Consider the following 60,335-nt stretch of genomic DNA (forward strand, 5'->3'; position numbering starts at 1 on the left):
GTAGGTAGAAGTGAAGAAAAGTCCCGTAGGACAGTTTTAACTGTGGAACATGAACGAAATTGAGGGTCTCTAGCAAAGGATTTTTAGCATCCCTCAAAAGTTACAATTCTTAAGACTTTGTTTTTTGAGAGTCTCAAAGTGTTATAAAAAAGGATAATTTTGAATTAACAATTAGTTTCGTCCCTTCTGTGCTGTCTGAGTTTGGTTGTTTGCTTGCAGACATTTTATTATCTAACAAGATAATATCATCAGTCGAGGTGAATGTGGGATTCGCTTGTTTATATACACTAGCTTGCCCAGCTCTGCCAATTTTGGTGGGGGTTCAGTTTCCTTCTCGGTGGTTGTTTGATTTGGGTAGTTTTCTGGCACTTCATCTGGTGCTGATCCTGGCTTATCTGAATGTCAGCTACTGGAAGGGTATGTTCTTTTGTTTGTTTCTTAGGTTTTTAATTACCACCTTTGAATCGTGTATAAATGTGGTTTATTTCTATCTTTCTAGATTCTTCTCTAAGGACCCTGGGCATTATAACTGGGTAGGGATTCTGGGTATTCCTTGCTAAATATTAACTTATTTATAACTGCAGTCTAGGGAAGACTGTTATCATGCTCTTACTTGTGCATGAAAGGCAGCGGCAATCATAAGCCAGCTGCAGGTTCATTAATCAGTAGGCAAATCTGGTGGCTTTCCACTGTGATACATTGTTTAAGCTTAAGATAGGGCAAAAAAAAACCCCAAACCCGAACTCTTTATAGCAAATAGCACACACGCTCAGGTTCCCAACATTAGAAATATGGGACTCTCAGAAAAAAGAGTATTCTTAATTCAAACTACTTATAATTCCATGATTTACAGATTACTGGTTCTGAGAATGTAGAGAACAATTAATATTTACCGCATAGGGAATCTTGTTTTGGCATCTATATTTCTATGTCAGTTGTTCTGAAATAAATAAAAAAAAACAGGAAGCTTCTCATCCAGAAGAGACCTGTGTGATCATGGAAACTTGGAGTCACCATCCATAGTTTCCTTCCTTGAAAGGCCAGCTACTGCAGTGGAGCAAGCTTCAGAGAATAGGATGCCAATAACAGCAAGACTTTCAACACTGTGCATCTGTCCCAAAAAGCCAGTTTAGAAGCATCTTAAGAGTATTTGTAAGAATTTTCCCTTTATGTATTGAAACCGTACAGTGTTCTTGATATCTGGCCCGACTAAGTCAGAACATAAGATACTGTACAAGGGCCCTATTTTCTATTCTGCATTCCCCTCAGTAGCCATTTCTTGTTGCAGGCATATTGCTAAATGATTTCAACATTTGATCCATGTGTAAGAATCAGAAGATGTTTGAAAACAGTATTAGGTTTTAATGCCTGAGTGATAAAAGATGGATCTATCATAGTAGGGCTAACAGATCTGGGCTCTTTATTTCTATCTGCCATCTTGTTATCCAGACCTTTGCAGCCAAGCACTGGTAGCTTTAGAAATCTGGGTGCCAAGTTTCCACGGGCCATTTCTGCTTTATCTGTTCCACCTGTTGTGTTTGGCTTAGCGTACACCTAGTCTAGAAGTAGTTTTGTGTTAAATTAATATACTGTTTCTTCTGATGGGGAGAACTTGGAAATGGTCCAGGTAAATGCTGGATCAGGTACATTTTTATCCCAAGGGATTAATTACCAAATAGTTAAAAGGCTCTTATGATACCGCCACTCTCCAATATCTAGCCTTAAGCTATGTGCTGCATCTTCATCTTTAATGTGATGTGATGGCCTGTGTCCACATCAGGTATGAGGGATCAGTCACTCCCCATATGAAAAGAAGGGCTGGGGTGACATGATAGCAGTCTAAGAGGTTGCCACAAAGAAGAGAGAGTCAACCTATTCTCCAAAGCACCTGAGGACAGGACAAGAAGCATTGGATAGAAACTAATCAAGGAGAGAAGCAACCTAGAACCGAGGAGAAATTTCCGGACAGTTAGAACAATTAATCAGTGGAACAGCTTGCAACCAGAAGTTGTGAATGCTCCAATACTGGAAGTTTTAAAGAAGAGATTAGACAACAATTTGTCTGAAATGGTATAGGGTTTCCTTTCTGATCAGGGGGTTGGATTAGAAGACATCCAATGTTCCTGTCAACTGTTTTATTCTGTATTCTGTATCAACAAGATCATTTGCTTGTGAAAGATATGGCATGATTTGCTTTTGCTGGAGGTATTTATTTAGCCTTGATTTTTCCTCAGGCAGATAAACACAAACGGCAAAGCGCATTGGAGGAGGGTCTTCTGTGAAGTTATTGTTATAATTCCCGCTCTCTAAGGATTCAAGTGGCTTGAGTGTCACCAGGGACCAACTCCATGTGAAATGATTTAGCAATTAAGAAATGTTTCTTTTTTATTTGAAGCATGCTGGGAGAGAGTGTCAGGGAAAAGGTTTTTTTTTTTTGCCTAATTTTATCTTGTTTGGTGGAGTGAAATTCAGAGCTTTTCTCAGCATATTAAAATTTGGATAAGAGTCTCTTTTCTCTGTAACAAAAAATAAATAAAAATAAAGTACCATCTTCTAAATACTTCAGGCCAGCCACCCAGAAAAGCCCAACATTGAGAATTAAAAGGAAGTGGCACCAGGATAGGAAAGGGAAGGAATAAGAAAAATTATGCTAATAATGGTATGTAAGATATGGTGCCAGAGGGGTAGTGGTGGAGTGAAAATATTTTAAGTCCACAAGAGACAGATAATACTTGGAAGTGAATCAGACAGACATCGCCCTAATTTACTGTACTATAGGTAGTCTTTAGTTAACCGTAATTGGTATCATGAACTTCATTACTAAGCAACATGGATGTAAAGCACAATGTTATGTGCCCATGCCAACCTATGACGGCAGTTCCAGTTAGTGAATCCTGCATGACCATTAGGCACAATGTCACTTGATTGCCACTGGCAACTTCCTGCTATCTTCCCAATTGACTTGTTGGAAGTCAGCAATGAAATGGCAATAGTGTGACTATAGGTTGTCATAATTGTGAGCCGTTTACCAAGCACCAGAATTGCAATCACATGACTGCAGGGACACTGTGATGGTGGCAATTGTGAGGTAAATCTCATTCACTGCCCTTGTAACTTTGGTCACAGAATGAGTGTTCGCTGAATAAGGACTACCTGTATAAGAAGGAAGAGGAAGTACAGCACAATCAGACCTGCAATTTTCTATTACAGCTGATCTAAATAGAAGTAGTTTTAGCTTTCCTGTGAAGCTGATTTCTTGGTCTGATTGACCTAGTGGAGTTGATAGAGATATAGAGATAACACAGGTGGACCTCAACTTATAACAATTCATTTCCTCACCTTTTTAAGTTACAATGGCGCTGAAAAAAGTGACTTATGACCATTTTTCACAAACCTTTACAGCATCTCCATGGTCACATGGCAAAACGTACTTAACAAAAAGTTAACAAAAAGTAACAAAAAGTACTTAACGTACTTGTTTAGCAACTTAAATTTTGGGCTCAGTTATGGTCGTAAGTTGAGGGCTATCTATACATCTAAGAGATGTTTAATGACCTTTTATATAGGTTAAGACAACAACTTTGTTCTCTCAACCAGATGAACCACCAGATATCCCATTTTACCCACTTACTGTTTATGTGCATGCTCACACATATAAATACAGATTCTTCCTTCTGGAAAAAAAAAAGAAGGAAGGAAAGATCTGTAGCAGCAGGGAAAAAAATAATTTAGTTTCACTGTGATCTGGGGGCAGGTAGGAGGTAAAAATAATTTCCTGTCCAGTGAACTTGGCTGTTTCTCTGCAAGCCAATATAAAGGAAACATTTGTTCTGTATCTGAATTATTACATGGGACAAAGCTGGACTATTGTGTTCCTTCTTATCCTGCCCAAAATAAGCAATGTCAGTGATATTATAATGCCACGCTCAGAAAAGGGCATTCTATGGCTGAAGTTGGTTTAGAGAACTGTTTTGTTCTGAAATACTGTAATTTATCGAGAAATGTTAGCTCTAAGGCATTTGTTTAAGCTAATGCCACAATGTATCGTTTCTGGAGAATTGTTGCAAATACTCCCAAATATTTTTCTGAGCATTATATATCTACCTACCTAGAGGGGCTCAGTTCAGATTTCCTTAAAATTTAGGGAGGTCAATTTCGAGAACACCTATGCAAAATAAGAATTAAAACGATCCATTCTACTGTACAGCACAAGCGCGATAATTTAATTCTTATATAAGAAAGTAACGAGTTTCTTAAGTTTGGGGGCACCCTTGTCTCTCTCCCGCCCCATCCTTGGTTTTGGGTTCTGATAGGAGGAAAGTGTAGCTCTGTGTTTTAGCAAGGGGAGATTTAGAAACGTGGAAAATCCTAGCCTTTGCAGCTCACACGTCCATGGGCCAATGTACCGTTTGTTACTGTTAATTGACACTGTCAAACCCAGCCGATTTTGTGGCTTATGTGCATGGGTTTTTTTTTTTGGCTTTCCCTTGTCTTGCCGCCTGACCGCTTGCTTATTGTTTCGAAAGAAGAGGCCATGTGGAAATGCGACTTCTCGTGGCAAACGGACCCCCGACCCTCCACACCTTCCCCAAAGAGGGAACCGGCTCTCTCCTCCTCCGCCGACTACAAGCCCAAACAAAAAAAAAAAAAAATAGGACTCGCTTTTCCCACATGGCCCCACACGTGTACACACCTCTGCCACGAGGGCCGTGCTCGTCGCCCTTTGGGGGCTCCGATTTGTCGTGCAAGCAACGATCGGCTGAGTCAAAGTGCAATCCCACCTCCGCAAAAGGACGGACACGGGTTGCGAAGGAGACTTGAAAACGCGCACGCCGCACACACACGTGTCCGTCACCTCCCCTCCCCGCGCGCGCCCCTTCCGCAGTGCTGTATGCAAAGCGCCGCGTTCGAACACCCGGGCAGCCCCCCCGCTTCCCTTCCCCTTCTTTTCCCGCCAGTCTCCTGCCTGTAATCTGCCTTCAGTCGGGATGTCGGGAAGGACTTGGGGTGGGTAGGTGGGCCTTAAACAACAAATCAATTTCATATTCCTTCTATTTACTTTACACTGTAAGTTATCATTTGTATTTCATAAAAATACAAAAAAAAATCTCTTTCCTCATGGTTTATATCTATAAACTGATTAAAGTCGCATCATTCAAAGTTAATAAAAAAGATTTCATTACAAGCTACCAGAAGCAACAGCATATTAAAATTTAATCCTATCAAATAATGTCCTCATCTTCATCTTCTCTTAGAAATTCCATTGCAAGTTTAATATTTTCCTTCGATTTTAATACTATAGTGTGTGGTACTTATTTCCAATCTGGCCATATGCATTCGCTAGCCTTTCAACACTGTGAACATCTATATTGGTGCTTCATTTACTCTGTGAAACACTCAGCAGCTTTGATTTTGAGTTGCAGACATTTCATCCCCCCACTAAATTTTCCATATGTGAGTTTAAAAAAAGAGAAGACAAGTTCATTGGTTGCAAAGAATTATATACAATTATATACAATATCCACATATCCTGCCTTGGGTGGGATAGTCCTGTAGGTGAATATTGTTTTGCAAGTTGATGTTAGTAGGCTATTTACCTATTGATAAGGTGGTGATTCTGCCTCATCTGAGTACTAACATTTTGCTGTATAATAGAATGGCTTGTGGAGGGTGTTAGGTTGGGTTGCTGGCTTTTGATTGTTAGATTTATGAGAAATGTCTCTAGTTTATCTAGGTTTTTGATTTAGTACTGTGTGAGGTGGGAATGGTACTCCATGTTGAGTTGATATATTGTTATTGGGTCTTTGTTTACATACATTTATACATAGGAATTAAGTCAATTGTGGCTTGCTTGCTTTTAATTTTGTTCTTGCTTTTTCAACCTGCCTTGTTCTAAGATTTCCATTGTTTTCCTGTTGAATTAATGCTGGAAGTTGTATATCTGGAAGGAGATAATTGAAGCTGTATATTTTTGAAGCCAAGCACAAACCACATTGTGGCTTACGGGGATATGGCTATCCAGCCACAGTATGTTATGGAATTGTAGAACCATTCAGATGTAGAAAGCACAAGATAGTAGATTTTGATAATGAAAGTGAAAAGTAAAATGAATTGAACCACTATAGGTGCAGTATCATCGACCTTATGAAAATATGCTGCACGTTAAGGAGAAGAAATTAAAATAGCCTTATAGCCTCAGATTGCTTATTAACTACAATATAATTGATTCTGTTACTCTTCTCATACTAATAAGGGTTCCAATGCAAATACATTGGAGGTGAAGAATACATCTGAATAGTCTATATAACACTGATATAATTAAGCTTAGCAACAAGTAGAAAAGTAGTGAATCATCCCTGCAGATGAACTGCCTTGGAAATGGGGGTCCTGTCTTCACTGAAGTAAGCACAAGATTTGGCAGCAGGGACGAACAGTAGCTTGGGAAGGTCAGGACCTGAGTGGTAGAAAAAGAGCACAGCTTTGAGGCAAAGCAAGAAGCTTGAAAATTCCACACTGTTCTCTCTCTCCTTCTCTTTCCAGCATAAGTAAATTGGCACATTCCTCAAGACCTCTGTGACCTCATAACTGGGGTCTCAGGAGGCTTGCTCTGTGGCACAAATGAATTAAATTTGGGTATCACGTGGAGTTGCAGAACCTTTGGGAGTATCTGTGCTGTACAACCAACCCTTCTTACTCTTCTGTCCTCTTAATAAGCAGCCCACTCTAGGTGGGCTAAGCTTTTGATTGTCCTTGTGCACGTTGATAGAGCTGTGCCATATATTCTGCACCTGGATTGTTAAATGAGGTTTGGAATATGTTGTGAAACATCATCCTTTTCTCTGCCTACGAGATTTTTAAAAAATGCATTTCTCTCTCCTGCCTTTGTTTTTCTCTTGTTTAAATTCCTCTTCCGGTGTCTTTTAGTTAAATGTTTATAGTAGGCTAATCAAAGCAGCGCCTTTGCCCTCTCCTTTCTGTATTTTCTTTCCCCACATGCAGAGAAGATGGGGAGGGAGAGATCATGAATGAACCTCTCACGGCTTTTAAAGCTACCGTAAATACAATTTCCCCTACCATTTTGGCTAAGAGCCATAAAGTTGGGGGTTGAGGGATCTTCCAGACCAGGGGTCCCTGGCCCCCAATCCATGGACCGGCACCAGACCGTGATGTGCCAGTAACAAGCAAAGCCTCATTCGCAGGGTGCAGGCAGCACACAAAACCACACCCGCTCCCGTCCCCAGAAAAACCTTTATCCACGGAACTGGTCCCTGGTGCACAAAAGGTTGGGGCCGCTCTTCCAGACAATGATATATCAATGCCACTTGGGCATCATGCTGCCAACAGTCTATACATCATTACCACTAGGGTTTTGCTGTTGTGAGCTGTCCTGCTACTAGAGCAGTTTTATTTTTAACGGGGAAGGGCAATTTCAGCCCAATGAATGCTGCTTTGGAAGTAAAAATGTTTTGTTGCCTTGAGCTTTAAGATGAAACATGTCCTTGTTCTCTCTCATACTTCAGGCTGGTTCTCTGCCTAGAAAAATACTTTGTCAATGAGAAAACCTGGTTAAAATTCACTCCTCTTCTGCCTGATGGCTGCTTTCTGTGTATTGGGGCAGTGTGTTTTGGTGGAGTGATGATTACAAATTAGGGAAGGAGAGAGAGAGAGGATCATTCAATTACGTAAGCCTTCTTTTCTAGAAATACTGGTGGAAGGCTGATTATTTTACCTACAGGATTATCTCTTCGATTGCCAGGATTCAGCTTTTAGCTAAGTAGTAGTAGCCCAAAATGAAGGATTAAAAACAGAAATCAACACATACATTTTTTTAAAAAAACCTCAAATTCTTAATTTGTACATTACAGTACCTTATGAATATTGCCTGCAGTAAAAATGGTAAAAGAAATAATAATAAAACCTTTTTTGAATGCATTTATAAGTTGGTATCAATTTAGACAGCAACAGGCCCATAAGTACCACTCCCATAAGTTCTTTTCCAAAGGAGCACCCTAGATGTTTGTCAGACCCATTGCTCAGAGCTGCCTTCCTTGGCTTTTCTTCTGACTTGATTGCTGTTTGAAATGCCAGAATTTGATGGAGGCTGCAGGTGGGCTGATATCTCCTGCTAATCCTTATTTCCCTGCTCTGCAGCTGTTATTCCATTCTGCAGCTAAGGAAGATTTCAGAGCACTGAGGTGTCTCCCAAAAGTGCTTCAGCTTTTGAGGAGGCAGGCAGTAAAAAGGTATGAAGGAGGTTAAGTAAACATATATATTTAAAAAAGTCCAAATAATTGTGCTGTGTTATGAGAGGAGGAAGATGAAAAGTAGAACCTTGGAAGAAAATTGAGGATCCAGTGCTCAGAATCTTTTTGATTGGGACAGTCTACAAATATTGTAAATAAATGAATAAGTGGAGCCTTCAAGGATCAGTGGGAATGGAATGTAGAAAATGACAAATCGGTTGCCCACCCTCACCCCAAAATAATGGACCCTTAACTTTTGGGGGTGCTTGCTGCAGCACTTTCCCTTTCATTTCACTACATTTCCCAACTATATATTAGAGAAGGAACTTCACAGAAGACCCTCAACTGTACTCAACACTGCTCTGTCTTTCATTGAGTTCACAATTTCCTCCAAACTGGAAGCTAATAAGTGTTCTGCCAAAGCCACATAGAAATATATATCTTAGTTTACCCAGTTATTTCCAAGAGCTTTTAACTTGGGGCCAAAGTGTCCTCATCCTTGCTCTACTGTAGTCCCAATTTGCTTGGCCGTGCCCTACTGTGATCCCAAGTTAACGCTATCTCTCACTCCGCTGTCCCACTTAGACCAGTTCCTTGCACCAGGAAAAAACACTTATATTGGTGCCAGCGCCGTGTCCTGGCAAATTAGGCTGATTTATTTAAATTATGCATAGACTCTGTCATCACATTTTTTAAAGGAACAAGAACAGCAAAAGCACTTGCTATTAAAGTGTGTATTTTATTTGATGATAAGCACAGCAGCCAAGTGCTTTTCAGAGAAGAAAAATATATCCCTTGAGCTCTTGACTGCAGTTTCTGTATAAGTACCCTTCAATCATGGAATACAAAGGTAGCTACAACAGAAACACCCATATTTTGTCCGGCTTGTTCTTTCTGAATCCCACTTATGACTCTGCTGTTCAAGGACAGTTCCAATTATTCTTGTATAGAGGCGGGCGGGAACTGTGTGCTTGATTCATGCTCCCTCCCACTTGCTGAAAGATATAAAAGCTCTGCTTCCAAGCTCCAGCACTGAAAGCTTAATAGAAGGCTGTGATTAGAGCCCTCCACTGCTCCCCAACCCAGTTGCTGCAGATCTAAGCAAGCCACCCAACTACTTTCTCAACATGTGCCGAGGTTTAGCTGCGCTGCCTGCTAGCTGCTTGGAAAGGTAAGAGGCTTGGAAAATTATTGAAGCTCTTATTATATTATTACTTTGCTGAACAGTCAGGGCTGGACTTGACTTGGCCACATGTAGTGACCAGGAATGACCTCAGTCTATATCCCAAACCCTGATTGTACCATTTCATGTAATGACTGGACTGACATTATTTAGTTCAGCACTGAGGAAAGATAAAGGAGGTAATGATAATAAGAGATTAAAAGAAATACGTTTTTCTTGCTTTTCTCGAGAACTGCAGCTGACTCTCTGCTTCATACATTTGGCTTGTTTGTGTGTTTTTAAATGTGATGGGAAAACGAGTACAAATTCTCCTGTGTCTTTGCAATGCAGTTCTCAAAGACACCTCTGCAAGTAGCACTGCACATCATTAGCATGCCTGCCACACACCAGCCAGAGGTTGGTGAGCTAAGAATAGAAAGCGATGCGCCAGGCGGCCATCTCCAAACTGTCGCAGTGATTGCACCAAGCAGGGAGAGACCTCTGAATGGCTGCAGCACCCACCCTGGTTAGGCAGGTGTGTGACACAACATTCAAAGTCTGAAAACTCTACCAGCTATGGGATGCTTTGAATAGTGGCAAAGGAAAGCATCCAGTTAATCACCGAAGAGGAATAGCAATTAGGGAGAGGTAGTGTAGAGGCATGGATGAGAAACAATTATAATAATTATGATACTGGCACTTTATTTGTGCCCTAATAAAACAATATAGCCACAGCAAAAAAGCTGAGGGTCTGCTTTGAGGAGCATACAGTGTGGGGTGTTTTTGGGGGGACAGGTGAAGAGGTATCAGAAAAGGACAGTGAAGAGAGCTTGATAGCCGCATCTGAACATTTGCTTTGATGTGCAGGCCATCTATTGTGTTTGAAAAAGGCAAGATAACATTCTAGCGATAGCCTTGAGGTGTTATATATATTCCTAGCATTTCTCCTCTCCTTTGCCCCTGGCCCCCAGCCACATCACGCCCTAATGACTTGATAAGGGCTCTAGTGACCCTTGGGAGGACATAGTGCATTTAACAAGTAGACGCAGTCCGAGGCAAGTGCAGCATCATCCCATCTTTTAAATCTCTGGGAAAATTCCATTGATTTTCCACATTCCTGATTGTCTCAGATTCAGCAGCTACAGAGACATGAAGGACGCCCAGGGCCTATTAGTGGGTTCACAGTCAAGTCCAAGCAAAGAGAAAAATCAAAAGGGGTACAGATGATCCAAAGTGAGAAAGCAACCCATCATCACCTTCTTTGATGACCTTCTGCACTTGAAGCCTACCTGGCACAGGTCTTGGACCCCAGCATGGTGCTCAGGAGCAAGAGTCGGCCCCCACTAAGCTACCTGCAACAAATTATTTTTAAATAAAAGGTTATAGTAATTTTTTTTAAAGTGGCAAACTACCAAAGCAAGTGCAATCTGTATTTCCGAGAACAATTCCATTCTTAGAAAATACTAGGTGGTTGCAGTCCCGGCGCCTTATAGGGTTTAACTTCTTATATATGTGGATTAGCTGAACTATCATGACAATCTTTTGTAAAAATAAAAGCTACATGACTTTAAAATTCCCAAATGAGCCCACTGGTCCAAATAGATTGAAAACTCCTATGGCTGTACCAGTTGACTAAAGAAGTCATACCCATCAAAAGCTGGAATTTCATAAAAAGTCATTAAAAATAAGTGACATTAGCTAGAGAGCAGTGAGCCTGCAATTGTAATATTTTGAAACTAGAAATTATTATTTTGGTCTGACTTACATTTGTTCTGTTCCTAGCAATATAGTTCAGCAAAGAAATATAATTACATGTTGGTGAACAGGGTGGTGCTGATTAATCCTAAGTGCTATCAAAGTTAACAATTCAGAAATACACATATCAGTTTGAATAGTAAGAATAAGCTAGATTCATTGTTGGCTAAAGAGCATCTTTTCTATGATCTTTGGAATTATGACAATGCATTTTAAAAACATGCTGGATAAATACTAGAAACAATAGCATTTAATTTGTTTAAATATTGCTTTAATAAACAGAAAAGAGCAAAAGTTGCAACAAAAATGTAAAAAGATTTAAAGAATAAACAATAAAGGAAGATAAAAGGGCATCACAGAATTATGTCTGTAGGTGTACAGAAACTATATGTTCAGCTGTTTTCTACAGCAGATGAAATTTTGACCTCATGTAATAATTGCTTGGTTTTTGGTACCTATTAATGATGATAATTAATAGCCTAAGAATTTTGCAGAACTGACATGCTTGTGTCATTTTACAAAGCAGAAAATATAATATATATTTATAATTTATATTATTATTGGAATAAACATGCCATACCACTGTAAGCAGCTTTTAAGAAATTAGGTATTTAAAATATTGAATTCTTGTAAGGTAACTTAGACCATGACAGAATTAATGCCCTGGTAGGCTGGAGTCATGACATGTTATATCACTTTATTTCAGAGGTTGAGGCACTTACTAGCACTTACTAGTACTATTAGATCTGAGGGTACAAATCTCCAGATGACATTAAGAGCACAGAGTTGGTGTTCTTTGTATCTCTTTGCTGCCACCTAGTGGAGGCCTGCAGTTTGTAGCCTAGAACTGATGGCCTTGGATGAAAGGTTGAGGAAGATCTGGTCCACAGAATTAAGTAATGGGTATCTAGTGAAAGTGGGGAGAGGGGAATAAAAAGCTGATTCAACCCGGTGGAGATGCCTGATGAATTCAGTAATAAGGGGCAGAATTAAAGGAACATAATACAGAGTATTTAACTTTAAGGAATTAAATTACAAATTAACTTTACAATTGCAGAGTAGGCATATATACAAGAACCGCTTGAAAAAAATTCCTTTTCAGTTTTTAAGTCTGGTTGAGGCAGTAAATGCTGTGAGTTTAGGAAAACTGATTATGGTATTCTGTTGCTTAAAAACCATTTTTCAATTTATCCTTGTTGCCAGCAGGAATAGCCTGTTAATATATGAATAGCCAAGTTAAAGATTGGTTGATAAAGGATTAAAAAAAGGCATTTACTAATGGAGAAAAAGAAAGCTTAGCAGAAAAGCCAAGTATACTTTCTTTATACTAAAGAAATGCTTCAGCTCTCAAACTCACACTGCAAACTCTTATCTTAAATTGCCAGAACCAAGAAGCTTCTTCTAGACCTTAAGTTTGAAGGAACATCCTTATCTTGTCTTGATATCCTCTAATCTAGCAACTGCAGTACTTTGTTTTTTTTAGTATCCTTTTTGAATTATGTTCTTTTCTCTTTTTCAGAGCCAAAGAGTTTAAAACACGTTTGAGAATTCTACTTCATAAACCAGAATTTGGACATAAAATTGGAAACCTCAGCTGGAGCACCAAACAAAAGTAAGTCTATAACTGCCTGACAAAAACACAAGGATTTTTAAGGACAATAAAATGTTAGGGTTATTTCAGTTTCTAACTGACGCCAAAGAGAGGAAGGATCCTAGATAATGCATTTTAGCTGTGTTAGTAAAAATTTTGTATGATACAGCAGTTTGTTATGCTGCATCGTCCATTTTTGAAAAGAGCCGTTCTAAGTCAACCAAATGGCTGAGATGTTTTTGAAGAGAGACAGCGTCTAGACAGAAGCACTTATATTAAAAAGCCTTGTGCAAGTCTTATAACACTGTTCTTTTTTCTGAAAAGAAAATGATGGAAGAAATGGGTGAAAATGGGGACCTAAAAATGAAAGATCCTATTATATAATAACATTATATAAAAAAACAGAGTGGTTTTTCAATAAATCTTCATCCAGGATATCCCAGCTACTCAATTTCCAGATAGTATTTCTTGCTTATTTCAGAATATTGCCTCCAGAATAATATCTCTACACCTTCATTGGCTAAGAAGGATAAGAAATTTTGAAGAACTTGCTGAAGTGGTTTAAATGGTGTTAATGACATAACATATGTTAGGTGATATGTGGTAGTGAGCAATTTTGAATGGGGATTATGAGAAATGAAGCCAGGATAAATAGGATGACCTCTACATTTTCCAGAAGCTTTGCATCCTGAACTCTTTGCTCAAAACATTACTCTTTGAAATCTGTCGGACAAGCTCTAAAAATATTATTTCTTCTCCAGATATACTTTGGAGGAAGCGCTTGGATGGAAGGAGTCCTTTGATCAACTGCTGAGAAGCAGAAGTGAGTACACATCATGTGTGGTAAAAAAAAATGTAAAAAACAAAAAAAAAGTATAGTTGCAAGTAGCTGGCGATTGTGTGATTTCACATGATTCAGTAAGGTTGCCAACCAGTCATGTCTTCACAAAATGTACCAGAGGATCTTCTTAGATAGCAAAAAAGCAGATACTTTATAAAATTACTGAATGAACAATCAACCCTAACCTAGTGTTGGGATAGCTCATAGACTTCTCAACCCAAATAACAAAAAGTTTGAACTGGCTGAGAATACTAATATTTAATCTGTTTACAAATAACTGAAGAGGGTAAACATATCCCACACACCTTCCTCCTCCTATTTTCCCCACAACAACAAACTCTGTGAGATAAGTTGGGCTGAAAGAGAATAACTGGCCCGTAGAGAGCCAGTTGGGTTTCATGCCAAAAATGGAGCTAGAACTCTGAGTCTCCAACTTTCGAGCCTGGGGCCTTAACCACTAGACCAGGGATGTTAAACTTGCGTTGTCATGGTGTTGTCGTGTGACGTATCATGACTTTTCCCCCCATCGCTAAACCGGGCGTGAGCGTGGCCAGCATGTGATGCATCCAACCCATGGGCCACAAGTTTGACACCCCTGCACTAGACCAAACAGGTTGTCATTTGAATCAAATTAGTTATTATGCTAAACGTGACCTTCTCTTTATTTTTAAAAAAAATTAGTAACAGTAAGACCGCTCCAGATTCTCAGGGAGAGGAATCTGATCCGGTTATTGTTGTATTTTTGCCACCCAGATTTTTTTTAAATTTTCTACAATAGAAGGCAAAACAAATAAGACTGCGATGGGGTTTAATAGATTATTCTTCATCCAGAAATCAACCATATAACTTTAAGATGGATCGTCCTTGACATTATAATTTGCAAAACATGCAGCATTTTAAAAATCTATTCATGATAGTCTTTCTTTTCCTTCTCTCTCTATCACTTCTAAACTGGTTATTCTATCTCCTTCTTTACAGGTGGCACGGAAGCATTTCATGGGTTTCTTAAAACAGAATTTAGTGAAGAAAATCTGGAGTTCTGGCTAGCTTGTGAAGAATATAAGAAAATCCCCTCCAAAGCAAAATTAGAAGCCAAAGCCAACAGGATCTTTGAAGACTTTGTTCAGAATGAGTCCCCCAGGGAGGTGAGTCAAATGACTTTATAAGTTCAAAGATAAATCAATCTCAAAGCAGACTTTTTTTAAAAAAAATTTTTTTTGCCTGACCCTAACTGAGGGTTCTTCCGAAAGGTACATAAAAGAAAGAGGAAGCTCGGTTATTGGGAGTAGGTATTAATTTTTCTGCTGAGTCATGCCGTTTTCTAAAGAGCCTGTGTTACAATAGGATTGCTTTAACTTTTGATCTGGCTTCAGGTCCACCTACAGCATGCAGATTCAGCTTCAAGATATATCTTTGCATTGGCAACAATGCCTTTACAATGGGAAGGGCATGAAATTTCAAGGTTATCTTAAGTTGGCTTTTCCAGTTGGGTGCTTACCACCTGATCTAGCTATAGTTCCCATACCCAGGAAGGGGGAAGATGAATATAAGTACTTTTGCTGATAGCGCATAGCAAGAGAAAGGCTCGTAGGCCCAAAGGAGGACAGGTGAATGGAGCAGTTTAGATTCTTCCATATTTGTAGCTTAGGTTGTGGATTTTGGCGGTGGTTCATTCTCTGAGCTTGCTGTTTTGCTCCTGACATTTCATTACCAGACGAAGTAACATCTTCAGTGGACTTCAGGTGAAGTGTTTTGCTCAGTTTTTCTCCTGTTTATATAGAGCCTATGTGGTGTTGTGATCAGTTGGTCACATGACTGGTTGTTTGCATGGTGCAAAATTCAACTGGTGGCCGGTTTCATCGCTGATTGGTTGTTTGTTACAGGTTCTTACAGGTTCATATAAGTCAGTGGGGTTCTAAGTCAACGTGGATGGATCCATCAACAAACACATTGATTTAGAACCAGCATATGAACCTATAAGAAACCGGACCACCCAAGCCGCCAATCATTGACAGAACTGATTACCTCGTCACCAACTGAATTTCGTATCATGCAAATCAGTAATGTGACCAACTGACCACAACACCACGTAGGACCTATATAAATAGAACAAAAACTGAACAAAACACTTCACCCAAAGTCCCATGGAAAATGTTACCTAGTTTGGTAATGAAACATCCAGGAGCTAAACAGCAAGCTCAGAGAATGAACTGCTGCCAAAATTCTCCCATGTATTTGAGAATATCCCACCTTTTTATTTATTGCAAAATGATTTTCAGTGTTCATTCATATTTGCTTATTCAGAGTTGATTTCCAGAAGTTTTTGATATCTACTTTGCAGGTCTTTCACTGTTGTTGAGAGATTTCCTACCTTGGTTATGGTGTTACAATGTATGTGTTGTTTCTCATCCATCAAGTTACAACCAAGGATGCATATTCACCATATTTTTTCTCCTTTAGGTAAATCTTGACCATGAAACTCGAGAGGCAACCAGAAGAAACCTTGCTGGGGCCACTTCTATGTGCTTTGAAGAAGCTCAAGCAAAAACATACACCTTGATGGAAAAGGACTCCTATCCCAGATTTCTGAAATCTGCTTATTACAGAGACCTGATTGAACAAGCAAATAGCCACAGAACAGGCAAACCTGCACACACCTGAGCCGATCCCTTGTTATCACCTGGAACTGTGTTGGGGAACAGAGACACAGAGTGAAACTGGAGATGCTGAAATCCAAGTGAAGGGTGCTAAGAACATTTCCATTGCACAGCTTTGGTTTTTCCTGGCCTGGGACCGCCAATACTTCCATGTACCCAGAAGCTCTATTAAATGCAGACCTTCTCTAGAAAAGAGGCTGTGAGTTGAAAAAAACCAGGAGAGCCTATGAAAAGGGCTGGAGGAATTGATGCAAGGAAGACTTGGTCTCCAGATAGGAAGAGAAATCCAACAGGAAAGGGAATGAGAAATATGAAGAAAAGGTGGATTTTGATTCTCTCCTAAAATGTTTACCATTTTTGGAGATACCTCTGTGCATTCATCTGTTTGAACCAGTGATAGCCTCCATCTACTCTTAAAAGCTAGTCTCTGCACCTATACACACAGACCAAAAACTGTACATAGCACAATTCTCATATCTTGTATACACAACACACACCAGTTTGAAATTTCATCCCATTGCATGTCAGCCTCAGAGGCCTTCTGTTCTCTGCATGTTTGTACAGTGATCAGCTTGGTGTTCCAGAGCTTTGCATCCAAACGGTTTTGCATTTACACTCAAGAGAAAGGCTGCATCTGCTTTGCTACTTCATACATCTCAATCTTCTACCATCTTGGGCAGATTTCCTTTTAAAGACATTTGAAAGAAGACATTGTTTTATTTATCTCTGAACGTTATATGCAATCTTGGGAGACGTGCCCCATTTTTAAATTATTTATATTTATTATTGTCATTTTATTGTTATTTATTATGATGGGCATTAGATAAGCACAGCACTTTAGAAGTAGGTGCTATGGATAAACTGTTGCTACAAGGGGCCTACAATTTAATGTTGGCCTTTTAGCCACATTCATAGCATTTACAGAGTATATTTATAGGGGACATTTACATATTTTTTAAAAAAGAGGGAGACAGGCAAGACCACCTTTGCAAATATAAGTCCCTCAGAATTGTTAGTTTACCTCAGGGGTCCCCAAACTTGGCAACTTTAAGACTTGTGGACTTCAACTCCCAGAATTCTCCAGCCAGCTGGCTGGAGAATTCTGGGAGTTGAAGTCCACAAGTCTTAAAGTTGCCAAGTGTGGAGATCTCTGGTTTACCTCATAATGTTTTATGAACATACTGATACATACATTTAGCCATTTAAAGCTCATTCGATAGTCTGTGGAAAAAGAAGGGATAAATTTCCCAACGAGCAATTTCCTGCTTGCTTTGTGGAGATAATTTGTATCATCACTGTTGAATGGATAGTGTAAAACTTAAATTCCAGGGCTTAATTTCACAAATCAGTAAAAATTGAAAATAAAACATAGCCAGTAGGATAGTTCATTTGTTATTTTCCTTTTGTAGGGTGTGCTTTTTTAGAGCACCATATTGAAATTAATGACAATTGTTCATATCCTTTGTGAAATTATCAGTAGCTCAGTTGAGACATGTATAGATCAGAGAGTTCTGAGTGACTGAACGCCAAGTAACTTATTTAAAATGTATCCTGTCTTTCTTGTTTAACCAGCTGTAAAATAAATAATTTTAAGCCTGTTTAGAATTGTTTATATAATTGAAATACTGAAAACAGCTGGAAGGAAACCAAAGTTTCACACAATGACTTAGCAATTTCTATTGCTTTTGACCACTAGTTCATGAGTGCATGCTCAGAACTGATTGTAGCATCATGTGATATAGGAGTGAGCTATTATAAATACATATGGTATTACTCATCCTCATTGCCTGATTTTAATACCAACACAATACTTTCAGTGGACAGTTTTTATGTTTGGCTGAGCGTCTTGAGTGTTCAAGCAAAATATGATCATGTGGTAGAAATGAATGTATAAACTAGTTTTCCATTTCATTTCTGGAGTCTTTAGCACAGATATAGAGAGGGAAATGACAGAAGAGATACATTTAAATTGAGCAACACTATATACCAGCCGTCTCCAACTTCATGGCCTCATGATGAGTTGGACATTTTCAGAATTACCAGCCAGATGGCTTGGTTGAATGGAATTTGTGATCTAACCATTCTGGAATGGAACCGCAACTATATTTTTGTACTTCTTAGCAGTGGTTAAATGGCTATCATAGATGCTGATAAATGGACAATAGCTGTAAAGATGATTGTATCTGTTTTTTCTGCACTAGAAGTCTTGAAAATAAGTTCTTTATCCATTGTCAGCATTTCTAGATGAGATGCACCCCAAGGCAACTGCAGATTCCTTTTTGCATTCTCTGGTATATTAAAAGGGCCTGCATCCTGAAATGTTTCTTCTGATTGTTTGACCTTTACTTAGATCAACTGTAATAAAGAGGTACCTGAAAAAGGTTTCCATTCCAATAGCATTCAATAGTCTATGGTGAAAATCTCCTTCTATTGACTGTATTGGTAAAAGATCATTATCCTTGTTATGTATAACAATTTTTTTTAAAAAAAGACAACTTCTAAAATGGGCAGGGGAAGGGATTCTTAGAGCATCTGAATATACAGATCCATTGAAAGAGTTCCCTACAATTGACTTGGTTCCTTTTAATACTGATTTTATTGTGATGTTCTTCAGAATAGGCATTTTTACAGGCATAAATGGGACCTAAAGCTAAAATTTAGCTAAGAAATATTAGAGATCCTTCCAGTGGTCAACAATAAAGTGCTAGAGCAGCCCTGTAGTTCCTCTAGTCAAAACAATAGGAGTCCCTTCTCTAATCCAAACTGATTAGATGTCATTCTCATCTAAAAATCCAGACTGGGATTCGAATTTTGCTAAGGCCAGAATGGCTTGGATATGTATTATTTACTCACCAGTGGAGGTGGTTCTGTATCCCTGTTCTTTCAGTGAATGATTGAGATACTGCATTGTGGTTTCATGAATGTTGTATTGTCTTTATTTGAAAAAATAAAAATAAAACAATTGCAGATACCACAGAAATCTCATTTATTCTGAAAAGTGAGGGGAAGACTGGGGGGAAAGGACTTGCTACACAAAGCATCAGCCTCTCATACACCCTCCTGGATGAAATCAGGGCCTTTGTCAAGGAGGCAAGAAGTGTCACCTCCTAGGATATCCCAAAGAACTGAAGAAGCTTCTTGAATGAGAAGCATCTTTGGGACATGATGGATGATTGGCATCTCCATAGATGTTACCCAGGATGAAAATTAGAATAAGCATTCAGCATAGTAGTTATTCTATGTTGGCAAATTCCCCTTTCTGCGAAGGAATATACTTGACATACATGCATACTTTATGCACAACTTGGAGTCAGCATTTAATGCTAAAAAGCACAAATTCAACTTCAAGATCCTACCAAGTATAAAAAGTTAAAGATTTGCAAAGCTGCCTTACAACCTGCTTCAGTAGTTTCTCAGAGGAATCTTGGCTTTAGGGAAGGGGGGATAATGCAATTTATCCATAAAATTTGGCTCACAGTATTGATATTCCTGGATATTAAACTACTTTTGACTTCAGGAACAAACAATAATAACATCAACTCTAATTGTCCAATGCCCATAGATCCAGAATTATGACATTGTTCCAAAAAATTTCTGACCACATTGTTCCACAGCACTTAACCACATTGTTCCACATTGACTTAACCAAATGCATGAAGATTGAAGCAGCCCAGATTATGGATCTGGATATAACCTCTGCCTAACCACATGCTTCTAATTTGATAGATAAACTTACCAGCAAATTAAAGGCACTTCTATGGGATCACTGCTTTCAGGACTTATAGTGGAGGTCATTATGCAATGTTTAAAAATTCATAGCACTTCCATAAATATAATCCAAAATATAGATCAGATCTGTAGGTGACACCTTCACCATAATAAAAAGGGTCAATTAGCAAATTACTCACAGAATCATCAATGAATTACTCACAGAATCATCAATATGTTCAAAGGAATGAAGTTTACTAGAGAAGAAAGCAATAACTTACTACCTTTCCTGGACATCCTGATTAAGTGAAGTATTAATGTTGTAATGTCATTTTGATTCTCTAGAAAAAACAATGGGAAAAGTGGATGTTTCAAGGAAAGTTTGTTGATTTTGTCAACCCTAGGAAATTCCTGCCTTCTCTTCCCCCACTCTCCACTTCCCCATTCCCTCACTCTCACACATACATAAACATGTTAAATTTTGAATTCCAATTCAGCAATTGAATCTGTAGGTGTCTCAGGAATCTTGAAAGTGGGTGAGATGATGGAGACACAAGGGAAGATTGCTTGGGGTATTCCTAAGGTTGGTTCTTAAATCAACTCAACTAAAACAGACTTCCAGAGATTAGATCATATGCTTTTTATTGGAAAGCTTTGTAGAATGGGAAATGTGGATAACATGAAGGAACATGTTTGGTGAACGTGTAAAAAGGATTTTAAAAATCTTGGATTCAAATAGATACATTGATACAGTGGTTTTTAAAGAAAACTATTCAATTGAAGCCAAAACATTCCTTCTAGAATTGATGGGTAAACAGTTAAAACCTGCCATGGAATATTATTTTAATGTATGATTATTATGGCGAGGTTACCATAGGCACAGAGATGGAAAAATTCAGCACTACCCCACCATAGTGGAATGGTTGGTGAAATGACAGAACTTGCTCAGAGGGACATATGAACTTTTTTCGTTAGAACAAGGACAATGTGTTCTTTCATTGATAATTGGAACACCCAATGGAATTTTTGCATAAAAATGAAAAACGTTCACTTGTAAAAAAAATTTATGATTAGACAGATATAAAAAGGGGGCTATGGTGTGATTGACTGTGAGTCAAGCCTCCCAATCTAGGAATGGTGCCACTGGGACACAACATTAAAGCTCTTCAAAGGGCCTCTTAGCAATGACTGCCACCTGCTCTTTAAGAAAGAGCTGTGAAACTAGAAGGACTCTTGTTATTTTGGACTTTTTGGCTTTTTGGAAAACTTGCACCTTGATTTTGGCTTGATGATTTGGGTTTGGACTGTGGACTTACTGGTGGACCTGGAATTTGGTGGGGAGAGCCTAATGGGCTTGTGCTGTGCTCCATGAAGGAGCGCTGGACTCATTTGGAAGAATTTCATTGGTTCCTGTGGAGGGTTGATCCTGGGGAACACTATTTGAGTTGGCAAAGCACCAATAAAGACTGCAATTTTTGAAGATATGAGTGTGTATGGAGCGGGACAGCACAGCTGAGAAACTAGGAAGGATACTAGGAAGATGCAGCCATGATATAGACAAGAAGAAAAATACAGTGGGATCCTTGATCTCTGAACTTTGATAGTTTTCTTGCAGATGTGTCATTATCAAATGTGGTGACTTCAGGATGATGCTCTTGTTTGTGAATAGGATTTCTTTGCAAATATTATTTTTAAGAAGATAAGGATAGGATTTTTGGATCAGGCCAGGGACCATCTTCATCTCCTCATGATTACCCAGGTACCTCTGGAGTATCCACAAGCAGAAGATGGAGATGAATGAATTATTACAACTTCTGACTGAGTGTTTATGCCCAATATCATCTCCCTTCTTCACACCATATCCATGAACACTCAGTCATTCCAATCTGTGGGAATTATTTTCTAGAAATCTTATAAGACTATACTTTAGTTCCTGTCTTGGTTCATTTTTATACAACAATTTAGTTGTGCATTTGGATACTCCAAATTATCTTTGTCCCAATTTTGCTGGCAGATGTGTCTCTATTTTTTTTTTATGCTGATGAGTGTTGCAATTTGAGTCAAATTCTGCAAAGAAACCCAATTACATATAAACTATGATACGACTAAAATCATGGCAAGTTATCTTCCCTAAGTTATTTCTGGCATATTCACAAGATTACAAAATGCCAGTTGCAGGTCTCAGGTTAGGCTAAGAGCACATGATAGATATGATGCCTTGGCTGCTCAAAATAACTCAGTGGCCATCTTGCAATTCTACTGAATAAGGATAGGGGACACTATCTTCCAGCTGCCCTTAAATTATTTCAACCAAAACTCTTGGCCCAGTCACGTATGAACAACAGCTTGAGAACTGAAATTCCTCTGTCTCACATTTCTACATTTCTTCTGGTTGTAATTTCTTCTCCTTTGTATTCATATTTGGCCTCAAAATGACAATGTATCATTTGGGGATAAATATGCAGACCAGCAGACCAGCACTGGAAGCCAAAATGGAGAAGACCTGAACAGCCACCATGTATTTCTCTTTGGTGCTCAGATAGGTGGGCACAAAAGTCACCCAGACACTGCAGAAGACCAGCATGCTGAAGGTGACCAGCTTGGCTTTGTTGAAGACCCCTGGCTAGGAAAGCCACTGTGAAGCAGATGGCAGCCTGGAAGCCCATGTAACTGGGGGTAATGCAGAACATGACAACAGTCCCTTGATTGCAGGATGATTTCCCCAGGCTGGGAGAGGAGGTCAAAGTCAGGAAACAGAGGAGAAACTCCAAGCCAAATGGAGCAGATGACAGTTTGGACAGCAGAAAAAGAAAGGATGATGGAGTTGGCTAAGCTCTTTCCCAACCATCTCTTCACTCGTTTTCCTGATTTTGTTGCCAGGAAAGCAAGCACCACCATGACTGTTTTGGAGAAAAGAGAAGAAATGAAAACTGAGAATATGATGTTGAAAACTGTTTGTTGGAGAAGGTAGGTGGCTTTCCTTGGTTGGCCAATAAAAAGAAAAGGAGACAAGAAGCAAAACAGGAGGAACACCAGGAGGATGTAGGAAAGATCCTGGTTGTTGGCTTTGCCAATGGGGGTTTCTAGATATTTCAGAAATATCATTAAAACAAGATCTGTGGTTAAGCACAAGAGAAAGGCAAAAGAGAGCAGGATGATGCCCACATGTTCTTCATAAGACAGGAAGGTTATGATTTTGGGGATATATTCGTCTCGGTCCTCATTTGGATATTTATCATCCAGACACTTGGTACATCTTCCTGTATCTGAAAATCTAACATGAAAAAATGAATTCAGTTATAGAAGAAGAGATTCTGACTGAACAAGAGGAAAGACATCCTAAGAAGAGGAACAGTTTTAGAGCTGAGCCAGTGAGAGTTCACTCTCCCCTTCGCTGATTGTCCTAAAGCAAAGATTGACCAGCCATCAGTCAGAAAAACTGAGGTTCTAGAAGAGAGGAGGGTTTTTAAAAAAATAAACTTTATTAATTTTACAATTAAAACAGACATACAACACTTACATAAATATGAAAGAGAAAAAAGAAATAAAGAAGGAAAGGTGGAAAAGAAAATTCAGAAAATAATTAAAAACCATTACGTCCTCGACAGTTTGTGGGACCTTATTTTCAACCTTATTTTATACCCTCTATACAATTACTCCTTGTGCGAATATATGTATATATCTAGTCACTACTACAATTATAACCTATTCTCTTTTGCCCTTTATTGTTTACTCAATTTTTGTTCCATCCATTCATACCAGCAGTTCCAGCTGTTGTAATACATTGATGTATCTTTTCCTTTTAATGCCAAAGTTAATCTGTCCATCTCTGCACAGTTTGCTATTTTTTGAATAATCATTTCCTCTGATGGAATATGAGGTTGCTTCCAACATTGTGCAAAGGCCAGTCTGGCCGCTGTCAAAATATGTATTGTTGTGTATTTCACTTTTTTTGAGAGTTGTTTATTAAAAATCCCTAATAAAAAGAATTCTGGTTTAAATTCGATCTGTTCTGTTATAATTTTCTCCAACCATTTTCTAATTTTCTGCCAATATTTTTGAGTCTCTGTGCAAGACCACCACATATGGAAGAAAGTACCCTTTTTTTTTTTTTTTTTTTACATTTCCAGCATTTCAGACTCATGTTGGGGCACATTTTTGCTAATCTCAAGCGGGGAAGGTGCCATCTGTAAAACATCTTGTAGGCATTTCCTTGTAGGCTGCCGATTTTGTTGTTTCTACTCCAGACCTTCTCCCATTCTGTTAAGGTTATACTGCATCCTATATTCCTACTCCAGGCTATCATATTCCCTTTGACAATTTCTTCCTCTAATTCTGCCTCTAATAAATAATTATAAAATTTTGTTGTATTTTTTTTATCTGGGCCTAATAGAATTTTGTCAAGTTGCTAGGGTTTATTATTGATTCCAAATTCTTTCTTATCCTGTTTGTATCTACTCTGAATTTGAAGATATGCCAATCTATCAATTTGTACTCCCTGGTCTTGAAGATCTTGCCACAGTTTCAAATTTCCTTGCGCATCCAATAAGTCCTTATATTTAATCATCTTAGTAATATCCAAATTGTTTGGGTGGATCATTGCTTCCATTGTTGAAATCCAGATTGGCATCTTTAAATAGTGTTTTTTCCTTATTTTCTTCCAGTTGGTCAGTAATGCATCTCTAATTAAATGTCTGTGAAAGTATTTCTGAGTGGTTTTCCCGATATCCCATAAAAAAGCATGCCACCCCCTCTGTAAGTCGTGGCCTTCTAAAACAAATATTCTCTTGTTTGTTAACTTTACCCATTCCTTCAACCATACTAAGAAGGCCGCACTATAGTACAACTCCTAGTTTGGAAGGGCCATCCCACCCCTGATCTTCATATCTTGCATTGCCTTTAAATTTATTCTTTTTTTTTTCTTTTGCCAAATGAATTTTGTGATTATTTTGTTAAGTTCTCCAAAATACTTTTTGGGTACTTTAATTGGTATCATCTGAAATATATACAGAAATTTTGGGAGAATAGACATTTTAATCGTAGCAATCCTACCCAATAATGAGATTTGCAGTTTACCCCATGTTTCCAAATCCTTCTTTACCTTTTGCAATGGTTTGTCATATTTTCCTTTAGTGTTTTGCAATGTGCTGTCAGCCATATTCCCAAGTATTTAACTTTCTTTATCACTTGAAATCCCATGACCTTTTCTAATTCTAACTTCTGTTTTCCTGTTAGATTTTTAGTCATTAATTTTGTTTTCTTTCTATTAATTTTTAATCCTGCAACTATTCCAAATTGTTCTAAAATTCATCAATTTTTGTCCTCTTTCAATTGGCTCTTCGATAAAAAAAACCCATATCATCTGCAAAGGCTTGCAGCTTATATTCTTCTTTCTTAACCTTTAGTCCTTTTATATCTGGATTTTGTCTAATATATGTTAGTAATGTTTCCAATGACAATATGAAGAGCAGGGGTGAGAGTGGGCAACCCTGTCTGCCTCCTTTCCTTATTTTAATTGGGTGGGTATATTCCCCATTTATCATGATATTCACCTGTTGTGAATAAATAGTAGTTATAATATTTTCCAATTTGGTGCCTAGGTTCATATTATAAATTCTTTGAATTAAAAACTGCCAATTCAGGTTATCGAAGGCCTTTTGTGCATCTAAAAACATAAGAGCTATTTGTTTTTCTGGGTGAGCTTCATAAAATTCCAGGACATCTAGTACTATTCTTAAATTATTCCTGATTTGTCTGTTTGGGAGAAATCCATTTTGGTCTTGATGAATAAAATCATTCAGAATTCTTTTTAATCTGTTTGCAACAATAGAAGCAAATATTTTATAATCCGTATTTAAATTGGCCCATAGTTTTGTATATATTGGGGGTCCAAATCTTCCTTTGGGATCAATGACATCAATGCACCCCTCCATGAGTCTGGCATTCTGGCTGCCAGTAAGACATCATTAAAAACTTCCACCATAAGGGGTCCTAGTAGTTCACCTATTGCTTTATATAATTCCCCTGGGATCCCATCTGGTTCCAGAGCTTTACTATTTTTCTGGTTTTCTATTGCTGTTTTCAATTCAGACCAAGTAATACGTTTGTTTAATAATTCTTTCATCTCTTCCCCAATTACTTTATCTTTCATTTTATCTAAATAGCTTCTTATCCTATCCTCATTGACCTCTTCCTTTCTATATAAGTCTTCAAAATACTTGTGGGCAATTTCTTTTTTCTGTTCTATCCCCTGTTGTGTATCTCCGTTTCCATCTATTAATTGGTAAATCAATCTCCCCCCCCTTTTAAAGTCTGTAGGACAACCATCTCCCTGGCTTATTAGCATGCTCAAAATAAATCTAGTTGAATTCAAATGTATAATCATTCTTTCTTGTTCAGTTAAATACAATCTGTGTTTAGTTATTGTCATCTGGTTTTGCACTCTTGAATCCTTTGGGGAATTCTGTAATTGAATTTCTAATTCTTTAATTTTTTGTTGTAGGTTATTTTGCTGGGTGTATTTTTCTTTATTCCTCTTGGCATTCTAAGAGATTGTTGTACCTCTTATTACTGCCTTCATTGTGTCCCAAATATTTTGTTTCATGGTTGCTCCATTGTTATTTTCTTTTAAGAAATAATTTAATTCCTCATTAAGTTTATCCATATATTCTTCTTCTCTAATTGTGTATTTAGTGTCCACCTTTTCCTGGGTTTTTTTCTACCTTTCCAAATTATCTGAACTGGATTGTGGTCTGCCCATTCATAAGGTAAAATTTCAGTCTCTTTTATTTCACTTGCTATTTCCCCATTCATCCATGCCATGTCAATTCATGTCCATATTTGGTGGGGATTTGAATAAAATGTAAACTGTTTTTCTTGGGGTTTAACCTTCTCCATATATCAAATTTAACTCCCTTATCATTTCCATACAAGTTTTTGGAAGGTCTCTTTTTTTCCCCTGTTCCTCCCCCCAATACTGTGGTCTTTTTGATAATCAGCAATAGCCTTTGATACAAATGTTTCTTTTTTCCATTCCTACTATTTTTTCATGTAAATACTTAAAAAACTCTTTTTGCTCTCCATTCGGGGCATAGATTACCACTAAAAGAATTGGGATACCATTAATCCAGATCTGCAAAACCAGAATTCTTCCATCAGGGTCTGACCATATTAGCTCTATTTTCATATCCTCTTTCACATACACTGCAATCCCTTTCTTTTTCCCAACATCTGCCGGTGCAGTAAATAGCTTCCCTAATTTCGGGCATTCTAAATATTTTTCATCAGATTTCTTTATATGAGTTTCTTGTAGGCATACTATGTCAGCATTTTGCTTAATTAGTTTAGCTATTGTCCTTTTCCTTTTTTATCATAGAGTTTAAACCATTTATGTTAATTGGCAGTATTTTCCTTTCTTCTTCCATTGTTTAGTTTTGTTTCACTCTTTGTCTTGTAACTGCTCCGGTTTCTCTTTGTACCTGAGAGTGTATCCTGTCTTCTTTTCTCTCCTGGTGTGGTTGACTATTTCCTTGATTTCCTAAGGCTCCATATCTATTCTTATGTTGGTCTTGATCTTCTTGGTAGTTCAATACCAATTCTTCTGGTCTGCTCTTCCAGGCCTACCAACTGTTCATAAAATTCCTGGGCCTTTTCCATAGTATCTATTTTAAATTTCCTTTCCTCCCATGAAACCAACATCCTATCTGGGATTAGCCATTTAAATATGATTCCTTTTGGATTTAAGTGAGCCACTAAAAATTTATAATCTCGTCTTTGATCTCTTACTCTTCTTGGTATTTGTTTAAGTACCAAGGCTTCTTTGCCTTTATGCGTAATTGATTCTTCTCTTGATAACTTACATATAATGTCCTAGACATTCCTTCTTGTGAATCGTATATGGACTTCTCTTGGGCATTTGTGACATCTTGCATAATTTGTACTAACTCTGTACACTCCATCAAACTCTCTCAAGATGTCATCTTTGTCCTTTTCCAATAGTTCCACCAATATTTCTGCCATTACTTGTTACAGGTCTTCTTCTTTTGATTCCGCTATATTCTGGAATCTAAGTATGTAGCAGTTTCGTCCATCTCTAAGTAGATCAAGAAGTCCTCCATTTCCTTGCTCATGTTCTTTAGTTGTTCATCTACCCTTTCCAGTTCTCTTTTGGTCCGTTCTGTTCTTTTCTCTACCTCCTTTATTGTTGCTTCATTTTTCTCCAAAGCTTGCTGTATTATTCCAACTTTCTCTTCTACTTTGGAAATATCTGCCTTCATTTCTGCTTTTTGTTTCCCCATCTCTTCTTTTAGTCCATTTATATCTGCTCTTGTCTCATTGTGGTTTTTCATCATTGTTTCTTGCAGCTTCGACATCGATTCTTGTAGAGTAAGCAGAATCACTTCGATATTAATATTCAAGGAGGTGGTTTGTTTCTCCAATGGTATTGTCTCTTATATTGTCTTTTGTGCCATGGGCGAGGGTGTTGCTGACATAGTTGTTAGCGTCAAGGCAGCCTTTCTTCCGGTTTTCAGAGTTGTAGCTGTAGTTGTTGTAGATCTCATTTCTTTTAAAATTTGTTTTTGTTGTTGTAGTATGTTGGTTATGTTGTTCCAAATTAACATTCAATGGTAACAGTCAATAGCGTATATTAAAATTGATCTATAATTCAATTAATTAATTAATCTATCCCTCTCTTCAATATCTAAGCTCTGTATATATTTAGCAGGGTGATGTTTCTTATAAGCAGTAATATTAACCCAGTATACTTTCAAATCTGAATTCTAAATCACATATATAATTTATATATAACCTAACCTTTATTATTGCTACTAAACCTCTATACATAGGTTCAAAATACTCCTAATAAACAATATTTAATCTTATCACTCTAATCTAAATCTTGTTGTCTATAACTATAACTATAACTATAACTATAACTATAACTATAACTATATATATATATATATATATATATATATATATATATATATATATATATATATATATATAATCTAAGATGCTATTTTTGTAAAATGTTTCCTCTAAATGACTACATATCAAACCCTTTTATTTTTCCAATATTCTTGATCATATCCAACCCTATAATAGCCAAACAGTAAATCAATTAGATATTCAAGATGTTCTGCCCAGTAAATGTAACTATTAATATATAAACATTAATTATAATCAGTGACTAAATAGTACTTAAAGTTATTCTTATTTCCTTTATCTTTTCTATTTATATAACTGGTAAAAATATAATTATCAATATTACTAATAAATCAATTAAGTCAAACAAATAGCATCACAATTGCAGTAAACAATTTCCCTCTGCTTGGAAATATATACTTGAATAATACTATATAGAAATAAAAAAAAAATGAGAGAGAGAAGCATTGACTAATCAGAACACCAGAAAGAGATAGAAAAAGTAGAAAGAGAGAGAAAAGAAAAAGACTCTTAAAGTAGATGTTCCACTTTCAGTCAGTGGAATTACACGTTTGCAATCCGGATACCTGGCTGTAAAAAATTGCTGAGTAATAACGATGTCCTCTCAAAGTCTCCACTCACTCCATTATCTCCGGTTCTCTTTTCGTCTTTTCTTGGGGATCTTAAATTCAGATCTCCTATATTTCTATATTTCTTCAGTTAAGGCAAGCTATTCAGTTGGACCGATACACCCTCGGATCAGCAGTCAAAAACTTTTTCAGAGCTTCCAAAAAGTGTCTCCTTTTACACCGCGCTATCTCCGTTCTTCTTCTCGTCTCAAATCTAATGCAGTCTTTCCCACAGAAAGTGATTCAAGTCCCCCAGACCTTCCAGCGGCTAGAATCCCTTTGACTAATAACAATGTAGCAAGTCACAGAGCAACCTCCCAGTCTTCTTTGCTTCTTTTGTTACTGTCCTTATTTTCTATCTGTCCAGCCCTTTCACTTTCACCCGCCTCACCTCCGTTCTTTAGCCGCGCGCGTCCTTTTAGGGCTCCGATCAGATTCTTTCAACAATTTGCTGTGGATCCACGGCGTTCGGAAAGAATTTCCTCACTCGCACCTTTCACCGTTGGTCACTACAATCTGTCTCTCACTTGTTTCCTTTCGTCAGTGGCAGACCGGACTTGGGGACCGCCATTAACAAAATGGCAGTCTCTTGCTCGTTGGGCTCTGAGGGGGTTTCTCTTCGCTGCAACGGGAGTTGCCTTCCCCTCTCTACAGCTCGAGTTTTCCCACACCGGCACGTCTCTCTCCGGGATTTGTGCACCCCGAGGGATCGCACCAACAGCAAGAGGCAAGAAGAATCACGAGCAGACCTCTATACCTCTGTTCGTCCCCGCCTCACCACCGGAAGCTGGAAGAATAGAATTCTTTCGAGAGAATCAACTTGGCAAATTTAAGACTCGTGGACTTCAACTCCCAGAATTCCTGAGCTAACAGGACTGGAGGAGGAATTCTGGGAGTTGAAGTCCACAAGTCTTAAAGCTGACAAGTTTGAAGGCCCCTGGGTTACATAGTCTCAGGAACTCCTTCAAATTTATGAAGGTAAAATTCTAGAGTGCTAATCACAGACTCATAAAAGCAGAACTTTATTTAAAAATGCACACATCCTTTTTAAAATTAGCAAGTGTTTAATATTAAAATGTATCTGTCACATTGCCCTCTCTGGAACATTAAATCTCCTGAGTTATTAAATTGATTAAATTGATCAGAACTCTTTCACTTTTGGTTCAGATGGATCCTTTGGATGCTTTCTAAAGAATAATTAAATTTAATGTATCCTTGTCAGTACTGCTTACCTACCATGGCTGCAGCCTTGGAGCCCCCAACCTCTCCTTGACTTCCTTGCTTCTCCTCCTCGATCTGGATGAATAGGCAGCATTCAAAACATGAGCCAGAATTTTAATGATACTGTAAAAATAGGGGGCATTTGGGATCTGGATCCTGTTCCATTTATCTTGAGTCTTCAGTGATACTTTCTGGGTGCATCTTCTCCGGCCTTTGATTTAAAAAAAGTGCTTTGAAAAAGAACACTGAAAATACTGACCTTGAAACTCAGGTCCCAAATAAGGTTCAAAGGCATCATCTTTTGACCTTTTTGAATATCTGATTATCAAACATCCAAATGCTATGGACATATTTGTAAAGTCTGTGCCTTCCTATTATCAAATGACCCAAGCTGACATGATCCAGACTTTCCCTTCAATGGGTCCTGGCAAATGCATAAGTGATAAATGGAAAGGAAGAATTATTTACCTAAAAGGAACATTTTCTATGAGTGGTGCTATATGTCCAGACACTGAGAATTGTTTTGATATAACAACATAAATTCCATTCCTGACATGCATAGAAATCAAAGTCCTCATGAAGTTGGCGTATGTCCCAGCCATTAGTTATATCTGTAACCAAATTTGTAATACAGGCCTAGATATAACCCAGTCCCAAATTAAGTAGTATTTCACATACTACAAGCAGCTACTTTAATGTTGGAAAGTCAGTGGTGTCACTCTGTCATATGTTCCAATTCTTTTTTGGGAGCAAGTGTAAAGCAATCTGCAAGCCCCCTAAAGAGAGTTGCTAGGTAGTTTCTAACGAATTCATTTCTATCTTCAGTGTCACACAGTAGACCAGACCAGGAAATCAAACTCCACAGGAAGACTAGAATAATACTTTATTGCAATGAGCTATAATAACAAAATCTTGCCAGCCTGATTCCTCTTTATGTTCTCTCCACTAAGGAGGAGTTTGGTATGAGTCATTTCCAAATATTATCTTGTTTCCCTGGACATAAAGAAGGTTCTAGCCCTCTTTGCTTATACAATGGTTCTTGCATAACTGCCAAGGTCATCTTCTCTTCTCTCTACAGTAGGGGTACCCCCCCCACCCCCGATCCATGGACTGGTTCCAGCCCACAGCATGCCAGAAACTGGGCTGCTCAAACAAGGATGCAGGTCCCTGGTGCCCAAAAGGTTGGGAAGGGGGTGGGGGCACTGTTCTACAGATATCAATAATCAGCTTTAGTTTTTGGAAAATTTGCTAGCAAGAGCACTGAGGAATCCATTTCTAAGGATGGACCATCTTAGGATCTCTCCCTCACAAGGGAGAGATGATGCAATGAGAGAAGATTCCTTCAACTGTGATTGAACCGCAGTGATGAAATAACACTATTTGCAATGAGGCAAATAGTATTCAGTGTATCCAGTGAAGGCCAACTTAGGTCATTCTGGGATATTTCAGTTGCCTATACATGTCCTGTATTTCATATGTTACCTGGGGATTTCTTCAATTTGGTGCCCTCCAATAAGTTTTTTTTAGTATTGCTCTTTATACTGACTGAATCCAACATATCTGGAGGCACCATCTTGAGGATGGCTTATTCAGATTTTGACTTTTATTACAGCCATCCCCAGTCCTATGTCAAACTTTCCCAATGGCCAAGATAACTAGAGGTTACAGGAGTTCACCTTAAAGACACCTACTTATAGGGTGCAAGGTAGAAAAACACTGAACCTACTTCTCAATTCAGAGTTTTCTGAACGAAACTTTTCTTTGCCTTCCCTGAGCAGTTGTTGTTGCCTCCCACTTGTGAAGTACTGTATGGCTTTCTGCCCAGTGAGGTCAAAACATAGCGGTTGTGAGAATTATATATCCTCCTGTCTCAGCTCGGTGCAAAACTTCCCAATCTTGTGTGACTATGAATTGGGGCGGTATAACGTACTTAGAAATTCTCTCCCTCACAAGGGAGAGATGATGAGATGGGCAGTGAATTTTGGGCTAGGCAGTAAATCCCGTCCCTCAGCCCGTTCATTCGCCTCCTCTGAAACGCTTATCAGTTTCTCAAGATTTCCTTCCTCTTTTCTCCTCCCACATCCGCCTCTTCTCTACTAGCCACTGCCTTTCCCCAAATTTTGGATCGCCACCACCGCCTGCATGTGTCAGAACTAGGATAGTGGGGAAACGAGGAATCCGCTCGTCAGGAAAGGAACGCCTCTCCTCTCCTTCGCTCCCGCCTTCGTGTTCAGTCGGTACGCCTCAAGCGGCCTTTCTTGATCGGTTGAAGAGAAAGCAACTGACGGTGAACGCTGTTCGGCCTCTTTAGGGAAGAGTGTCAGGCTCAGAGGAACGAAGAGTCTCGGATAAGCAGGACCTCGATGGAAAAGGAGCGAATGGCGGGGTTTCGGGTCGCCTTCCCTCCCACTTCCCCACCCCCTCTCCGAGAGAGAGGGGGTCTTTAAGAAGCGCTCGGTAGGCAAATTCCACAGGGGAAGTTAATGCCCCTCTTGGCATCGCTCATCACGGTATCCTTTTGTTTGTTGGACCGGAAAACATCTTCTGCACCCTCAGAGGATTAGGGGCAGGTTGAAATCCGAAATCGGTGGGCGTCAGAACTGGTAGAAAAGAAAGGCGTACTTTCTGGTGCTATTTCCTGTGACTGAGGTTAGTGGGCAAAAGTCGAATTGGTTAGTTTTACGAGTCACGCAAACGGCTCGACATGGATTAAATCAATCCGATAATTGTGTGCGGTGCAGATTTGTCAGGAGAATAATCTTATACCCATTTAATTCAGAAATAACCTGAGTTCTTCCTTGAGGTAAATGGGTATTGAGAAGGACTCAATAGCTGGACAAAAATGCCAAGATAGACATCACTGATTTAGGGAAACTGAAACCTGCAGGAAAATAAGAAACTCTGTCACTGAGTTATAGTTCCTCTGAACCAGAGGTTTCCAAACTTGGCAACTTTCAGACTTGTGGACTTCAGTTCCCAGAATTTTCTGTGCCAGCTATGCTGGCAGGAGAATTCTGGGAGTTGAAGTCCTCAAGTCTGAAAGTTGCCAAGTTTGGGGACCTCTGCTCTGAACATTGAATAATGCAGGGCCATGAGGAATCAGGAAGTGTGTTAGAATATGACCGCGCAGGGTTAGCTTACTAAAAATGTAGTATTTGGCTTCAGATGTGGAAATTGTTCCATGTCTAGCAGAGTTGGGCTATGAAATGAAATATATCAATATATCAATATCAGGTTAACTTTAAGGAGTAGATTCCATAAAGACAGGTACAATACAAATTGTACATTGCAGAGACAGGTACAATACAAATACAGTTGCTTTGGCAATCACAATTTTGATTGGCAACTCAGTCACTCTGTGAAGCAGTCATTAAGTGAAATTGTGATTGCTTATAGTCCGGCTTCAGTTTTCTTTTGTTCTATAGGTTTGCAAAGGTTGTAAATGCAAGGATTGGTTATAAAATTATTCTTTCATCACCATAGTAACTGGGAAAAGTCCCTAGAGGAGGTCACCATTAAATGACTTCCTGTAGCAAGTTGGCAGGAATCTAAAATGGTTGCTTCATAATTCTAGGAGACAGGAGATGTTGGATGAATCCTGTTTTTATGCTTTATTTCAGAGGTCCCCAAACTTGGCAACTTTAAGACTTGTAGACTTCAACTCCCAGAATTCTCTAGCCAGCATAGTCTTAAAGTTGCCAAGTTTGGGGACCCCTGCTTTATTTATGTAGTACTGCCCAAAATGTTAGGCAGTTGTGCAAAAATGCTGTAAATTAAGAATGCTTCCAAAAATAGGTTTAAATGGAAAGTAAATGAACAGAAGAGAAATCCAAATCAAATTAAATATTTGGTCTAACCATCCTCTCTTTTCTTCAACAGAGCATCAGTGCTTCTAGGTATACTTGCACATAGTTTTCGAAGGAACTCAGCAAGGTTCCTTCAAGGTTGTTCCAAACACTTTGGAGAACTAATCATAGATCTTCTGTGGATGCAAGGCTGCCTCAGATCCTTCCGTCTCTTCATGTAATACCAAACAGACTCAATGATGTTGAAACGGGGGCCAAACCATCACTTCCAGGATTTCTTGTTCTTCTTTATGAAGAACTGAAGATAGTTCTTAATGACATTGCCTGTGTGTTTGGGGTCATTGTCCTCCTGCAGAATAAATTTGGGGACAATCATACCTGATGGTATAGCAATGATGATAAATATCTGCCTGTATTTCTCAGCATTGAGATCATCATTGATCTGGAGCAAATCTCCAATTCCATTTGCAGAAATGCAACCAAACTTGCAAGGAACCTCCACCGTGCTTCACTGTTGCCAGCAGACACTTATTATTGTACTGATCTCCAGCCCTTTGGCAAACAAACTACCTCCTGCTACAGCCAAATATTTCAAATTTTGACACATCCATCCAGGGCACCTGCTGCCATTTTTCTGCACTCCAGTTCCTATGTTTTCATGCATAGCCTTGATTCCATGTTGGAGGTATGGCTTTTTGGCCATAATTTTTTCATGAGGACCACTTCTGACCACAGTAGATGTGTCATGCCCCTGGTGGAGACTGACTGTGAGGGAGAGGAGGAACAGCCAACAGGGAATGGAGGTGTGGCTCCAGAGGTTGTAGAGGAGGCTGGGAAAGGGCAGAGGCTGGCTGAGCAATCAGAGGAGGACCCAGGCTCATCCCCTCTCCATCCTAGGGCACACAGGGAGGAGAGAATAAGGAAGAGACATGGTCTGCTTGGGAGGAGAGGGCTTTGATCCTCTTAATGGGCTGCAGCTGTGACAACTGAATAAGAAGTTGGCCATGAGTATGAGTGAACGCTGGGAACAAAGCGTGGAAATATCTCTAGTTTATGGTTCCTCTCTGAGTTTGGTGTCCTTCCCAGTGTTAGTTCTGTTATCCCCAGCCCTTATCTTGCCTGGTTTGTGTTGCTTTTTTCCTTCTTCTTGTAATGGTTTGTATGGGAGTTTTTTGTCTTCCGTCAAGGATATTCGGAGCTTGGAAGCAAAGGGAAGGAATAAAAGGGGTTTCATCTGTTTTCTGTGGCTGTGTTTGTTTTGTATCCCACCCTGGGTCATCACAACATGGGTGTATCTGGTTTCTGCCATTTCTGTACTTATGGCACTGTTGGACATCTTCCGATGTTGAAGAGAAGTAAGCACGGTGTGTCTTTCATCTGCTGCATTAAGTTTCTTTGGCTGATCACTGCATTTACTGTCTTCAACATTGCCCGTCTCTTTGTGCTTCTTTAAAAGAGCTTGAGTAGCACATCTTGAAACCCTGGTCTGCTTTGAAATCTTTGCCTTGCTGAGGCAATATAAATACCTTTTGTCTTACTCCTGTGCTCAGTTTTGCCATGATATGTATGACCTGTGACATGAAACTGTCTTCTACAACCTCACCTTAGTAGCAGAGTTTGGTTGTTGCTCACTCAGTTTTAAGCCTCCTGCACAGCTGTTTCTATTTCAGTTTATGACTGTGTTTCAACCTACATATGAAATTGGTGATCATTAGGCCCTGCTTGGTATAACTGGTTAATCATACTACCTGCCTTTAATCCAACAAAATCCTTGATTTTGTGCAAGTATAAGAATTGATGCTGTTTTGAAGACAAAGGGTGATCACATTAAATACTGTTCATTTGCTTTCCATTTTGTTAAAATAAACACTTCTATTTCTGGAAACATTCTTAATTTTCAGCATTTTTGAACAACTGCCTTAACACTTTTGCACAGTACTGTATTTGTATTTTTATGGTTTGTTTCCTCCCATCCCAAGCTGAGTGACATTGGTGATTGTTCTTAGCATAACAATGTCATAATGCTACTCTTCATCTTCCAAAATCTAATTTAGACTGAAGTCATAAACTTTTTGGCAATAAGGCCTATTGAACATAGTGAATGTTTGTTCAGTATTCTCTTTGTAATAATGGTCAGTCAGATGCTTCTAAGAATTTCTCCTCTGGATAGGAATAGTTCTTTCATTCATTCAAACTGTTGATATCTCCATAACTGTGTAAATGTTTATGTTATACAGTAATAGGAATATCTGGAAATTTAATATAATCCTCTTTCTTGACAACTGAAAGAAGCCTGCAGAAAAACCATGGCAACAGAATTAAATACTGCAGTGAAAAATGGTGATCTTATGCTTGTTCGACAGCTGTTGGAAGATGGAGCAGATATTAATGCAAAGGTGGAATATGGCTGGACACCTCTCCATAGTGCTGTACAAATAAATTCCAAAAAGATTGTTAAGTTTCTGCTGGAAAAAGGGGCTGATCCATTAGCAAGGAAGGATAATGGTGCTACACCTTTTATTTTAGCAGGGCTGACGGGTAATGTGAAGCTTTTGAAACTTTTTCTTGATAAAGGCTCATCTATTAATGAGTGTGACATCAATGGCTTCACTGCATTCATGGAGGCTGCTTGTAAAGGGAAAGAGAAAGCCCTGAGATTTTTATATAAGAGGGGGGCAGATGTAAATCAGCGCCGTGAAGTGGATGAGAATAAAAAGGCTGTAAAAAAAGGAGGTGCGACAGCTCTGATGGATGCTGCCAAGCATGGCCATTTTGCTCTGGTCAAAATCTTGATTAAGAAAATGGGTGCTGATATAAATATCTGTGACAATCGAGATGGAAATGCATTGATTCATGCTCTCTCTGAGGAGGAAAACTGGAATAAAAGCAGACAAAAATTGGCCCTTTTCCTTTTGAAAAACAACATTGATGCCAAAAAGAGGGACGTAAAGGGGAAAACGGTGCTTATATTGGCTGTTGAAAGAGAAAGCTTGGCCCTTGTGAAGGCCATATTAAAATTAGATGAGGTTGATCTTGACGATGCTGATGAAAACAACGAAACAGCATTGCATGTAGCAGTGAAGAAGAAAAATATAGCAATAGCAAAGCTACTATGTGAAAAAAGAGCAAGAGTAGATAATGATGTCTTGGATATTGCCCGTAGAACTTACCAAGACAAGATGATAAAACTTCTTCAGAAATACAAATCACCGGACAGTCCAAGGCAGCCAGAAGAAATTCTCAGAAGGAATTGTCAGGAATTCTCTAGCAATCGCTGGAAATCAAAACTCCAGAAACTCAGTCAAATGCATCGTCCTATGATTGGCAAGCTCAAGATCTTTGAATATCAAGATTTATGGATCCAGAAGACCACCCAAGGTGGGGTCTACCTGGGATTCTATGCTGGAGAAGAGGTGGCTGTGAAGGTACTCTGGAAGGGTTCAGAAAATGCCCAAAGAGAAAAAATGTGCCTTGAAAAATGCCGAAACAGCAAATACCTGGTGAAATTTCGTGGCTCAGAAGAGAGGAAAGCCATTCTTTACCTGTGCCTCACCTTGTGTGAAAAGAATCTTCAAGAGTACTTCAAGGAAGAAAATAGCACAGCTATGGAAAGCAAAAAGATTCTTAAAAAAATATTTCAGGCTGTAAAGGAACTGCATGCATTTGGATTTGGCCATCAGGAACTGCACCCAAGTAACATTTTGATAGGTTGGTGTTTTCTTTGGCAGTCTGCCCATTTATTCCAGTGTAATCCATTTAAACTTTATGGGCTATATATGGAACAGCAGATTCACAATATTTTGTTGCCTAGAGTGTTTTGTTGTTTTCAGCCTTCCCTATATAATGTTACAAAGCCCCAGTTTGGCATTTTAGCAAACCATTAACAATTACATCATCATAAGTGTCAAAACTGCTTATCATTTAAAAAGGACCAGAATCACCCCAAGGTAGTTTTGTCTGGTCATCTGTACCATAATGTACTGACAAGGCTTACTGAGACACTAACAAATACACCTTAGTTCCAAAACCCATTTTTCTTTATTTCAATGGCTGTGAATTATAGTCATTCACAGCCCGTAATGAGTCTCAAATAGTATGTAAATAGTCCCATGGAAGTCTGCCAAAGTCCTTCAGGATAGGTCTGAGAAACACTCATCTATATCTTCCTTGAAATGCTGACACTGTGAGTTTGTCATCCCTGTAATAAAAAATAAAAATGAAAGGGTAAAAACTTAAACTGGGGTTATTTTTTCATCGTAGTTGATGAAAACAAAACATCTTCATTAATTCTATGTGAAATCGAATTGGTTCACTGCAGGTGGGAATGTTCCTTTCAGTGCAAGAATATTTCTCCCATCCCTTCTGCAAAATCTGGACCATCCCACCCCATCCATCAAAATCTGGGCCCTCAGAATAAGATTGAAGGGCCTGGAGAGAAAGAAAGTTAAAATTGTATTGTGTGAGCCAAACTGATTCCTGGATAAATGTATAATTTAAAAGTAGCTTGTTTATTAAAAAACTGTTTATATTAAATTGTCTAGGCTAATATTATAAGGTGCCCAAAGTTATTGTGTGGCAAGATGGGCAGCTAATAAATTTTACAAATAAATAAGTAAAAATAAACCTACATTTAATCAAAAGCAAATATAAAAATTAACAAGCTTCTCTTGTGTCATAGGCAATGGACAAAGCCCAAGGATAATACATTCTCATAACATTGAAATAATGATTTAATACTCCAAGTAAATCAACTCACTTATGCATTAGGGTGAATTAAGTAAGACAGTATTTCCCAAAACAGATCACTTGCCTTATGCAAAATAAATGTTTTGCCTTATGCAAAATAAATGTGTTTTGCTGATAGGTCTGTTCTCAAAAGATAGTGGTAAAATTGTTGCCATTACTTCAATTCACTTTTTAATGAATTTATACTTTATCTCTATCAATTTTTTTTTTACTTTGTTAGATGTCACTGGCAAGATTTTCCTAGCAGACTTTGATAAGAGCAGAGAAATAACTGATGATACAAAACATTCTGTAATCTCAGAAGATCTACAGGTAAATGATTATCTTTATCTGTCTCCAATCTTCTACATTCCACAGAATGTTAAATGTAATTATAATCTCCAAAGAACAAGACAAAAATGCCATATTGGTTCTAGTCTTTACAGAAGTTTTTTCCATAAAAATCTAATATATTTTATGGCATTTTTATTTCTGAAAAACACGCATATCTGTTATACTTAATAATTAGATCTATTAAACTTCTGGGTCTTCCTCCTTGTGTTGGTTTTGCTCCGATGTACCTGGAACTGGGCACTCGATCAGTCGAATGTATGACGTGGATTAACACCTTTAAATGGTGGTTTTGGGTGCTCTTTCTGGCAGTTCCTGGTAGCTACGTCTCCCTGGTGTTTGCTGACTCATATTTCTCGTTGGGAGAGGGAGCTGACGAAGAAATTACACCTGCTAGATTTTATGGGGGATGCCCTGGGAGATTATAGCCTTAAGGATGCCCAATTTAGGGTAGTCCAACGGCTTGTGGACATTGACTTGCAATATCTATGAGCCAGAGCTAACAAAACTTCCTCCCCTCTGATCTTCAGCCAATTTCATAATTACGGACTGAGGATGGCTTCCTATTTTTACACTCTAACCATTCCCAGTATAGAAGAGCTTTCTCCCTAGCTCGCTTTAATATTCTGCCCTCAGCACTACTGGATGGGCAATTTAAGAGGCTCCCGATTAACGAGTGGCTATGCCCCTGTGATAGAGCTGAGGCTGAAACTGTGGAGCATGTCCTTTTATATTGCCCTATGTATAACGCAGGCAGATCTAAGTTACTGTTTCTCCTTGAAACAGACCCTTCTGGACCCAATGTTAGTAATTTATTCTTATATTGTCTAGGTGATGGCTCCTCATATATCACTTCTTTGGTTTCCAAATTTTTTTAAAGAGCTGTAATCATCAGAGGAGAACGCTGTAATTCCCCTTAGTCAAGTGGTGACCAATTGTTCATGATTAATTTTCCCATGTTCTTCTTTTGTTATACTTGTGTTTTGGTCTGTGACCTCAAATAAAGTAGATCTATTTCTAAAATAAAAGTTAGATATGGTGTTCCATTTTAAAAATAAATTGACTTTTTTTTACAAATATACAGCTCTGCTAGTCATCCTTGTGCTGATATGAATCTCACTAGAGTGATCATTTTGGGAAAGCCGCAACACCATTTCATTTAAGTTGTCCACTTAGTCTATGGAGCAAAGCAAATCATAACTAAAAGATATAATTTTATTATTTGGTGATGGGTATGCTAGGCTTGGTACTTCCTGCATTAACTAAGGTGAACTAGCTGCAATCTTGGACATGGAATTTACTGCCCTATGAGAACTCAGCTGTAGCATATAGGTTAAAGAAGGAAATCCGCTCTAATTGTTCTGGAGTGATATAAATATTTGTGCACACAGGGTCTCCAAAAACTTATCCTGTATGTTGTGAAGAGAGGTGAGTTGGACTTTGAACATTTGCCTACAGAATGTCCAAAGACTGTAAAGGAGCATAAGGAAATTGAAGACCTCCGAGGAAAACTGAAACTCCCTGACAAAACTACCCTAGCTGATAGTCTACTGGAAATGCTGATCTATCATCCATATTTCTGGTCCAAGGAAAAGTAAGTTAATACCAGACATTTTGTAACTGACTAATTTGACTTGATTGTCTGATTATTAGCATAATAGTCATGGGAGAAGGAGTTTTACAAGAAGAGCTAGAATGACAAACTTGAAATTATGCAATGTGTTCATTGCAGATCTGTTAAACTAAAAAAAAAAAAGGTCCCCAGCACTGAAGTCCAGGAATTGGCTTATAATTTATTTTATCATTTCAAGGGCTGGACATTGTTGAGAACAGTGCAATTAATATGGAGAAAAAGTTACCATCAGAATTGTCCCATTGTATTTTCCTTGCAAGGATGAGATGGCGCACAAGAATATTATTACTCATTCAATAAAATATTTCATTTAAGCTATGATGATGAGCATGCTACAAACATCAAAGCAAAATTGGCATTAAAAGTCATTAAATGCAGCTAGTTCTCAAAATACTGATACAGAATAGTGATTGTGATATGTCTCTGAAAGATAACTTTAGAATTTAAGGCAATCACCCCATTTCTATCATCAAAGAAGAAGCAAATAGAAATGAATGATAAACATTATAAAACCAATCAAATGCCAGTTTCCCCATTTTGTCAATGTAGAGTTGCCAACTCTAAATTGAAACTAATCCTAGAATTCCAACCTCCCCCCCATAATAAAGAGCCATTGGAAGTTGGATAGCATATAAATTTAACAGTAAGAATGTACAGTAGAATGACTGTGCTAAAAGAAAGCAAAGGTGTACCAATACTAATAGGTGCTTTGGGTGCAAATCCCAAATCATGCCCTTGCAACTCCAATAACCTCATATTTCTTAAAGTCTCCCACTCTTTCATCCATACCAGACATCCAATTTTGGTTGCCAAAATATAACTATATGTTGAGATTCTAGAAAGAGTGCAGAGAAGAGCAGCAAAGATGATTGAGGAACCGGAGGCTAAAACATATGAAGAACAGTTGCAGGAATTGGATATGTGTAGTTTAATGACAAGAAGGAGTGATGAGGTGATGTTTTCTTATATTTATTTATTTTATTTTGTCAAGTGATTATAAGATAACAGGGTATAAGTATAAACATAGTTATAAATACATGAAATGGATACATATAAGAAAAATAAAAAGAAACAATAGGACAGAGGTGGAATGGCACGTTGGTGATGCACGCCCTCTACAGACCTCTTAGGAAAGGGGTGAGGTCAACAGTAGACAGTCTAAGATTAAAGTTTTTGGGGTTTGGGGAAGAAACCAGGTAGAGTATTCCAGACACTGACCACTCTGTTGCTGAAGTTGTATTTCCTGCAATCAAGTTTGGTCAGTTTACCTTGAGTTTGTATCTATTGTGTGCTCTTGTATTGTTATGGTTGAAGCTGAAGTATTCATTGACAGGTAGGACATTGCAATATATAATTTTATGTAGTATAGTTAGATCAGACCCAAGGCAGCATAGTTCTAGGTTTTCTAGGTCTAGAATTTCAAGTCTGGTGGCATAAGGTATTCTGCAATGAGTAGAGGAGTGGAGAACTCTTCTTGTGAAATATTTCTGGACTTTCTCAATTGTACTAATATTAGATACGTAATGCGGGTTCCAGAATGATGAGCTGTATTCAAGTATTGGTCTAGCAATGCCTTTTTGGCTATGTAGTTACAGTGGGCTGTAGCACTTAAATCATTAGAGATGAGTACTCCAAGGTCCTTGACAGAGTTTGGATCATCAACAAGGTCTTGACTATTCAGCTTGTATTTTATTTTCTGTTTTTTATGCCAGTATGTAGGACAGAGCATTTATTTGTTGAGATTTGAGGTTGCCATTTGTTTGACCATTCTGATACATAGTCAAGGTATTTTTGAAGGGTAGCAGTATTGGTGGTGTTGAATAGCTTTATAGCATCCGCAAAGAGAACGCAGTTGCTCTTAATATGATCACAGAGGTCATTTATGTAGAGTATGAAGAGAGCTGATCCTAGAACACTACCTTGGGGGACACCACTGTTGACAGGTACAGAATTTGATAGGACGCTCCCAATTTTGATTATTTGTTGTCTGTTTGACAGGAATGCTTCTATCCAGTTATGCAGGTGTCCAGAGATACCATAAGATTTTAGTTTTAGGAATACTTTATCGTGTACCACTGAATCAAAGGCTTTACAGAAGTCTATGTAGATTGCGTCTATTGCTTTTCCCCGATCGAGTTGTGTAGTCCATATGTTTTTGCAGTGTAAGAGTTGCAGATTACAGGATAGTATTTTTCTGAAACCAAATTGTTTGTCAGAGAGTAGGTTGTTTGTTTCTAAGTGGAGGATAATGGATTGGTTAATAATTGATTCCATGACTTTACAGGTGGTGCAGCATAAAGAGATTGGTCTGTAATTTTCCACTAGGCTGGGGGTCTCCCTTTTTGAAGATGGGGATGACCGTGGCTTGTGACCATAGTTTTGGCAAGGAGCTGGTCCTGAAACATTTTTCAAAGATTATGCTTAGAGGTTTGGCTATGGCGGTGGATAGCTTTTTTAAGAAGTAGGCACATATTCCATCCGGTCCAATAGATAGAGATGGTTTTAGATTGCGTAGTGCTTTTTCAACATTGTCTTCTGTAAAATCGATATGTATTAGATCACTGTAGTTGTCTGTGGTTCGACTAGGAAATACTGGGCATGATCCATTGCTGTTTACAAATACTGAGCCAAAGAATGTGTTAAAGAGGTTGGCTTTAATGGTGTCCTCATTGCAATCTTTACCATTAGGTCCTTTCTGGGGTGGGATGGACCTTGAGTCTTTTAGTCTGTTGTTTACAAAACTGTAGAAAGTGCAGGTGGAATTGGTGTGTAGAAGGTTTTCCTCTTGTTTAATGTGATAATTGGTGTATTCAGTCTTTATCCGGTGGCATAAATTTTTGTATTTGCTTTTGAAGTTGGCAATGTGACAGTATTCCAATATTTGAGGGACTGCCATAAAGAAGGGGGGAGGGTTTCAACATATTCTCCAAAGCACCTGAAGGCAGGACAAGAAGCAATGGATTGAGACAAATCAAGGAGAGAACCAATCCAGAACTAAGGGGAAATTTCCTGACAACAATTAATCTGTGGAATGACTTAACTTCAGAAGTTTTGGGTGCTCCATCACTGGAGGTTTTCAAGAATACATTGGACTTTTACTTGTCTGAAATGGTATAGGGTCTTCTGCTTGAACAGTGGGTTGGGCTAGAAAACCTCCAAATGTCACTTCCAACTCAATTATTCCATTTTATTTATTTATTTATTTATTTACTTACTTACTTACTTACTTACTTATTTGATTTGTCAATCGCTTACAAGATAATAAGTAAAAGGATAAACATAGTTAAGAATATATGAAATGAATACATATAAGAAAAATAAAAAGAAACAATAGGACAGGGACGGTAGGCACATTGGTGCGCTTATGCACGCCCCCTACAGACCTCTTAGGAAAGGGGTGAGGTCAATAGTAGACAGTCTAAGGTTAAAGTTTTTGGGGTTTGGGGAAGAAACCACAGAGTCAGGTAGAGTATTCCAGACATTGACCGCTCTGTTGCTGAAGTCGTATTTCCTGCAATCAAGTTTGGTGAGGTTAACCATGAGTTTGTATCTATTGTTTGCTCTTGCGTTGTTATGGTTGAAATGAAGTATTCATTGACCGGAAGGACAATGAATATTCTGATATTCTGAAATGTTTGACAGCTTTCCTTCCCAAAAAACTCCATTGCAAAACAGACCATAGGATTTATGAAGGTAGTGTTTGCTTCAGTCTATCTTCTAGAGTCTATGGGCTTTTCCCATCACTGTGTTATAGTGCTCTCTACTCATCCTCAGATCAAACAGAAAATCATACTGGTATGAAATTAGCTGTGTTGGTGGCCTTGGTTCCTAAGAAATGGGTGACAAAACCAGCAGACCTTATACAACTTGTGGCTGACACTGATTACATGAGTTTTAGGGGGGAAAATAGTAGTAGATCTAAGGATGACTTACGGCTGTCTCACTCACTGGGGACAAGATGAAGATAATATTATGGGGAGCTGGCATACATCCCAATGGAGTATTAGGATGGTATGACCAAAAGCAACACTGAAGGATCTATCAATCTACTGGATAAACAGATGCTCAAATGCCGAAGTATAACTCCTTTGGGCTTTTGTGTGTGTGTGTGTGTGTGTGTGTGTGTGTGTGTGTGTGTGTGTGTGTGTGTGTGTGTATGTGTATCCAACCAAGATAGTTATTTTTGTAACAATGCAGGTATTCTTGGCAGCTCTTTTATGAGAGAAGCCACAATATGTCATCCAAACTTCCTGCAATCACTTCCTAACTTTGAAGTTAATGGGCAAAGTATATCATCCACACCACTTTTCATCCAGTAGTAATGCACTCCATTTCTTAAAATTTCCTTTTTTTTCTACAGAAAGTACAGTGCGTTAAGAGATATCGGGAATGAGATACGTACAGCTCATGCAACAAAAACAAATGGCATTCTGAAGGCTTTGAAATGTGAGCATGATCCTTTCATGGACTGGCAAGAAAAGGTAATCTATTGAACAACAACAACAAAAGTTAGGAACCCTTTTGCATCTTCCACTTTAATGCTGCTATTATATTTATTTCTAAATCCAGTTTTTGCCTTTTTTTGGGGGGGGGGGGAGCTGGCTGTGCTAGCTAACAGGTTTCATGTCAGTTTCTGCTAGTGACAAACAGCTAAAGTTTCACATGAGCAGTTTAACATAGGCATGTTTAGTCAACATCCATTCTTGAGAGACAATGTATGCAGAGGTTAAAAGTTGGATGAAGATCAGGAAGACCTGGATTGAACTCCACTTGTATATTAATCTTTAAAATCCTCTGAATCTGTATATTATAACCAAAATTTTACCCCATTATCATATATTCTTTTACTTGTTCTTCTATTTCAGATTTCAGTAAAAGTATATACAGTTTAACATTTTTTTTGTTAGCTGTGAAGTCATGTCTGACCCATCGCGACCCCATGGACAATGTTCCTCCAGGCCTTCCAGTCCTCTACCATCTTCTGGAGTCCATTTAAGCTCATGCCTACTGCTTCAGTACTCCATCCAGCCACTTCATTCTCTGTCGTCCCGTTCTTCTTTTGCCCCCAGTCTTTCCCAGCATTATGTTCTTCTTCAGTGAGTCCTTCTTTCTCATTAGGTGGCCAAAGTATTTGAGTTTCATCTTCAGGCTCTGACTTTCTAAAGAGCAGTCAGGGTTGACTCTAGGACTAACTGGTTTGATTGCCTTGCAGTCCAAGGGACTCACAGCACCATAGATCAAAGGCCTTAATACTTTGGCGCTCAGCCTTTCTTGTGGTCCAACTTTCACATTGCAACTGGGAAAACCATAGCCTTGACTATACACACTTTTGTTGACAGGGTGATGTCTCTGCTTTTTAGTATGCTGTCTAGATTTGCCATAGCTTTCCCCCCCAGGAGCAAGTGTCTTTAATTTCTTGGCTGTAGTCCCCATCTGTGGTGATCTTGGACCCAGGAAAATAAAGCCTATCACTACCTCTATTTCTTCCCCATCTATTTGCCAGGAATTGAGAGGACCGAATGCCATGATCTTAGTTTTCTTAATGTTGAGTTTCAGGCCAACTTTTGCACTCTCCTTCTTCACCCTCATCAAGAGGCTCTTTAGTTCCTCTTCACTTTCTGCCATTAGAGTGGTATCATCTGCATATCTGAGGTTGTTCTTAATTCCAACTTTGATTCATCTAGTCCTGCCTTTCTAATGATGTGCTCAGGGCGACAGTATACAGCCATGCCGGACTCCTTTTCCAATTTTGAACCAATCAGTGGTTCCATGTCCAGTTGTCACTGTTGCTTCTTGACCCCATATAGCTTTCTCAAGAGACAAATAAGATGGCCTGGTACTCCCATCTCTTTAAGAACTTGCCACAATTGATTGTGATACACAGAATCAAAGGCTTTTGCATAGTCGATGAAGCAGAAGTAGATGCTTTTCTGGAACTCCCTAGCTTTCTCCATGATCCAGCATATGTTGGCAATTTGATCTCTAGTTCCTCTGCCTCTTCAAAATCCTGCCTGTACTTCTGATAGTTCTTGATCCACATACCGCTGGAGCCTAGCTTGTAGGATTTTAAGCATAACTTTACTAGCATGTGAAATGAGTGCAGTGGTGTGATAGTTAAAACATTCTTTGGCATTGCCTTTCTTTGGAATTGGAATGTAAACTGACCTTTTCTAATCCTGTGGCCTCTGTTGAATTAAATTTGCTGGCAAATTGAGTGTAGCACTTTTACTGCATCATCTTTTAAGATTTTGAATAGTTCAATTGGAATACTGTCACCTCCACTAGCTTTGTTGTTGCTCAGATTTCCTAAGACCCATTTCACTTCACATTCTAGGATGTCTGGCTTGAAGTCAGTGATGACCCCATTGTGGTTATCAGGGACTTAAGCTCGTTCTTATATAGTTCTTCTGTGTAATTTTTCCACTTCTTCTTAATCTCTTCTGCCTTTGTTAGGTCCATGCCGTTTTGGTCCTTTATCATGCCCATTTTTGCATGAAACGTTCCTTTCATATCTCAAATTTTCTTGAAGAGATCTCTGGTCCTCCCTATTCTATTGTTTTCTTCTATATCTTTGCACTGTTCATTTAAGAATCTATTCTAGATATTCTCTGGAATTCTGCATTCAATTGGGTGTATCTTTCTGTTTCTCCCTTGCCTTTCGCTTCGCTTCTTTCCTCAGCTATTTGCAAACAGCCATTTTGCTTTCTTGCATTTCTTTTTCTTTGGGATGGTTTTAGTTGCTACCTCTTGTGCAATGTTTAGCAATTACATGTTCCTTATTTATACACAATTCTATTTCAGGTGCAGCTCTTTTGTATACTTTAAATTTTCCTAATGACTGTAGATAAGAAAATCATTGGCAAATATATCTCTCTGCAAGATGTTACAGTCCCCTTGACAAAATTCTAGTATCTCAAAATATATTTGCCATTTTGTTTGCCTATTAATTTTCACCTATAAAATGCTTCTTGTACTGAGACTCATGAAGGGTTTCTTGGAAGGCACAAATTGGGTTTTATCTATTTCACATGCTTAATATGGCAGTCTAACAAAACAATTTTTTAAATCCACCTTAATCTTGACTTTTTCATTCCACAAACGTTCATGCCACCTACATCTGTAGCATGTCAAGTACTTTAGACACCAAGAGCCTTCTATTTCTTAGCAGCACTGACTCTTTTATCCACACTAAATAGCAAGCTGAAAAATACAATTCTGAATCAGGTAGACCCATTCCTCCTCTTTCTTTTGCATCTTATAGTATCTTATATTTAATTCATATGTTTCCCCTGCCACGCAAATTTAAATATATATTTTGCCACTTTTTAATTATGCATCAGTCATCAAAACAGATACTATGTAAGGAAAAAACATAATCCTAGGCAAAACATTTATTTTTATCATAGAAATTCTCCCCAGCAATAAAAATGACAGTTTCTCCCATCTTAACATGTCTTTTTAACTTCATTCCATGCCTTGACATGGTTATTTTGAAATAACATACAATTTGTATTTGTCATAGTGATACCCAAATATTTTACTTTCTTCTCATTTTACTTGATCTTTTATTTTCATGTTAATTGTTAAAACTTTGTATTTTATTTATTGAACTCAAAACCTGCTAGTGCATTAAATAAACAGTCCCCAATCGTTGTGGTTTGACAGACTGGCTGCAGGGCAAGGGAACTGCCCCACCATCTGAGTGGCAGGCCAGTGTACATGCATGTGTGCGCTAGCTCACTGCTCGCATGAGTGTAGTTGTGCTCTCATGAGTGTAGTTGTGCGCATATGTGTCAGCCAACCTATGCATGCATGCCAGCCCACTGCTCGTGTGGCCCAGTTCTGAATAGGCCACAACCCGGTAGTGGCCTACTGCTTGAGGCTGGGGAACCCCTACACTAAATATTTTAGTTTTCCCATTAATTTCTTGAAGATCTTCTCAAACCAACAGCAAATCAGCTGCAAAAGACCTACATTGATGAACTTCTTTTTAAATCTTTACTCCTGTAATCCTCTCATCCTGGCTGTTGAGGTAATTCCCCATTAGGGGAATGAGCGCATACAGGGAGACGTATTGAGAGTAGTGTTTGAATAATACACACACAGTACACAGATACACTGTAAAATGTAGGTTTTACTTTCAGAAAGGTTTAAGCAAAGTTCAAAACAAGCAGTCCAAAGTCATTCACAGGTAAATCAGTCAGTTTTCAATCCAGGGATAATCCAATAACAAAGTCCAATTTCGAAAACAGTTCAGTATCAGACTTACATCAAATCCAGGAATAGCATTCAATTAGAAGAAACGACAATACTCTCCAGCAGAAGGAAAAACAGAGACCAAGACACACTCTCTTCTGAAACTAAGACTAAGACAACCCAGGTTTCTGGCTCCATCTTATGGCCGTTTGAGAAACCACACCTAATTACAGTTTTGCATTTTCTTAAAGATACAGTTTTAAAATGTTTATCCTGGTTTATATGTTTCTAACCCAAATACCTGTTAGGTGACTTATATTGCTAACACTGTCTTATACTTGTATTCAATATTTCAAGAACCAAAATAAACAAGAAAGGAGACAGTGGACATCCTTGTCTTGTTCCTTTTTGTAGTTCACAAGACTTGCTAGAACTTCATTAACAATTATTTGTGGTTTCTATGAAGTATAAATCAATCTCATCTATTTCATAAAATCTCCCCAAAGTTCATATCTTCCAAAACTTTGAACAAAGAAGCCCTGTTCAAATTGTCAAAAGCTTCCTCTGCTTTAAAGAAAATCAATACATATTGTTTTTCATTATGTTGCTCCAAATATTTCAGAATATTCAACATATTTCTAATATTATCCTTTAACTGTCTTTTAGGCTAAAAATTCTTATTGATCCTCATGAATAAATTCTTGCAGAATTATTTTAGTCTATCAACTGGAATTGTAAACAACTTGCAATCATTATTCAATGAAGATATTGGCCTATAACTTCTTGTTAAAGTCAAACAAAATTCCTTCTCTCCCAGTTGCACTAGTGCCACATTATCTAGTTTTCTTTTCAGCTTTCTTCCTATAATTTCTGTTTTACTATCCAAAATTTCTACTTTGTTATTAATTTGTTTTACATCACTTGTGTTATACAGATTTTCATCTTCTAAACTTCTTTCTCCTTTTCATCGTTACAACTCTTTGATCCATTATTCTTTCAAAAGCTGTACTGTAATCCAAATATGAAAGTATCTCAATTGCAAGGAAAAGAGTGACTGACCTTTTTTCCCTATTGGTGCCCTTAAAATTTTTATCTCAAATGACACTTTATAGTTACAATCAGCTTCACAGTCAGTCTCATATTATTTTATTTATTTTTTGTTTTGTAAACTTCATGATTTGTCTGTACTCTTTAATAGTAAAAAAAACATATTCCCATCCAGTTCATTTGTCTATTTTAATTCCAAGTTTTTGAAAAACACTATCTCTCTCTCTCTCTCACACACACACACACACCCTTCTACACAACCATCCCATTTACCTGTTTTAAACTTTTGTATATTCCCTCCTTGTTAAGTGTTTTGTCAAACTGAGGAAATCTTTCTTTAGCTGTAAATTAATTTTACCAGAAACTGTTTCTGAAAATGAGGCTTGTGCCAAGTTTGTGTGCATATAGGCTTCATTATGTAATATATGTGAGCTGGGTTGAAATCCCTTGATTCCCAACTGCATAACTCATGAGTCAACAGCAAAAAAAGTACGTTTCTGCAGCCACCTCACAAGTTCTCACAATCTCTCCTTTATCCTGAAAGACTTTGCCTGCTATGATTCACTGTCTGGCTTTCGATCTCTGATGCAGTGTTCTTCAGGGATGTCTAGTCTGCCATAAATCCTCACCCAGAAACCAACATTGTTATATCCACTGAGTTGCAAAGAGTGAGTTTTATGGACCAATAACTGACCAGAATCTTACCTTCTTTTTCAGATTGATAAAAAAGTATTGGACTCTATGGTTTATCCGGGCAAAGAGAAAGGCAACAAGAGGGTCCCAAGAAAATATGGCCGGGAAGTAATAGATTTATTAAAGTTAATTAGGAATATGGCTGAGCACTACAATGAAAAGGACAATGAGTAAGTAAATATTTCTCTAAATTATGTATCTCTGAAGCGATCTACTGTACATTGGATTTGTTGGCTGGCAACCTTTGCTTCTCCCTTTTCTATTGTAGTAACCAGAATACAAACCTGGAAGAAAGATAAGTCACAAACATATCTTCATTGATCATGTCCAACTGCAGAGAAATCTGTCACTTTGCATGCAAAAGAGAGGGGGAAATTCAGAAGAATGGCAATTCTTCCTCTATCCTGGACTCAGAATTGCTCTTGGAGCCAACAGCAACTATTACTAAGATCAGAGAGGTGGTAGTAGTGACAGATGGGCTGTGGGAACAAAAGACAATTTTGATTTTGAAAATTTCATGTGTATGTTTGTACAAGCTTAAAACTACTCTGACTTGGGTCAAAGGAAATAGAGACTGTAAGGCTATATCTTCCTTGGCCTGTTGCCTTCTTACCCTTTTGGTGCCATCAATCCACGGGTAGGATTCAATTTTTTTAACAACTAGTTATGTGGGTGTGGCTTAGTTAGTGGGCGTGACTTGGTGGTTATGTGACTGGTGAACATGGCTTGGTGGTCATGTTATTGGCTGGGCGTGGACAACTCAATATCACACACATCGAGGCACACATCTCCTTGCCTGGTCTCTCATGACTGTGGGGATGCTGCAACAGTCATAAGTATGAAAAATGGTCATAAGTCACTTTTTTCAGTGCCATTGTAACTTTGAATGGTCACTCCACACAAGCAAAGTACCAGCAAAGGAAGGGAAAAAACCTCCAGAGAAGTTCCAGAGTCAGGAAGTCTAGTCTTGCCAAGAATGTAATAAGAGTTAATGGAGAAGCAGTTTCTGTAAGCAACACCAGAATGTTTCCTTCCTGCCTTCCTTACAGGATTAGGCCAGTAATTTCTTCTAACAACTGGTTCTCCGAACTGCTTAGAATGTTAACAACCAGTTCTAGCGAATAGGTGCAAACTGGTAGAACCCCACTCCTTCATCAATCTGTCTGTCGAGGCTTAATTTAGAGTTTGCAAGACAGATCAAAGTACAAGAAAATAAGGGTGATGCCAGAGTACCAATAGATCTTGAAAAGCTTGATTAAGAAATTGCTCCTTTGCATACAGCATCAGAAGAGTTTGACTCCAAACACCTGGATGAGCTCAAATGACAGGGAAGTTTTTCAGAACTCAATTTACCAGGAAACTGGGGGAAAGGGGTAATTCTTAGAACCCCTTTCTGCCAGTTCTCAATACCTTGGAATCATTATATTTGTTCTGAGTTGATTATCAAGGGAAAATGTATGTTTGCGTTTATACCCAACCAAGAGGAAGAAATTACAAATGAGTAAGAAAGCACACAATGGGAATAGACATTGAAAAGAATGGGTGTGGGTTGTTTGGTTAGGGTTGTTTGGTTAGGGTGTTCCCTGCGCCTAGGAAACTGATCAAAGCCTTGCCAATTTGAAAATAGGAAGCCTGCAGAGGATATTAATTAACTAATCAAGGTCACAGAGCTGAGTGTATTAATCTGTAAGGTTGGCACCTTTTAAGAAAGTGCTGAGCTGGGAAGAAAAGAGTTTGGGAAGAGATAGTTCATTTAAGCAATCTCTCCCCGCTGCAAGGGGGGAATTCTAAAAGTTGGAAAGAAAATAAATGCAAAAATAGGGTCAAGTAGCCAGGTACAGGACAGCTTTGTGTGGGATATGCCTTCCCGGCAGAGATTCCATCTTTTGGCCAGCACTCTGCAGGGACAGGCTAAAGTTTGAAACTGCTCCAGTGAGAAGGTCCTTTTCTATTACAAAATTCAGTGCAACCTGCTAGAGTTCAGGGGTGTCAAACTCATGATGTCACATTGTCATTATGTGACATATCATGACTTTTCCCCCCTTTGCTAAATGGGTGGGCGTGGCCAGCGTGTGACGCATCTGGCCTGTGGGCCACGAGTTTGGCACCCCTGAATTCTAGCAGCTAGATGGACCTTCTGATTTATGGGGGTGGGGAGCATGAGAGAGACCAGTGATTTGCCAGGCTCCAATTGGATCATTCAATGGCTGCACCTCCCATCCATCCTCAAAAGTTCCTGTTCCTATTGGTAACCATTGCTACCTGTACCTACCGAACGATGTCTGCGTGGCTAAGTTTTTCTCCTCTCCAACAGCCATGGATTTTTGCTGTAGAATATAAGAGAGAAGAACCTGTAAGTTATATAAGAGAAAAGAACTTTTTTTCCCCACTCGATAAGAAATCTCCATGCATGCTGGAGAGGAAAGAAAGCAAAGCAGAATCTTTTCCCTTTCCTGCACCTGATCTTATCTCCAGTTTTCCCCATAGCAACACAGCAAAGTTTTCTGGGGTGTTTGGCAGGCTGGGAAAAGCAGTAGTGGGGAGGGGGTTGTAATTTTTGAAACAGTGTGTCTTTGTCACACGCTGGCCTTCTGGAGGACGGGAGGAAAATGTTTCTGCGAGGTGGTGAGGAGAAAGCCCAAGCAAATGTAGATTGAAAACTGGAAGACAAACAGATCAGAAAAGCAGAAACTTGAGAAAAAGGTGCATGTTAAAAGAACATGTCTAAGAAAAGATGGACCTTAAACACTCAATTAATAAGAGAGAAGGAATACATTAATAAATTAAAGGAGGAATTGACTTTTTTTATTAAAGAAAATGATAATGGAGAAACCACGAAACAAAATGTCTGGGATACGATGAAGGCGGTTATAAGAGGCACAACAATCTCTTATAATGCTAAGAGAAACAAGGAAAAATATTCCCAACAAAACAAATTACAACAGAGAATTAAGGAGCTAGAAACCCTTCTACAAAATAACCCAAAAGAATCCAAACTGCAAAATCAGATAAGTATAGTTAAACACAAACTGAATTTAATTGATCAAGAGAAATTGTATGAATTTGAACTTAACCAGACAAATCTATTTTGAACATGCCAACAAGCCTATCTTATAAATTGAAAAAAAAGAAAGAGAAGAGATTGATATACCAGTTAATAGATAGCAAAGGAGATACATACCAGGAAATAGAACAGAAAAAAGAAATCATTCATAAATACTTTGAAGATTTATACAAAAGAGAGGATGTCAGTGAAGATAGAATAAGGAATTATCTAGATGAAGTAAAGGATAAGGCAATTGGGGAAGAAATGGCTGAACTATTAAATAAAGACATTACTGAATCGGAATTGAAATCAGCAATAGAGAGCCAGAAAATAATAAAACCCGGGCCCAGACGGGATCCCAGGGGAGCTGTACAAGGCAATAGCAGATCAAATCGGACCACTTATGGTGGAAGTTTTTAATGACGTTTTACTAGCAGCCAGGATGCCGGACTCATGGAGGGGGGCACTGATCTCGCTGATCCCGAAGGAGGATACAGATCCCAGATATATAAACAGTTACAGGCCGATTTCACTCTTAAATACTGATTATAAAATATTCACTTCTATTATAGCAAACAGATTAAAAAGATTGCTAAACTTGTATATACATGAAGATCAAAATGGATTCCTTCCAACTAGGCAAATAAAGAATAATCTAAGAATAGTATTAGACGTACTAGAATTTTATGAAGCCCACCCAGAGAGACAAGTAGCACTCATGTTTCTAGATGCAGAAAAAGCTTTGATAATTTGAATTGGCAATTTTAATTCAAAAATTTATAATTTGAATCTGGATACCAAATTTGAAAATATTATAACAACTATATATGATACACAACAAGCTAATATAATAGTGAATGGGGAATGCACCCGCCCAATAAAGATAGAAAAAGGAGTGAGACAGGGTTGCCCACTCTCTCCCCTGCTCTTCATATTAGCATTAGAGACATTATTAACACGAATTAGGCGGAATTCAGATATAAAGGGATTAACAGTTAAGAAAGAGGAATATAAATTGCAAGCGCTTATGATCTACATGATTTTCTTCCTTGAAGAACCAAAAGACAGGGGACCAAAATTGATGAGTGAATTAGAGAAATTTGGAGCAGTAGCGGGACTTAAAATAAACAAAAAAAACCAAATTAATGACCAAAAACCTAACAGAAAAACAGAAAATAGAACTAGAAGAAATAATGCAGATACAAGTGACAAAGAAAGTGAAATACTTAGGAATTTGGCTAACCCCACACTGTAAGACACTTAAAGAAAACAATTATGATAAAGGTACATCAGTAAAGAAAGATTTAGAATCGTGGGGAAACTTCAAATTTCACTACTAGGCCGAATTGCTACTATTAAAATGAACATTCTCCCTAAATTTTTGTATTTATTCCAAACGATCCCAATTAAATTACATAAAAAGTTTTTGAAGAACTCAATAGAACAACCCTGAAATTTATTTGGCAAGGGAAAAACCCAGAATAAATGTAAAAGCAATGCAGGATATGAAGAGCAGGGGAGGGTTAGCATTTCCAAACTGGGAGTTATACCATATGGCCACCTCATTAGTTTGGTTGAAGGATTGGGTGAATTTAACCAATAAAAGAATACTATTTCTAGAAGGCCATGATTTACAAAGGGGTGGCACGCCTTTCTATGGGATGTAGGGAAAACCAGTCAAAAATATTTCCATAGACATTTAATTAGAGACGCACTATTAACAATTTGGAGGAAAATAAGGAAAAACATTATACAAAAGTACCAGTATGGATTTCAACAATGGAGGCAATGATTCACCCAAACAATTTGGAGCTTACCAAAATGATTAAATACAAAGACTTATTAGACCCACAAGGAAATTTGAAACCGAGGCTGGATCTTCAAGAGCAAGGACATAAAATTGATCAATGGGTTTATCTTCAGATTCAAAGCAGATATAAACAAGACAAAAAAGAATTCGGAATTAATAACAAACTGCAATAGTTAGATAAAATTTTATTAGGATCAAATAAAAAAAACATAACAAAATTTTATAACTACTTATTAGAAACAGAACTAGAAGAAGAAATCGTAAAAGGAAATATGATTGCTTGGAGTAAGAACGTAGGGCGCAGCATCACATTAGCGGAATGGGAGAAAGTTTGGGGCAGAAACAATAAGATTACCAAATCGGCAGCATACAAGGAAAATCTTTATAAAATGTTTTATAGATGGCATCTCCCCCTTCGAGGTTAGCGAAGATGCACCCCAACATGAGTCCGCATTGCTGGAAGTGTAGGAAAAAGAAGGAACCTTTTTCCATATGTGGTGGTCTTGTGCAGAAACCCAAAAGTATTGGAAGAAAATCAAAACTTGGTTGGAAGAAATCACCAAAGAGCAGATCGAATACAAACCAGAGTCCTTCCTACTAGGGATTTTTGATAAGCAAATTTCCAAAAAAACCAAATACATAACAATACACATTTTAACAGCAGCCAGATTAGCCTTCGCTCAACACTGGAAACAACATCAAATTCCATCAGAAGAAATGATTATTGAAAAAATCTCAAAATGCGCAGAAATGGATAAATTGACTTTGGCGCTAAAAAACAAAGACACTTCACTATACTATGATAGCTGGAATTGTTGGTATAATTGGATTGACCAAAGTTAAATAATATATTATAAGGCATAAAAGAAAAGTATCAATACATAATAACGAGGTAACAATATAAGTTAAAAACAGGTGTGGTTATATGACACAAGTTAAGGTGATGAAAACAAAAGAAGATCTTGCAAACTGTTAAAATAAGAATACTTTTAATCCTGTAACCTCTTTCTTTCTTTCTTTTCTTAAAATTCTTTCCCTCTCTTCCTCTTCTCTCTTCTTTCTTTTCTTTCTTTCTTTCTTTTGCTTATTTGTGTATGTATTGTGACTGGTTTTAATTGTAAAAATTAATAAACTATATTTTAAAAAAAGAAAACTGGAAGACAAACAGATCAGAAAAGCAGAAACTTGAGAAAAAGGTGCATGTTAAAAGAACATGTCTAAGAAAAAATGTCCCAGTATCGAAGGATCAAAGGAGTTGTACGCTATTGGCTACAGTAAACTTGAGAGCAGTGTATTTAAAGCAAATTAAGAGTAGCAAAGTAGTGGTTTGAGTTTATTGCTGGGTGAATTATCAATGGGGCCTCTTATGAACAAAAAGAAATTTATCAAGCCAACTCCTAATAAATGCTTGGATTTTAATAACCATGCAGTCTTTCACAGCATGCATCGTTCACATAGTTCACAGATGCAAAAACACATGTTTTCCTGGCTGATAATTGCATTACAACTTAACAAGTTGACATTCATGTTTTAGCTATGCTTCACCATCTTTAACCCAGGACAAACTACTGCTTGCATGTTGTTTATATTAAAAACTGTATTTTCCTTCATTTCAGGGTGAAAAAAATAATTCAGGATCCTGCAGACTATTTTCTGAACCTTTTTCCAGATTTAACCCTTCATATCTATCAGCTTTTGTATGACTCGGAGTACAGCAAATATTTTCCAAATGCAAAGAATTCTTCACACCCGTAACATGGGTCAGTGGACATTGGTTGTTTAATGACATAATTGTATGTGACTTACATATAGAGAATAGAATTCTTTATTGGCCAAGTGTGATTGGACACACAAGGAATTTGTCTTGGTGCAAATACTCTCAGTGTGCATAAAAGAAAAGACACATTCGTCGAGAGTCAAGAATCATAAAGTACAACCCTTAATAATAGTCATAGGGTACAATAAGCAATCTTATCATACTAGGAAACAGTCAATATAACAGTCAGTATATTTTCTAACTAAAACCAATCAATAGTTTAATCAGCACTTAATACTATATGTCATCCTGGAAAATCTTCTTTAGACCTTCTCTTACTCATTGACAATCTAGTCTAGTCAAACTACAACTGCTAATTAAGGTACCCCCAGAGAAATCAAATAATGCAGAATGTACAGTTGTCAAATTTGCAACCGTGTTCCCACAGCATTGGACAAAGCATGGTGGAGTTGCATATCTGCTTCCTTTCCAACCTAATATGTTGTATTTGTTAATGGAACTGCAGATATAGGAGTTTATATCTCAAAGTCAGTTTCTGTCCAAAAGAAGCCCCTTATCTTTTTTAGTGAGTGGAGAACCTCTGCTTTCAAGCACTTTTATTGTAACCCCACAGGGGCAGAATACAAGGCTCTGCCCGCTTGGCAAGGTTGAAGAAGCAACTTACATAGTTATGCAACACATTTGGTCAGTTAATGAGATCCTACAGACATAGCTCCCCTTCCTTGAAACCCAGAATCCCCTTTGTCTTATCCAATAGTATCAAATGAAGCCACAGCAGCCAGAATTCTCACAACTACTCCTTGAGGTTTCACTTTGCTTTTATTGAGCTGCATGAGCTATTCCTATTGCTCTGCTTTGCAAGCAGAGGTCAGTGCTTTTTAGCAAGCTGAAATCATTTTTTACTAGCTAAGCTATTTCTTCGGTCAGGTTTTAAGTGTACGTGGGCTTAAAGATAATAAAGCGGTACATAAAAATTATTATTTTTGTCACTGAAATTCTGAGTGTGCTCTGCAGGCTGCAAAATAAATAAATGGGAGGCCAGTGACCATCATTGCCTACCTAAGAGCTGTATGATGAGTGAGTCCAGTCCCTCGCTGTAATAGTACGTGGAAATGATCTTAGGAGTCAGGAGGAAAAGCCATAGAGTGGACAACTGGCTTGTAAAAGAGATCTCAGCCCACAGAAGGATGGAGGGCACAGGAAACATTTCAGTAGGAACCCTCCCTAGTACTCTGGTGTGTAAAAGGAAAGGAGGGGAGAAATTGCAAGATAACTTGGCAATAAAGATAGAGCTAATACTCCTAGTTGTGCTCCTTGGTTGGATTACCATGAACAACCAACACTGTCCATGCAAAAAGTTCCATATTATATTCAGCAGAGATTTCCAAATGTTCTTGGTCTTCAGTGCCTTCAACCCAATATTTTTTTACACTGATCCTAGGCTTGTAGTTTGTGTGGTATCTGGCAGTTGTCAAGTATCACTGGAGTATCGTGTGATGTTCCTGTGAGTTCATTGCAGCACCCTGCATTGGTGCTGCAACTGCTGAGTTTGGGAACTTTGAAACTATATTACAAATGACCGCGTGGATAATTATTACTCTCTGCACCTAGTGCATTAAATTTCACTTTGATTGCCTACATCTCTATGGATATGCATTTATTCCTAATTGGTGATGTTATGCCATATAAGTGGTATGATAAACTGAAAGCCTATGCTGCAATAAACTTATTGGTATGTAAAATGTCTCAAAACTGTATTTTTGTTTCATCACTTACATGAACAGATGAAAATACCCAGCCAATGTTTATCAAGAGAAATTATAGCATGTTGAAAAGAAGAAAATTCCTTTTAATTTATTTTTGCAACTTATCCAAAATTGGCGTAAATATCACATTCAGGAAGTACTGCACTGCAGAAAGTCAACAGTCTCTAGGACAATTCTTTAAAGTTTTCTAATACAGCCTAACAACACAACAAAATCAAAATAGGGCAGCTTAAAACCTTGACTTTTTTTTACACAAATTGAAAGATTTACACTTCAATAACATATAAGGTCTCATTTTAAAAACTGAAATATGCGCGTGTGTCTGAATTTTCTCCTTAAAAGATAATCTCATTGTTTCCTTGAAAGTTGATTTTCTCTTACGAATATGTTTTTAAGTTACAAATCTCTCCACTGTATAATGTGAATTAATGACTTTGAATATTTTCATCCCAGCTGGAACAGGATTAGGCAAAGCCCAGCATTTGACTACTTTTGAGTTCTGGCAATGGCATCCCCTTGCTGTTGACTCCAAGTTGCTGACGTCAGGATAGACCTGCATATTTTAAAAATATTTTATATTTTAAAATCTTAAATTGATCAACGCCATTAATTTTTCAAGAGTGGCATTATAAGGTTAGAAGGACTACCATATAAATTGTTTGCATTTAGCATTTCAGCTAGGATCAAACCACCTCTGGCTCCTTCACCATTTTTGAGCTATAAATATGTTCAGCAGCCCCAAAAAGAGAC

General features: G+C 38.1%; 2 protein-coding genes across 3 annotated transcripts; both read left to right on the plus strand.

Moving 5' to 3' along the window:
• The first annotated feature begins 9,263 nt into the window (after positions 1-9,263).
• On the plus strand, positions 9,264-19,216 carry RGS16 (regulator of G protein signaling 16). Its single transcript, XM_026703277.2, has 5 exons — positions 9,264-9,414; positions 12,680-12,772; positions 13,513-13,574; positions 14,571-14,737; positions 16,053-19,216. The coding sequence occupies exons 1-5, from the start codon at positions 9,371-9,373 to the stop codon at positions 16,251-16,253; spliced, it is 567 nt and encodes a 188-aa protein (XP_026559062.1). The 5' UTR covers positions 9,264-9,370; the 3' UTR covers positions 16,254-19,216.
• A 13,653-nt stretch (positions 19,217-32,869) lies between these two features.
• RNASEL (ribonuclease L) lies at positions 32,870-59,561 on the plus strand. Of its 2 annotated transcripts, none has more exons than XM_087930442.1 (7): positions 32,870-33,384; positions 36,779-38,249; positions 39,508-39,599; positions 41,009-41,211; positions 45,611-45,731; positions 51,211-51,356; positions 57,659-59,561. In XM_087930442.1, exons 2-7 carry the CDS (start codon positions 36,848-36,850, stop codon positions 57,795-57,797), a joined length of 2,103 nt encoding a protein of 700 aa, XP_087786568.1. In that variant the 5' UTR covers positions 32,870-33,384; positions 36,779-36,847; the 3' UTR covers positions 57,798-59,561. The 2 variants fall into 2 exon arrangements, with proteins under 2 accessions (XP_087786568.1, XP_026559065.2); XM_026703280.2 differs by having other exon boundaries at positions 32,871-33,245.
• Positions 59,562-60,335: the final 774 nt, after the last annotated feature.

The sequence above is a fragment of the Pseudonaja textilis genome, chromosome 3 (genome assembly GCF_049901715.1).
Source record: "Pseudonaja textilis isolate UNSWEBS1 chromosome 3, rPseTex1.2, whole genome shotgun sequence".
Lineage (NCBI taxonomy): Eukaryota > Metazoa > Chordata > Lepidosauria > Squamata > Elapidae > Pseudonaja > Pseudonaja textilis.

Coding starts and splice junctions, on each gene's coding strand:
- RGS16 (XM_026703277.2), top strand. CDS start 9,371: ATGTGCCGAGGTTTAGCTGCGCTGCCTGCTAGCTGCTTGGAAAG. Junction 12,773..13,512: donor AGCTGGAGCACCAAACAAAA/GTAAGTCTATAA, acceptor TTTCTTCTCCAG/ATATACTTTGGAGGAAGCGC. Junction 13,575..14,570: donor TCAACTGCTGAGAAGCAGAA/GTGAGTACACAT, acceptor CCTTCTTTACAG/GTGGCACGGAAGCATTTCAT.
- RNASEL (XM_087930442.1), top strand. CDS start 36,848: ATGGCAACAGAATTAAATACTGCAGTGAAAAATGGTGATCTTATGCTT. Junction 38,250..39,507: donor CCCAAGTAACATTTTGATAG/GTTGGTGTTTTC, acceptor TTACTTTGTTAG/ATGTCACTGGCAAGATTTTC. Junction 51,357..57,658: donor TACAATGAAAAGGACAATGA/GTAAGTAAATAT, acceptor CCTTCATTTCAG/GGTGAAAAAAATAATTCAGG.